Consider the following 69,278-nt stretch of genomic DNA (forward strand, 5'->3'; position numbering starts at 1 on the left):
CTTTTTATGTTTTTCCTCAGTTTTCATTTCCCTTTTCCCCTTTTTTCTTTCCTTTCGCTTTCCCTTTCTTCCCCCCTTTTTTTCTTTTTCCCGTTTTTTTAATTTTCCCGGTGAGCTCCGCGCCCCCCCCCCCCCGCCTGTTACGCCACTGTATATCATGTATATTGCCTATTTATTGGAAATTACACCATTTTGAATCGCCCATTGAGGCAAAAGTGCGTTTCTACTATACAGTGTGTCTCTAAAAAAAGTAAACCCAACTTCAACGGCAAATTTTCAGAAAACTAAAAAATAATTACACATTATTTTTTCATGGTTAGATAGTCCAATAAGTCCTCTGTCCAATTACATCACTTAGGTTATCTAAGTCTTATGCATGACTGAGCATGATTCAACTTAGTGAACTGGTGTCAAATCATCACTGTGGCAAGTTATTTCTTGTTATTTTCATACATTCAAGGCCTATTTGAAGTTAAACTGGTTCCGTGATCAGCATACTTTCTCACATTGTACCAGATGGCCCTTTTGTCGGAGGCTGTCTCTCGGGGAACTGCACCCGAAAAGCTTCTTGAACTTCCACGAAACTTCTTGTTTCCTGGTATCGAGTTACCAGGAATACTCTCTGCTCAATTGTCAACTGTACCATGTTTGGAAAGCATGTGAAGTGTGCCTGTGTTAGGAACAACCTTTGCTGAAGTTGTTATGTAATCATAGGCCTAACATGTGACAAACATTTAACTTCATATTGGCCTTGAATGCATGACAATAACAAGAAAAAACTTGCCACAGTGATGATTTGACACCCATTCACTAAGTTGAATCATGCTCAGTCATGCATAAGAGTTAGATAACCTAAGTGATATAATTGGACAGAGGACTTATTGGACTATCTAACCATGAAAAAATAATGTGTAAATATTTTTAAGTTTTCTGAAAATTTGCCGTTGAAGTTGGGTTTACTTTTTTTAGAGACACGCTGTATAGTGTCAGCCAATTTCATTTTCGTGCAATTAAATGACTTGGAGAGGAAAGAGTATATCAGGCTTTGCTCTATCAGCTACATATAAACAAGTGCTGGCAAAGAAAAGCCTACCCCCTCCGGGAAGCTGTTGAAATCACCCCATCCCTTTTGCATTATAGCATATTTATTGAAAAAAATCACCATTTTGAAGCCCCCATCTAGGCAAAAAGGCGTTTCTGATATATAGTTCTGCCATTATTACTGCCTTGAAACCACTCAGGGCGGAAAGAATGGGTTTTGCTTTATCAGCCACATATAAAGAAGTGCAGGCAAATGAAAGCCTACTTCCTTCAGGGGACTGGCGAAATTACCCCCCCCCCCATCCCCTTTGAAATTCACAATTTTGGAGCCCCCATTGAGGCAAAAAGGCGTTTCTGATATATAGTTCTGTCACTTTTAATGCATTGAAACCACTTAGGGAGGAAATAATACGTTTTGTTTTATCAGCCACTTATGAAGAAGTGCAGGCAAATAAAAGCCTACCCCCTCCAGGAGGCTGTCAAAATCACCCACCCCTTTTGCATTTTTTGCCTATTTATTGAAAAAATCACCACTTTGGAGCCCCCATTAAGGCAGAAAGTCATTTCTGATTATGTTTCTGCCGTTTTTCACCCTTGAAAACACTTGGAGAGAAAAAGAATAGGCTTTGCTTAAACAGCTTCATAAAAAGACATGCTCGCAAATAAAAGCCTATCCCCATCAGAGGGCTGTTGAAATCACCCTATCCCTTTTTCATTATTGCTTACTTATTGGAAAATTCACCATTTTGGAGCCCCCATTTAGGCAAAAAGGCGGTTCTGATATATAGTTCTGCCACTATTACCGCCTTGAAACTACTTTTAAACCAGAAACACGTTTTTGCCTCAATGGGGGCTCCAAAATGGCGAGTTTTCCAATGAATTGGCAAAAATAGTAAAAAGTAGGGTAACATCTATAGTCCCCTGAAGTGGGTCAGGCTTTGATATAGCATCAATTCGTTATATATAGCTGAAAGAGGGGAACCTACTCTTTCCTCTCTAAGTGGTTTCAAGAAAGAGAAATTGGGTATTTTATACAGCAGAAGTGCATATCGCCTGAATGGGGGCTAAAAAATTGTGAATTTTAAAATAATTAGGCAATAATGCAAGAGGGGTGGGGTGATTTGACAGCTGCCCAGAAGGGTAAGCTTCAATGTACCAGCACTTCTTTATAGAGCAAAGCATATTCTTTCCTCCTTAATTGGTTTTAAGGCAGTAAAAGTGGCAGAACTATATATCAGAGATGCCTTTTTACCTCAATGAGGGCTCAAAAGTGGTGAATTTCCAATAAATAGGCAATAACGCAAAGGGGTGAGGGGCTGATTTTTACAGCCCCCAGAAGGGGTAGGCTTTAATTTGCCAGCACAAAATTATGTAGCTGATAGAGCAAAGCCTATTATTTCCTCTCTAAGTGGTTTCAAGGCAAAAAGTGGCAGAACTATATATCAGAGACACCTTTTTGCATCAATGGGGGCTCCAAATGGTGACTTTTCAACAAATAGCCAAATACCGAAAAAATTAGTGGGGTAACTTCTACAGCCGCCTGAACGAGATAGGCTTCGATTTGCCAACACTTCTTTATATGTAACTGATAGAGCAAAGCCGACTCTTTCTTCTCCGTCATTGCAACAAAATAAAATTGGCTGCAGTAGGAACGCACTTTTGCGTCAATGGGTGATCCAAAATGGTGAAATATCCAATAAATCGGCAATATAGAGGGGAGGGGGTGACTTAGACAGCCCCTAAAAGGGCTAGGGTTCGATGTGCCAGTGCTTATTTATATGTAGCTGGTAGAACAAACTACTCTTTCCTAAGTGATTTCAATTAATCAATAAAATGGGGTGTACAACAGAGCACAAAACGCTCTTTGGCCTCAATGTTGGGTCCAAAATTGTGAATTTTCAAATAAATATGCAATATTAAGCAAAAGCTCCCCCCCCCCCCCCTCGAGGGGTAGGCTTCGATGTGCCACTTCTTTGGATGCTGGCTGGTAGAAAAAAAGCCTACTCTTTCCATTCCAATTGGTTTCAAAGCAATCAAAGTGGCTGTACTGTAAAGTAGAAATGCCTGTTTTGCTTCAATGGGTGCTCCAAAAAACAGTGATTTTTTCCAACAAATAGGCAATATACAACATGATATAGCCGGGGGGGGGGGGGGGGGCTTTGACACCCCCACCCCATGAGAGTGTTAGGCCTTGATGTGCCAACATTTTGTTTTATGTAGCTGATAGAGAAAAGCCTACTCTTAACTATCCAAGTGATTAAAGAGAGGAGATAATTGCATTTAATTTTTACCTATACATTATACATATTAACTTGTTATACGTATTAGTCTATGGAAATGTATACAAAAAGCGACATTTCGGAAATTGAAGTATTCAAGTTTGATACCTTATAAATTTGCTAAGAAGAATGATACAGAGTTGTAATTTCATTCAAACGATGATAGTATATCAGTGAAGTTTTCTGGTAATTGATTCATTGTTCTTAGAATTATGTAAAATCATGTATTTGCAAAATTTTCAATTTTTGGGAAAAAATGACAAAAAAAATGCAGTTTTCTACTTAAAATCTCAGCCAAATGACCTACTTATCCCCTATAAATGGTACCAAATTGTGGGAAATTTATTTGTCTTTCATATGATACTAATTTGGTGGCAATGGAATGTTTATGTCAAAATCTATGTATGAAAATTCAAATGTTCTGAAAATTTGGCGGCCATTTTGAAAAAAGCGCAGGTTAATTTTCAGGATACAGCCTGGTTACCTCATATATTCATATTCAGCGTAAAAAACTGGTCCAGAAACACTATATGAAAATTTCTCCTTTTCCGTGTGGCACCTTGCTCAATTATAACCCGGACTAATAGTAATAAATGGTACGAAATTGTTCGTCCGGCATTCGCAAAAGTATTTGTAGCATATCCTGTTGGCAAAGCCAGTGTGTGTGACAGGAGCAAAGTTTACATCAAATACTTCTTTTTCACCTCTCATGATATCCTCTGACATTTACCATTTCCAAAGGTAATCAACAAGTCATGTTCTTCAGTTTTCTTTTCCTTTAATTTCTCATCCTCATTTCCTTATCTGCTTTGTCTTCCTTTCACTCATCTTCATGCTTTCACAATCCTTATCCTTTTATACCTATATTCCTCTACCTTCTCTCCTCTTCATTCCTCTCCTGCTTCCCTACCTCCTTCTCATATTCATCTTTTTAACTTTGTTCTTCTCTTTTGTTATTCACACATTTTTTGGTTTTCTTGTTTCAAGAGATGTGAATGTGACCTAATTAATGGGTACAAGAAATCAAGAATGGCATTGTGAGAAGCACAGAAAGTATCTTGTTATATTTTTATAAGAAAAATGGCTCATATCAAAGGTTTGCCATAATGAAAAAAAAACATTTTAACAGGTAGGTAAATCAGACAAACAAAACACTGAAAATTTCATCAAATCGGACAAGGAAAAACAAAGTGATGACATCTTGTGGAAAAAATAGCAAAACAGTTCCATGCACTTCTTCATGCAATGAGCAAGCTGATGTCACATTCCCACTTATTCATTTATATTTCATCATGTCAAATTGCATATATTCAAATTCTGTCTACCAAGAATGAAAAAAGTATGGGATTGCAACTGATTTAAGTTCGAGAACTTCTTTATTTGTTATCAGATTTTGATGAAATATAAAGTGTTTTGCACAGGAAATTTTACTTTTTAAACTAAATTATTTTCATAATATTTTGATGACAAAACAATTAATTCCTCCAGAAAAAAAACTTGCGATTCATGAGATAATTTGTGCAGGAGTGGAAGATTTGACCATAAGGACTTCAATGAATAAAGCCAAATGTTTAATGAAATAATAATGAATAATAAGACGGTCACATATTCTGCATTCATGATAAAAATATGAGTACATATAATTGAATCCATTTTCATTATCGTGATATATTCCACTTCAATGTAAAAAATTTGAGTGAAATGTTAGGACACAAATTATAGAGTGGAATATTTTGGCCAAAAGACGGTGGAGGGAAATAGATAACTGGAAGAAAAACAGACAAATGTTGAGCAAAAATGGAGAATTAAAGGAAAATGGAAGTAAAAGACAATTCATTTCCATACTTGGATATCAACATTACCTATTTTAACCCTATCCAGGCCGGGGGGGGGGGGGGGGGGCCTCAAAGGCCCCCCTCAACGATTCGCGCAATATTTTCGCCGCGGGATATTTTTTAACAGCGCCGCTCGCTGACTTTTTAATTTCAAGTCTTGCGCAAATTTTGAGACCAGTTTTGCGTCACCCGGGTACGCAATTCTGAAATAATGCAACATGTAAGTGCATGTCAGACCAAAAATTGCTTAAAAACGTGATTTCATGTACAAAGTCAATGCAAATTGTGTTTTCAACCAAAAATCATAAATGTATGATTATTTTTTAGTTTTGCTGGTCCAAATGTATTCATTTTATGCTGTTTATGATCTCAGAAGAGTCCCAAACAAATTTCATTGAAAAAACAATGAAAAACAAAAGGTCCAAAAAACAAAGAAATACATAAGAAATTGCAAAAAACAATATAATACATAAGAAATTGATCTGATATCACAATCTTTTTTTTTACACTTGCTAGAAACACCAAAAAGAGTTTCCAAACCAAAAATGAGAACATTTGGAGCATTATTTAGGGAGCTAAAGGGAAAAGTATGATTTTGCATACTAATTACGCATAAATTAGCATAATCACTTAATAGCTATTTGCATGAAATAAATTACTATACAATTTTGTAGATTATGTCCAAGACAACCTGAGTGCCAATTTTTGGCGCAATCGCGCGGCCAACAGCCGAGATCTTAAGGGGGGCCCTGGGAGGCCCCCCCCCCCCCCCCGGCCATATGAACTCCCAAAATACCCCGGCCTAGATAGGGTTAAAGCCAGACTCGCACGTTTGCATTTCAAGCTGCACATTGTCACGTTAACTAATATTATCTATACTCGGCCTCAGGCAGAATACTTCGCAACAAAATATTAAGGAGCAGTCACACAAGAGTTGTGCACAGTAAAGCAAGTTGATGCAAGCTAAAGCGAGGGAAGTTGAGATGAATCAATCGCCAACGCTGAGTTAATGCCTACATAAGCCGCCCGCTATTGCTTGTTGTTGCTCATCCTCGCGCATCCTTACTCTCATTTCCTCATAACCACCCTTATTTGCTTGAATGGATTTGGTTGCGATCAGTTAAGAACATTTGAACAAAATTCCATCTAGCGAGCCAGAATGTAAGGCCTTTTGTGTTAGTCTGCATATTGACCTTGTATTAGCTTGTTTCATGTTGCCATTATTTTACTACTATTGTTTGCCTCCATGTAATCCTCAGCTGAATGCAAGCCTATAACGCAAGAGGTGAGCCAGGCATGATAACATGTTTGAATGGTGAAAAGTACCAAGTTGGCCTAAGAATAATCTATATAAAGCAGAGATGCAATCTTAAAAGTAATATGTAGTCATTCAGAAGCTCAAAAGTAATGATTCTGATATAAAAGTCATTTCATACGTGTTATGAAGGATTGTAAATTTCCTATAGGACTAAGGAGGTACTAGATGCAAAATGTGGCGCATAAAAGCCAAGTTTTGTCAATCCTCTATGATGGTTGTCAGGAATATTAATATAGGGTGTTACATGTACATAACTTTTGTGAAGCACTAGCTTACCTAGTCAGGCAAGTAAATTTAGCCAGTGCATTACCACATGTTTATCGAATGTGTACATACCTATTCTACCTCAAAAGCATAATAATTAAGATCAAAAGCATAATGGCATAATTTGACATAACTAGCACATCAATGATGTGGAGCTCATCCGGCATCTCGCAACGAAATTTAACACAATTTTAATTTCAGCCCAGTTGACACTTACATTGGTGACATAAATTGATAAAGAATTGAAATTGATGAAGAAATGACTTAAAAGCATTTTTTGTGATCTATGAATAAATTTCATATAAATTAAGCATAAACAACTTTCTAGTCAAAATTTCTTAACTCTGTGTAGAACCTTGGTGAACCTCATGTAGCTCTCAGATGGAACAAAAATAATCAAAATCAATTAACAAATAAATAAGTAATTTTTTGGGAGTTTTGAAAATACATGAATAAATTAGCATATTTAATGAATTTCAAAATTCTGTGTTGAAATTTTGTATCACCACCTCGAGCTATCATATTAAGCAAACAAAATTAAAATTGATCAACAAATGAAGAAAAAACATTTTTTATGATTTATAAATAAATTTTGCATAAATTAGCAAAAATAATTTTCCAGAGAAAATTTCAAAATTTTGTGTACAAGTTTGGTGAAGCTCATGCAGCTCTACCAGATGGAAGAAAAAAAATCAAAATATGTCAACAAATAAAGACGAAGAGGCATTTTCTGGGATTTATGAATAAATTTCGCAAAATTAGCATAAATAATTTTATACTAAATAATTTCAAAATTCTGTGTAGAAGTTTGGTGAACCTCATGAAGTTCTACCAGGTGGAAGAAAAAAAATCAAAATCGGTCAACAAATAAAGAAGAGGCATTTTCTGTGATTTCTGAATAAATTTCGCATAAATTAGCATAAATAATTTTCTACTGAAAATTTCAAAATTCTGTGTAAAAGTATGGTGAACCTCATGAAGTTCAACCAGATGGAAGAAAAAAAATCAAAATCGGTCAACAATTAAAGAAGAAAAAGCATTTTAGGTGAATTTTTAAAAATATGAATAAATTAATTTCGCATAAATTAGCCTAAAAATTGTTCTAGTCAAAATTTCGAAATTCTGTGTAGAGTTTGGTGAACCTCATAAAGCTCTACCAGATGGAAGCAAAAAATTCAAAATCGGTCAACAAATAAAGAAGCATTTTTTGTGAATTTTGAAAAATGTGCATAAATTAGCATAATTAATGAATTTCAAAATTCTGTGTAGAAGTTTTGAATCCCCCACCTAGTGCTATCATATAAAGCAAACAGAATTGAAATCGGACTTGAAATGGCGAAGAAGTAGCATTTTGAAATTGTGGATGGACGACAGACGCCAGGCCACGGCATAACCTCATCTTGCCCTTCGGGCCGGATGAGCTAAAAATTGTAAAAATCATGACTTTTTCTTAATAGTTGGCAGCTCTGTTAAACTCATGATCAGCCGAGTTGTAGTTTTTATACAGATTTATGCCATTACTAGATGGTGCTATGAACGCACATACATGTAAATAAATGTATGTTCTCATACATAACCGTTTGTTTTAGCATTTATGCAGATAAAACTGCATGATATCAGTGATCGCCCAACAGCAACCTTAACCATGGAAATCAACCTTATATATCCAATTCTCAGTTTTTTTTTCACTTCACTTCATGAACTTTCATATGAAGCACAGGGTGAAGAAGGATCAGTTCAGAATGATCACACACAAAAGGGTTCAGATGTACATACTGGAATTGCCCTTACACATGTGATGCACAGGGCCATGGGTACTTGTGTGTACAGCTATATAGCATAGTCCCACGGTCCGTACAACATTACTTCAGACTAGCAGGTGTCATCTGGTAAGGGTTTCCTGCGGCAAAGCAGCATCAGTGAAGAATCGTAGCTTGGATGGAAGAAGTTTGATGACAACGGGCATAGCTTCAAACCTATCGTTGTCAATGGTATACCAGGATTCCTCAGCCTGTATAATGATAATAACAGGACAACAATGAGTTACATGTAGTATGTCCACCCTGTCATTCAATTTATAATAATAGGCATTTATTGTGCAACCTATCTCGAAGTAATCTAATCTGAGGTGCATTGTTATTATTACCCCAGCTTTACTTGATTTTTATACAAGCAGAATCTGAGATAAAAAATAATAATAATAATAAAAATTACTGTATTTTGTCAAAGTCTTTGTGCCTTTGATATTTAAAAAAATGGTTGCCCTGATACTTCCGTATTTAAAAGTCTATAAACCATCTCTGACATACATGAAACTGTGGGAGCCAAGATAACACTCAATGAAGAAAATGGGAGCACTCTATAACTTCAACCAATGTGTAAATAAATGCACTGTACATATACAGAGTGCAGAGGGTTTTTTGTGCAAGATTGAGCATACAGGCATGCCTTCATACAGTTCTATCTCCAACACAGCACTTGATATTGGGACAGTGTCGAGGTGCCTTCAACATATATACTGAAATCACAGCATAATTCTATTTCTATTCAGAAATATCTTGCTGACCAACGAAAAAACAAACAAACAAACCTAAAATATCTGTAATAAAGTGACATTCAGTGGAGACAGCAACTCGCTATCTCAACAAAAGACATCCCACACATTTTTAGCTACAGGAAGTAAAATAGCTAATGGGACAATGTAAGGAATATAGTATACACATATTGACTGTGCATGAGGATGACTGTGTAAATTATCATTCCTGAGGTGCGTTTCATACCTGCCCGTATGAAAATCACAGATGGAGTGATGATTTTCACTGTCATCCGAATACAGAGCAGTCCATATTTGTTTTATATACCTCATCGATAATCACATAACTCTATCCCCAATCGATTAAATTTCAGGACCACTAGTGTAACTCTAATCTCAATTTGATTGCTAAATTTAAACGAGCTGCAGTCCTGGAGCTGCTCTGCTGCACGGTGGCCAGGACAACCGATAAATCCAGTTTGCCAGCCAGCGCACCTTTGGCTGCGCGTACATGATGACCGAGCAACAGTAGCGCAGCCATTTAGCTCGAGCCAGCTACATGTAGATGCGCGCTTAGAAACACAACTTGTGGCCCCGCCCTCGGGGGTTACGAGTACCATCAGAGGGTTTGATAGAAGAAATGTACAGTAAGTCAAACCCCTGAGACGATGACAGATGGAAAAGCACCGCCTCACATGATGCACAGTTTTGACCAATCAGAGATAATCTTAGTATGAGGTATATAATATTACAAGTAGCATTCATTATGTGATGCAACTGGTAGGATTGTTGCATAAATTATGGACTGCACTTGGCAGAGGTATTTTTTCAAATTGTGTAGGATTTGTTGGATAAGTTAGTCGAACCATGTAAGAACCCTTCCATCATTTTATGTGTAACAGAGAACAACCCTTCCTCCAATGGTTATGATGAATAAGGCACAGATTAACAGTACCTCTTTTAGGTTAGGCCTAAGATGTACTTCTCCTGCAGCAATATCAGTCACCTTGAACGTTTCCATGCTATCCTCCTGTAATCTAGACCAACTGAATAACAAAGAAAGAAAACATTAAATCCAGATGTTTCACAAATGACTTAACCCTAAACAGGCCGGGGGGTTGAATCAACCCCCCTCAACATTTTCTGCGATCATTCCGCCGCGCAAATTTTTTTGACCGCGCCACTCACAGAGTTTATACTTTTAAGTCTCACGCATCTTTTGAGACCAAATTTACGACGCCCGGGTACGCGGTTCCGAAATTACACAACATTTCGTAAGTGCATGTCAGACCAAAAATTGTTCCAAAACGTGATTTTGTGTACAAAGTCAATGCAAATTGAGTTTTCTCATCTTATTCATAAAGATATGATTATTTTTACTTTAAACAGCTGAAATCAATTGATTTTAGCATAATTATGCATCAAAAGGTTGTGCAATAAATCTGGTGAAAAAAACAAAGAAAAACAAAAGGTTGAAAAACAGGGAAATACATAAGAAATTCATAAAACAATAAAATACATAAGAAATTGATTTCCAAACCGAAGTTTTTTTCAATTGCGATTGTTGAGAATGCTACAAAGAATATTTTTACCAAAAATTAGCATTCTAGGAGCTTTATTTAGTGAATAAGAGCAAGAAGTATGATTTATGCATAAATGCATAATCAATTATTATCAATTATATTATAATCAATTATTATGCATAATCAATTCATATAAAATAAAATCTCATTATTTTACCATACAGCCTTGTAGATTACATTTTCCGGCGCTCGCGCGATCGGCGGCCGAGATCTCAGGGGGGGTTGAATCAACCCCCCCCCCCCCGGCCACAGAACAGCAAAAAAAGCCCGGCCTAGTTAGGGTTAATAACCCAGCGAGACTTATTAATGAACAGCATAAAATTGATACTAACTCCTGATCAATCTTATCAAATTTATTTTAGTTTATTAAAAAAAAAGAGTTTCCAGTAATAAACAAAAAAAGAAATCCAACAAAACTGTATTGGCATACATGTATAAAGACATGTGGTTGTGGTTGGAAATTATCAACTGCTAAGTAATGTGTAAAATAAGCTTGACAACTTTGTCTTTTTTCTTAAAGTCAACATAACAATATGGAGATTTTTTTAGCAACACTGCACTTTTAAATTAAGATTCAATATTAATAATTTGGCTTGCTTAAAGCTTTGTCAAAATTTATTATGCTGATCATTATAATACTTAATCTTTATTGAAAAGATATTCTCTTGAAATCATCACTGCTCACTTAAAATTGGATTTGAACACGGTTTAAATAATGCAAGAGCCACAGAACTACCTCATCTACCAAATAGAACCATTCATTGGGTATGCACACATGTAAAATAAAGCCTAGCTGAATCTATTGGAAGCACCAGTCTCTTTGATTAATAGGTACATAAACACATTGTTTGCATAATCTGAAATTTTGCTTCCACTCACAATAGGGCAAATTATTCATGCAATCCTGCATTTAACTTTTTTTCTTGAACCATTTTTGCCCTCTGATACATGTAAGAATAAAACTGAGTGCATAGCATTATATGAGACTCCTTTCATTGCCTCTCCTTTATTACTTCATTGGCCTATTTCATGATGGATATTGTATGCAGACAGTAGGCCCGTTTCGGGTACACGTGTACACGCACGGTCAAGTCAGTGCACATGTACTAAATTCCATTACCGTGTACACGGTAGCATCTGCATAAAGCTTGCATGGGACTGTAAAGTCAGTGAACAAGCTCACAGCCTCACATTAATTCTTAATTCTCAGACACTGCACATGTTTTAATCACTAATATGTCAATATATTTCAATTAACCTAGAGTAAGTTTACTTCCAAAATCGCCGATTTAATCCACATTCATTCTGGAGACTCAAGTTTTTGTACCACGAAATGGGTCTGCTCCGGTCTCGAAAGCTCGAAAACGTTGTTCAATCACACTCAGAGCCAATTTGAGAATTATCAATTGCGACAGCGATCATTGCTACAGTTACGTGTTGATACGCTCGTACACATGTGCTACAAGCCTACGAAGAAACGCTCCTCAAATTGGCAATAAAATAATGAAAATCAATCGATAACTTCAGTTACACTTAATTCTGTAGCGATCTGTGCATGCATGTACGGTACAGTATGCAAAATGCGCATCCAACGAACGTCGGCGCTAGCTAGGGCCCTGCACTGATTTTCTTTTGCATTCTTTATTAATTTAATGCGCTGCTAAGCTGAGTAAACTTTTTAATTGCACCAATTTTTGTGGGTTGATACTTCTGACTTCTCAGGTAAGCTTTAAAACCGCGACTTAGGCTATATAGACCCCTTTTTATATTATATTGACATGTTGATGCGGGTCCGTGTCAAAGTGTCGGAAACACTGAAAACATAACTCGCTCTCAGTGTTTACAACGTGTACACGACCGAAAAACACGCCGTGTACACGTGCATCAAAAATTGACTTTCAAAACAGGCCTAGCAGACAGACAACAAATAATGGCAATGATTGCCTGCCATAGTGAATTTCTATAGGTCTGTCCCATCTAAGGGAATAATGAAAACAAAAGTACCTACATGTACTTGATTTTGAGACTAAGATTGACTCAATACAATTCATGGCAACACCATCCATATTTCAGAGCTGACAACCTTAATAGTAAAAATAATCATATTCTTTATATTTTCAAGCTTAAAATCAAATTTTTTCTTTTCAATTTTGAAAAACATAAAAAAAAATAATTCCTTTAAGTTTCAGAAATCCTTTTTCTCGAGGAAAAATCCTATTAAGGGTGACTTTCCCTTTAAAATTCCTACTAATTGGCAGTTCTGGGGCCCGTTGCAGAAGAGTTGCAATCAATCATAACTCTAAAAATCATGCGCAACTTGATTTTCAACCAATATACCGCACTCATTTGGGACTTGCGATTGATTTTTTTTGCTTGCGTTTAAACGCAACTCTTTATGCAACGGGCCCCTGATATTTGAATGTATTAACTTTAAAAATGTCAACATACCCTTCTTTCATGAAATCTGTTCTTGAAAACTCCTCAGGTCCAATTCTAAGCTGCAAAGCAGGTGATCCCTACAAATAATCATTTAAAAAAGACAACAGGCCTTTACACTATTCAAGTAATAGTTTAAAGGGAGGAAATGTGATTTTCCCCTGGCAATTATTACCCACACTCTATGGTCTGCCTTCTGCTGAGCATCAGAAAGTTTGACACTATCTAGACAATGATTTATGAGCTTCATTGGTTGCCATGGCAATGCAGAGTGAAGTAAAAGATCTCCATGCTTACTTATGAAGTTACTGATAACCCATTTCCAAGCTACATTACTGCACTAGTCAATGTATGTCAGCACTTTACACTAATATGTATTAATGGTCATTAACAATAATGGCAAATTATACATCTATATAAAACAAGACACAAGTACATGTACACCGAAAGAAAGCAGCAAACCTACCTCTCGCTTGTTCCCACTGTTATCTGTCAAAACAGATAATTCCACTGCAGAAATATCCAATTCTTCCAATACCTCTTCTTCATCATCATGTACTACAGGTTCTGGAGAGTAATAACAGTACGAAAAGTCATGGTTTATAGTAACATAACTCCATTATGGAGAGTAATAACAGTAAGAAAATTCATGGTTTATAGGAACATAACTCCATTATGGAGAGTAATAACAGTAAGAAAATTCATGGTTTATAGTAACATAACTCCATTATGGAGAGTAATAACAGTATGAAAATTCATGGTTTATAGTAACATAACTCCATTATGGAGAGTAATAACAGTAAGAAAATTCATGGTTTATAGTAACATAACTCCATTATGGAGAGTAATAACAGTAAGAAAATTCATGGTTTATAGGAACATAACTCCATTATGGAGAGTAATAACAGTAAGAAAATTCATGGTTTATAGTAACATAACTCCATTATGGAGAGTAATAACAGTAAGAAAATTCATGGTTTATAGTAACATAACTCCATTATGGAGAGTAATAACAGTAAGACAATTCATGGTTTATAGGAACATAACTCCATTATGGAGAGTAATAACAGTAAGAAAATTCATGGTTTATAGGAACATAACTCCATTATGGAGAGTAATAACAGTATGAAAATTCATGGTTTATAGTAACATAACTCCATTATGGAGAGTAATAACAGTAAGAAAATTCATGGTTTATAGTAACATAACTCCATTATGGAGAGTAATAACAGTAAGAAAATTCATGGTTTATAGTAACATAACTCCATTATGGAGAGTAATAACAGTATGAAAATTCATGGTTTATAGGAACATAACTCCATTATGGAGAGTAATAACAGTAAGAAAATTCATGGTTTATAGTAACATAACTCCATTATGGAGAGTAATAACAGTATGAAAATTCATGGTTTATAGTAACATAACTCCATTATGGAGAGTAATAACAGTAAGAAAATTCATGGTTTATAGGAACATAACTCCATTATGGAGAGTAATAACAGTATGAAAATTCATGGTTTATAGTAACATAACTCCATTATGGAGAGTAATAACAGTAAGAAAATTCATGGTTTATAGTAACATAACTCCATTATGGAGAGTAATAACAGTAAGAAAATTCATGGTTTATAGGAACATAACTCCATTATGGAGAGTAATAACAGTATGAAAATTCATGGTTTATAGTAACATAACTCCATTATGGAGAGTAATAACAGTAAGAAAATTCATGGTTTATAGTAACATAACTCCATTATGGAGAGTAATAACAGTAAGAAAATTCATGGTTTATAGTAACATAACTCCATTATGGAGAGTAATAACAGTATGAAAATTCATGGTTTATAGTAACATAACTCCATTATGGAGAGTAATAACAGTAAGAAAATTCATGGTTTATAGTAACATAACTCCATTATGGAGAGTAATAACAGTATGAAAATTCATGATTTATAGTAACATAACTCCATTATGGAGAGTAATAACAGTAAGAAAATTCATGGTTTATAGTAACATAACTCCATTATGGAGAGTAATAACAGTAAGAAAATTCATGGTTTATAGTAACATAACTCCATTATGGAGAGTAATAACAGTATGAAAATTCATGGTTTATAGTAACATAACTCCATTATGGAGAGTAATAACAGTATGAAAATTCATGGTTTATAGGAACATAACTCCATTATGGAGAGTAATAACAGTAAGAAAATTCATGGTTTATAGGAACATAACTCCATTATGGAGAGTAATAACAGTATGAAAATTCATGGTTTATAGGAACATAACTCCATTATGGAGAGTAATAACAGTAAGAAAATTCATGGTTTATAGTAACATAACTCCATTATGGAGAGTAATAACAGTATGAAAATTCATGGTTTATAGGAACATAACTCCATTATGGAGAGTAATAACAGTATGAAAATTCATGGTTTATAGGAACATAACTCCATTATGGAGAGTAATAACAGTATGAAAATTCATGGTTTATAGGAACATAACTCCATTATGGAGAGTAATAACAGTATGAAAATTCATGGTTTATAGGAACATAACTCCATTATGGAGAGTAATAACAGTATGAAAATTCATGGTTTATAGTAACATAACTCCATTATGGAGAGTAATAACAGTATGAAAATTCATGGTTTATAGGAACATAACTCCATTATGGAGAGTAATAACAGTATGAAAATTCATGGTTTATAGTAACATAACTCCATTATGGAGAGTAATAACAGTATGAAAATTCATGGTTTATAGGAACATAACTCCATTATGGAGAGTAATAACAGTATGAAAATTCATGGTTTATAGGAACATAACTCCATTATGGAGAGTAATAACAGTAAGAAAATTCATGGTTTATAGGAACATAACTCCATTATGGAGAGTAATAACAGTATGAAAATTCATGGTTTATAGGAACATAACTCCATTATGGAGAGTAATAACAGTATGAAAATTCATGGTTTATAGTAACATAACTCCATTATGGAGAGTAATAACAGTATGAAAATTCATGGTTTATAGGAACATAACTCCATTATGGAGAGTAATAACAGTATGAAAATTCATGGTTTATAGGAACATAACTCCATTATGGAGAGTAATAACAGTAAGAAAATTCATGGTTTATAGGAACATAACTCCATTATGGAGAGTAATAACAGTAAGAAAATTCATGGTTTATAGGAACATAACTCCATTATGGAGAGTAATAACAGTATGAAAATTCATGGTTTATAGGAACATAACTCCATTATGACACTTTATTCTTCAAATTGGCAACTGCAATACAGGCATATAATTTTTTCCAGCGAATGTGATACTTATAGCCTTTACTATGGTGGTTCAGTGGTAAAGCCTTTGCCTCATGAACAAAACATGGGTTCAATTCCTAGCCAGGTCATGAATAAGGTTTTGAAACTCGGACTTTCTGCCTTTCCAAATGGTATCATTTTATAACAGGAAAACGGAAGTCATGTTAATGCAAGGTATGGCTACCCTGTTATTACAAGTTTAAAATAAGGAAAGCTTCAACAAACAATTTTGAATAAATTTTCATAGCTACGTCTGTTCAATTTTCCTCTTTTCATTCAACTCAACTTGTTGGGGGTGACCCTTGCCCTTTAACATTGTCCTATGGAATGATCAAAAGCCATGTGCACATAACAGGTAAAAGGCACCAACCATTTCATGAAATGAATAAAATCTGTGGTTTTTATTGGCTAGGAAGCAGTTTTCTATGACCAACACTGTGGTAATTGTCACAGAACAGCACCTTGGCAGTCCTAATTTTGATTATGTAATGCTTTATGGTTCCCTTGAGAAGACTTCATGAAAAATGCTCTACAAGATTTATTACTCTTGGCCAATCACATAAAATTATTTCAACAGCTTTTAACAAATAATCACTTCATTATATGCTCCCCAAATATTCCATAGAGACAAAAGACTGCAATAGACTAACCTGGTTCTATACGCTTGGGCCAGAGTCTATTGAATAATCTTGTCCACCACCATAGCTTTTCTGGAATGACCTCTTCAGGGATCTCCTTTGGCTGACCATACGACACATGACCCTTGACCTGGGCTGGAAACTCCTATCATGTTCATTTGGGGTATAAGTGTTATCTTCATTAAGAAATTTTCATGACGAAAAAAATGATTGGACAAAAGTTAAAATGAAAGTGATGTCTTTATGAAGATGAAGAATTACCATCTCCTTCATGCACCTATCTTTAGTTTTGGAAAAATCCCCCAAAAGTACATGTCAATATACCATTTCGTTGCTAGATTATATTAATACACATGCCCCAAAGCAGTTGTGGTGCACAGGATACACATGTAAATTAAAAGTGTATTTTATTGGAGAAATTTACAGATTTTGTCATCAGAATTTATTTTGACCACGTGCCTGATCAAAACAGAATATCTGCATAAATTTGTCTTGTTTATATAAAGCACCTTTTCAAGCATGGAATGGGATGAAAATTTCATGATATGATCTTTGTCAGTAACTTTCTTATACCAAATTACTGATTATGTGAAGTAAGTGCTCAAATAGCTATTTTGAAAAAAAAAAAACAAGCATTACTGAGAGAGGGCACTAGACTTAAATTCTAACAGCAGGGAAAAAGTCCATTCTTAAGTTCTGATGGGTAAAAAAACGAATTGAATGACTATGCTTTTGTAATGTTTGATGAAACTCAAGTATAGTTCACATTTAATACTGACACTTTACCAATGCTTTACCAATGGGTTCATCTGGTTTATAGCACATCAATACACAGCAGTATATACAAATGTGTGACTCACAAATAAACCAGCTTACCTTAGTTAATCCTGCCCATAGATAGCTGAATCTATGTTTTAGTGGTCCAAAATACCAAAATCTGCAACAAACAGAATAACAAAATTGAAGCAACTTTGGGATATACAGTATCACAAATGATATCAACTGTGATGGCAAGGATATGCAAGTTATTGGTGTCAGAAAAAATGCAATAAACAAAGCTCATATTTGTGGTTGATAACAGATAAGCTTACACAGCACAATGCAGACAAAATAAAACAAAAAACAAACCAGGAACATCATAATGTGCAATTAAATTTAAACTATTCTTGGCCACAGAGTAAATGAGTTTATAGAGGTGGGATTTTAAACAAAAAAGAAAAGATAATGATTCAAGATTTTGTATGTGCATTCATGTGCATGATTTTGAAATGTTCAGACAGGCAAGTTCAAACTTTGTTCCACATCAGAACATGATTTATATGCTATCATAATGCTAATCAGGAAGTGGGGGATGGCAGATTCCACCCCATTGAGATCTCGGTCATCGACCGCAAGCTTGCGCTGAACATAGGCACACACGTCTCCCCAGACATCATCTACCAATTTCTGCAGTTAAATTTCTCTAAATGATTCATGAAGGAGGCTAGCTAATCCCCCCCCCCTCCTCCCCTTGAGATCTTGGCGATAGACCCCAAGCAAAAAATGAAGCGCAACTGTAACGCTTCAATAATCATTTTTTCAGAGATATAAAATATCCTTCCATTTGATATAAAGTTCTGACACCTTGGGCTTTTCATTTGACAGGTAATAAAATCTTATTGCAACCATTGTACAAAAGTAAAGTTACTTTTTTTTTCCACAAGGACTGCGCAGATGAAACTTACTTTGCGGCTTTTTCCTTGGCATCTTGTAACGGACCCCAGTGGATACTATTGACGGCATAAGACTTGCGTCCATGAGTTTCATCCTGGGGATTCAGTTTGAAAGACATTGATTTATATGAATGTATGCATCCTCATTCCTGTCAATGGATGGAATCATTATCGATATCATAATCTTTATCACAACTTATCATTGTTTACTTTTATCATCCTCCTCCTCACCCGCATGACAATAATGCTAGTCGCATTTACCCTACGGTGGCAGTATAGCAAGTCGAATTCAGCTGTTGTATTCATTTTTATTCAATCCACCTATTATATGTACATGTTGCTGGTACAAAAATGTTAAAACGGCTGTTTTCGACTTGCCGTACAGCCGCCGTAGCACATATGACAGAGGGGTAAGCATCATCATAAGCAGGATCCAAATCTTCCTTGCAATCATCAAATCATTTTGATATCTACATAATTTATCCCATGATTCTATATTCACCACTTTGATAACAATGTGTGTATTTGTTAATGAATGCAAGGCTGAAAAGGTTGCTCACTGATTCATCAGTTTTCCATTTGCTTCACCCATTTCACCAAAACTTAGAAAAAATGAAATCAGTACCTCTTTCATCACTTGTCTTCCAAGTTAATATATTCAGCCATGCATGGTGTCAGTGGTACAGGTAATGTAAATATAAGGAGTTTCTCTTGTATATTCTGGTAAATGTAAATTGTAATGTTCAATGATTCTTTCATATTAGCTGTCTGAATCCAGTCTACCTTCATTTGTTATGCACTGTATATTAATCAAATCATTAATTTTCCACAGTAAAGTCACCTGTATTGACATGACATCTACAAGTCTGGTTGAACCCTTGATGATTGCCATAGCTGAATTACACATCCACCTGAAAAAATAATAATACAAAAACAAATTACACACAAAAACATTACTCTTTCTACTTACATTAATCATAATAAGTGTATATTTATATTGCACGATTTCTATGTGTATATACTCAACTGCATATTACAATATAGTTATTATCATTACCCCAGCTTTAGCAGTGCTGCATCCAGGTGCTCATGCATTCAAATTTTTTTTTCTGGGTACCCATTCACCTCGCGTGGGTTGAGTGCAGCACAATGTTTTGCTGAAGGAAAACACACCATGGCTTGGGATAGAACCCACGTCCCTCAGATTGAAAAATGAGTTATAATCGCTAGACCATGGCACCCCTATTGACATATACTGCAACGGAACTGCTCTGTTCTACACAAACTTTGTCATATTACTGACAACACTCTTGTTGAAAGTCCTTATGAATCAAGCCCTTCATGTTGAATTGGTCTGCTACATCAAATTTGCTAATGAAGATTTGTCAAAACATCACAATTGTAAACAATGATCATTTTCTTGCTGTCTTTCTTTTCTCAGCTTCCTAATACAACTAAATCCAAAATCCAAGGTTTGTCAAAACATCACAATTGCACACAATTATCATTTTCTTGCTGTCTTTCTTTTCTTAGCTCCCAATACAACTAAATCCAAAATCCAAGGTTTGTCAAAACATCACAATTGCAAACAATTATCATTTGCTTAATGTCTTTTTTTTCTCAGCTTTCCAATACCACTTAATCCAAAACACTGTCTAATGGTAAATACCTGACATCAGCCTCTGCCTCTGAATATAAAATCCTAGCTAAAGAATTTGTAGCTCCAACTGGTATAATACCCAATGTCCAGTTGGAACTGACCACTTTCTCATCATCTCTTCTAAGGAGTCCAGTGATGACCTCAGCTACGGTACCATCTCCACCAGCAATGATAACAATGTCCGTCTTGACCAGTGATGCCGCTAAATCCTTCGCCTCTCCTTCCATTGAGGTCTGCAAACAACATCAGATGTAGAACTTCAAAAACACAATTCAAATAGGTATTTAACCTTAGAAAGAATGGATTTGTTTGATGCCTAACAAGACCAGGGGATGAATCAGCCCCTCTCTCACGCAATCTTCGCCTTTGGCCACGCGATCATGACACACATTTGAATGCATGCAGGCCTTGGCATAATCTACAAAATGTAAAGCCATATTTTCTGAAAAAAATTAGAACTAATTAATTATGCTTATTCATTAATAAAAATCACAGGTTTGCACAAATAAACTATAAAGCTTGAAACTGCTTAACATTTTTATTGACAGACTCTTTGTAAGATTCGGATAAAAGCACTTCAAAAATTTGGGATGAACTTTGATCATTTATTTTCCATTGTTTTTTAAATGAAGTATTCATTTGTTTTTCTACATTTTGTTTTTTTTTCTCAATGGAAATCATTGGCAACACTACTCAGATCATATTACAAAGAATTTATTGAGTTTGATCAGTAAAAGCCGAAATAATCAACACAATATTTGTTGGATCTGTACTTTGAAACTGAAATAATTGCATGTGTTTTTAAGATTTTAATTTTGATCGCAATTAAAAAATAAAAATCAAATAGTTTTGTAAGCAATTCATTAAAAAATATTTTCCATATCAGACTTGTTTTAAACAAATCAAAATTGGTTATCAAATGGGAAAGTTTTGAAAGTGTGAAAAGTCTAAATTTGCTTTCTATAATGAGCCCCAAATCGTCAATGCTGTTTCAAAATGGAAAATAAAGTGCAAAACTACGGTACAAATCTTGTACACACAATTTTAATTTCTTACCATTATAAAGATGTTGCTCGTTTGTGATTTCAACATATTTTTAGTCAAGGAGACAAACTGCACTTTGAAAGGTCATGGAGAAAATATTAATATTTTGTAACAAAATAAATGCAGCATGCTTTAAAATGACTGCTAATCCATCAATTCAAAGAAACGTCACCATACAAAATTTACATTTTTCAAACTTTCAGAGCTTTCTCATCTTGTTACAGATGTCAGTGGAAGATTTTTCTAAACTGATTTTAGTTTATTTTCCCCCACTGAATAGAATTTCCCCCCTCTTTTTTTCAAAGACTTTTATATTGTGCCATTGAAAGTCATACCTGTATGATTTCTACATCAATCCCAGCAAGATGAAGAAGAGGGGCAGCATTCTTCTGAAAGAGCTTCTTGGCTTTCCTGAAAGCATACAAAATAGAACCTCTTGAGCAGCAGCAATTTATTTTCCTTGAGCAAGACACCAATCTATCTTTTACAACCAACGCACAAGGGGAAAATCAGTTTCTGAAATGAATGCAATTCTAGAAAGCTTCAGGGCCCTGTCTTACAGAGAGTCATGACTGATCCGACCAACCTCAGGTATATGGAAATCCATCAATATCATAATTTTTTCTTTGGGAAATTTGTACAATGTCCTTTGAAAACAAAGAGAAGCATACTGAATTGTCAAGAAAACAGTGAATGTACATGTATGTATATACATCATATATCTAGAAAATATTTTGAAAAATCTGTAATTTAGATGACGTTGCTGGCCCTCCATAGTTGTGGTTGATTGGATCGATCGTAACTCTAGGTACGAGTCGGGGTCCAGTTGTCTCACTGACAGATAGCTACATGTATAAGATAGTCAATTTAATAGCTCTATGAGTGTTGCATCAGAAATATTAGAAGGCAAATGTATTCAAGTTGTAAAGCACCACTGATTATACTAAAATTGTTGTGGTCTTGTGGATAACTAATACACTGTATAGTCACACCTTTGCATGTTTGGCTTGCTTGTTACAGTGAGAAATGCATATTGACCAAATGCAGAAAAGTGCAATAGAGCAACCAGCATATAGGCCTTCAAAAGTAAGATGCTTGTTAGTTTCAAAACTGTTCAACCTGTCACACTGGTGGGCAACATAAAACAACATCTCTCAGAAAATCACAAAACTGCATTTCAGACACAACTTGTAGTGGTAAAAGCTGTTACAAAGCCCTTTACAAGTCCAGATTGAAGATCATTCACTTTACATACCAGCTACTCACATGCTAGATATGCAATAGTGTGATTGCTAGCACTTTAACCATTACTAGGTACAGCAGTAGGCACAGAGAACAGCAACACACTGCTGTATACCTAAGATGTGATTGACCCTGCTACTACTTTTCATTAGATCATTATGTACCAGTTAGAGTCTAGCCATTGCATTAATTTCCTCATATTAGATGACCATGCCATGTATCTTATATAGAAGTACATTTTTTGTACAACAAGTGGAATGCCTCTGGCCGTCTCACCTGCATCACGCGATTCAATATAGCAGCAGTGCTGATTTTGAAAACTACTATAACTCGCACAAGATGTTCAGTGATACTTGGTTACTCTTATTTCCACGTTTTATGAACTAGACCAATACACTTATAGAGATATGATGGCAATTCAACAAATACCCCCAACGTGGCCAAAGTTCTTTGACCTTACATGACCTTTGACCTCAACCGCGTAGCCAGGATTTCATTTTGGAGGGGGCGGTAAATGCACGCGAAGCGTGCCAACACTTACAGAGCGCGCGAAGCGCGCTCCCTAGGGGGTGGGTGCAGGGAGGGGGAGTTTTCGGTGTTTCATAAATTAAAATGAAAAGGAGCCGTCTCTCTTGTCGTCAGCTCCAATTCAGTTGACTATATTCTGATTTTGAACATTGATTTGAAAAGTGATTGTGATATGTTCGAACGCACTAAAAGGGATAAATGGAGGAAATTAAAATAACAATTACCCCGCGCGAAGCGCGGAAGCTAAAGCGTTTTATCAATTGTTTTTTAAGAAAAGGGTCCCGGGAAAAGGGTATCAAGTTAGTTATATCATGTATATTGAATTCCCGTGGAAAGTTTGATTACAAACAATTTAGCGACAGTGCATATTTTTAACTCGCAAAACAGAGAAGAAGAAGGGTGCCGGGAGGAAGACATTCCTCCACGCGCACAGCAATGAAACTCTGAAATTTCTAAGGGCGGACGTTACGTCAAATGCAGATATCTCCAATACCCCCATCGGCTCTATTGATTTTCTAAGATTATTGAACTTCATTACAAGGAAAATAGAGCGCAAAAAGTTGAAGCTTCTGTGATTTATTGAAATTATATTATAAAAATAATAATTTCTTTGACTCATCCTGAAGCGCTCGCATTTGAACAATTAAGAAACTTAAGTGTCTTTCAAAATTTCAAACTGAGACATGACATGAAGTTTCATCGAATTTGATAAAAATATTGTACTTTTTTATTTAATACGACACGAATTTTATACCTTCCTCTTTTTCAATTAGGAACCTGTTTACCCCAAAATTATGAATGTTTATTAACAAGCTAAAGCGGGAGAAGTTGCCTATATGGGGGTGACGGCAACATTTGATATAAAGATTTTACCCGCCGGGAGCCGACCCGACCAGAAGTGCGGAATGTTGCGTGATCAATTTGAAGGAAAAAAAGACAACTTCATATAATTCGGCCTAATCTTACTCTAATTCCATGCCCTAATGTATACATTTTAACTTTAAGTAGCAAGGAACGCACTAGCCCTATAACCGAGGTGGAAAGACAGGGTTAAAGAAAGGGTGAGGGAAAGGAGAACTGCAATATTGTCATTTGACCGCGCGAAGCGCGGAAGCAAAATTCATATATATATAAATTTAGAGCGAGAGTGAAGGAGTTTCGTTAAGGTACTAATTCTTTTGAGAGAAAAATAAAGAATGAAAAGAAAAACCCACAAAGCAACCTCTCTTCCCCTTCCTCCCTTCGCTTTCCTTTTCTCCTCTCTTTTTCCCCTTCCTTTTTTTCTTTTTTGGGACGTTTTGGGGGGGGCGACCGCCCCCACCGCCCCCCCTGGCTACGCGCCTGTTTGACCTTGATCATGTGACCTGAAACTCGCACAGGATGTTCAGTGATACTTGATTACTATTATGTCCAAGTTTTATGAACTAGACCAACACACTTTCAAATTTATGGCTGTAATTCAACAAATACCCCAATTTGGCCAAAGTTCATTGACCCTAAATGACCTTTGACCTTGATCATGTGACCTGAAACTTGCACAGGATGTTCAGTAATACTTGATTACTATTATGTCCAAGTTTCATGAATCAGATCCATAAACTTTCAAAGTTATGATGGTAATTCAACAGATACCCCCAATTCGGCCAAAGTTCATTGACCCTAAATGACCTTTGACCTTGGTCATGTGATGTGAAACTCATGCAGGATGTTCAGTGATACTTGATTAACCTTATGTATAAGTTTCATGAACTAGGTCCATATATTTTCTAAGTTATGATGACATTTCAAAAACTTAACCTTAGGTTAAGATTTTGATGTTGATTCCCCCAACATGGTCTAAGTTCATTGACCCTAAATGACCTTTGACCTTGGTCATGTGACATGAAACTCAGGCAGGATGTTCAGTAATACTTGATTAACCTTATGGCCAAGTTTCATGAACTAGGTCCATATACTTTCTAAGTTATGCTGTCATTTCAAAAACTTAACCTCAGGTTAAGATTTGGTGTTGACGCCGCCGTCGCCGCCGCCGTCGGAAAAGCGGCGCCTATAGTCTCACTCTGCTATGCAGGTGAGACAAAAATGAAGGGTCTTTAATAGGTATTTAGTATATTAAAAAGAAATGAACCATGATTTGACAATGCAGACCATTATCTTGGCAACATGTGCCACCAAGTATGGGTATATATCAGAAAAATAATCGAAATAAAATGACCTAGCGAACAGTGAAAAACAAACCCAATGAGAGCTGGTTGAACCATCTCAGATAAATACAAGTATTTATAAAGTGATTGTATAACAAATAATATTTACCCTTTTCTAGCAGCTGGATTTAGAAAGACAGTTGCTTTGACAGGTTTGCTAAAAGTCTTTTCCAGTTGCTGTCCATACACCTATAATCACAGAACATCAAGATATCATGTGATTAATGTCAATGCGAAATACCACTGAAGAAAATAATAATACCCCAGCGAGAATGTAGCATTTTAGCTCAGTTTATTGCCATCTGTCTTTTTGTGGCAATAGAGCGAGTACCCAACCCATCAAAAGAAAAAAATGTTTTGTGACCAATTTGTACATGTATCAGTCTCATGAGCATTTGGTGAAAACTAAGAAAATGGTTTGAAATGTAAAATATGTACTGTAACAGACCAACCAACTGACTGACCACCCAATCCCCTAAAGTCATACACTGATTTTTACATGTATACATGTACCCCTTTTTAGAGTTCATTTGAAATTCATTCAGTTATTTTGTCAATGTACATAGCCGACAAGCAACGCTTATCTGCTCGAAATGTCCTGGATAACAGTTCTTTTCAGAGCTACTGTCAGTAAGATAAACCAGCAGTCCTTTTAAGGACCAACCTACATGGTGTTATAAAAAAACTCTCCATTCAGTCTTACCACCATGCAAACCTTTAAAGCTCACAATACATACAAAGTACACTAGTTGATTAGTTCTGTCATGAAACTATCAAATGTTGCAACTGACTGTGAATAATATTTATAATAGATCATAATATTCAATGCATAGCTACCTGTGCTTGTTTGCAGTACTCTGTTCTCAACAGATTTGCCCTAAAGATTGAATAAAAACAAACAAACAGAATGATAAAGGCAACAAAGAGGAATAACTCACAATATTATTTGGATGTAGGGTTTTAGAGGCGCAGATGTTTTTGATGTCTTGCGAGGTTGTTTTAAAGAGACAAAATATTAAGTGATTTTTAACGTGCATGCCTATGGAAACCATCCAATATTGAAAATATTGGAGAAAATTAATGTTTTGCCCCGCCCACAAGCTTATCATTGGTTAATAAATGATTGTGCGCGTGAACCTATTGTTATGTCACAATGAAATTGTATTGTGTATTAGTTGACAGGTGTGGTAAAGGAGCATCGATTTATTGAATTCAAATGCGCTTGCATTATACGCTAGCGCATCTTTATTTTATTAAAGATTTTTAAATTACAATAATCAGGCGCCCATGCTCATGATTTACAGGAATGCCATAAATGATGGTTTTGCTTCATTACTTTGTTTGGCTTTGTGGGGATTTCTAAATAATAATAATAATATTGGATGACCAATTTTCGTGGGATGAAATATTGTTACTTGCTGAAGAACAATATTTCTTCGCATCCACTCAATGCCATCCAATATTCCGTAAATATCATATCTCATTTTAACAATATTCTTGCCGCAATTGTCTAAAGTTTTATGGTGTGAAGGAGAATGGATTAGAAAATATGGATGAAGCTATTTGTCAAACAGCTGCTGAGCGTCTTGGTGTCCATCTAACCGTAAACGATCTCAATAGATCGCATTGTGCTGCTCCAAGGAGTGATAAACCAACTTCAGACTCTGGATCTGCAGGCATCAATCAGAAGAACAAGAAGCCGCGTGCCATTATTGCCAAGTTTTGTTCATACCCAATCCGAAACAGTGTCCTGCGTGCACGGAGGAAACTGAAAGGTACTGGTATGGGGATAGAGGAGGCAATAGGACTACAAACAAGGAACTTCTGTGGGCTGCGAAGAAACACTCAAAGGTCAATGGAACTTGGTCCTCTGATGGACGAATCGTAGTCCTGTTAACTACCACGAATGGAAAGTCAATTCGTAAAACCAATCACAGAAAAAAAGACTTGGAGAATCTGTAACCTGAGAGAAAAATCAATGCTGTTGCATTCCAGTTCAGATTGGTTTATATCAGTCGGTTTATTATCTGACTCTAAAAGATAAATAACAGATAGTGATTGAAATAGTATTTTACCTTTTGTCAATTGTTTTTCACATATTTGTGTTTTGTGAAGATTTTGTGTTCTTGTCCTGTTACATCTTGTTAATGATGTCGAATGATGTAATAATAGACTCAAGTTTGAATAAAGATGAAACCATCAATAACTCATCTGTAAATTTAAACGATACTTACCTTCTCCCATTTGCAGAAATTGATGACTAGGAATTTGAATCTTTATTCCGTTTTTCAAGAGAATCTGTCGATACAGATAATATAGACCGACAACTTGTGGAAAATGGCCAGGATGAATATACTGACTCTACCAATGTGAGTATCACTTGACCTCCAAATTCAATGAAATTATCAAAAACTCTGTAACAAGACACTTGAGCATGATCCATTTCAATGCAAGAAGTTAATTTCAAAATTTCGATTACATTCACAGTTTTCTCTCAAATATCAGATTTAGATTTTCAGTGATTGGGATATCGGAAACATGGATCAACTCAAACTCTCATTTCCCCTTTTCAATTGAAGTTCCTACATTGTGACCGACTAAATGGCCGTGGTGGAGTTGGTCTATTTATTAGAGAGGATATGAATTAAAAATTGTGTGATTTTTCAGAGCACTATGAAGGTGTCAATGATTTACACATTGAAATAGAGTTCAAATCAGGGGAGAGTATCATGATTGGGATAATTTATCGCAAACCGAAATCGAGTATTTCTGCATTTACTTCATATTTTGATAGACTGATGAATAATAGTTATATAAATAATGTTTCTTCTTAATGGGCAACTTTAACATCGATTTGTTAAAAAAATCTGGAAGCCCTCTATTTCTTCATTTTTTGAACCATGTGATTTCATCGGGGTTTTATTCCATTAAAGACAGACCTAAACGAGCCAATAGTAGATCATCAACTATTATTGACAATATATTCATAAATGTTTTTAGTCGTTCCCCTTTGTCGGTGCCTTTTTACCAGATATTCCCAACCACTTTCCTATCTTCCATTTGTAACATTTGTCAGATATTGTAATATATGAGCAATGAAAAGTACATGTACACACCTACAGGAAGATATCCCCTGCAGCATTAATCATTTATGTGCTGATCTTTCAACCATGGACTGGTCAGAAGTATACCTACAAAGCCACCCGGAGATGGCGTATGACTCATTAAACTTTATTACCTTGTATAACAAACATCTGGCAGATGTTTGTTATACAAGGTAATAAAGTATCTGCTAATCAGTACAAAGTATATTGGTAAACGTTATCAGAATAGAAAGCCACGGATTCCCCTCAATATGATGAAGCTTACAAGAAAGAAAAATAAATGTTATAAATTGTACCTAAACTCTATGAAAGCTAATCACGATAAATATAAAAAGATTCGAAATGCTGTTACCCTGAATCTCCGGCAGTTGAAAAGAAAATATCATTTTGATAAGTTTGAATCCTAGAAAACAAATTCTAATAAAATGTGGAAACTTATCCATAACATTTTGGGAAAACAAAAAAATAATTCTGATAATCAAAAGTCTTTTTTACACAATGATTGTAACATTAGTGACTTCGTGAAATTGCAGAAAATTTAAATGAATATTTTGTCAATATCAGATCGAGCAAAAACAATGATCCCAATGACGATCATTTTAATTTGTTTGATATGTATATGAGTGACCCACTTTCTCATGTTTTTTAAACCGATTACAAAAAAAGAAATATTAGATATCAGTAAATCGCTATCTAATATTAAGAGTACCGTATTTGATGACATTGATCCATGTGTTGTGAAGAATGTTTTACCTTTCATTATAGACCCACTCTTACATATCTTTAATTCCTCTCTTGTATTAAACTGGAATTGCGCCTTCAAAACTGAAAATATCAAAAGTTGTTCCCGTTTTTAAAAAGGAGAATCCTAATCTATTCATCATCTACTGTCCAATATCAATTTTGCCATGTTTCTCAAATATCTTAAAGAAATTGGTTTTTAACAGACTATACAATTTTTTATTATGTCACAATGTATTATATGATAGTCAATACGGCTTCCGTCAAAATTACTATAGGAAATGGCACTTATTGAAATTCATGATAAAATAATTAGTGAGCTCAATGCCGGTATTAAGGTTACGGGAATTTTTAAAGATCTCTCCAAGACTTTTGATTCTCTTCCTCATGATAAAGTTGCAATATAATGGTATAAGAGGAGTGTCTTTTAATTGGTTCAAGTCATATTTATTACATTTACTGTCTATAATAATACCCATTCGTCTTTCATGGAGAAATTAAAACAGGTAGGCCCCTAGGTTCTATTCTTGAGCCTTTATTATTTTTAATAGACATTGTTAATGTAACTCTTGCCATGAACCACATTTTATATTGTATGCCGATGATACGTCACTTCATCATCATCACGGGTACCCAGCAACAGAACGAAAGTTCCATGATGCTGTGGTCGGGTGCAGATGCGAAATTGATTAGTTTAGAGCAGCCTTAAATTTGTCAAGCGATTGCATTGATGTAATGGCTAAGGGAAGGTCGTTCCAGTCCCGTATGGTTCTGGGCAGGAATGAGTACAGGTGCCTATCAGTTCTGGATTTGATGATATTGTAGGCATCTGGTGTGAAGCGTCGACTTGGACGGCTAGAGTTTTAAGGTGGAGTTTGGTTGACGTTACTGGAGATTCCCCCTTATGAATTAAGTAGAACTGGCTCAATCTGGCATTGAGTCGGCTGTCAACAAGACTTTCCCACTCTAATTGTTTTAGCATCCTGGAAACACTGGACTTACGACTGTAGTCGTTGATCACAAAACGAGCGGCTCTTCTCTGAACTTTATCTAACATATGGATGTATCTAGCCTGGTAGGGATCAGTAACAGCAGACGCATACTCCAGGTGTGGACGAACAAGAGCTTTGTAAGCTTTCCCTTTGGTATCAGAGCTGCAGTCTTATTTGCTTTGCTGACTATTCGCTGATAGTGTGATTTCCCCGGGGGGGGGGGGGGGGCACTCGACCAAAAAAGTGGTAGGGGTGTGCCGCGGGCGAGACAAAAAACGGGGGCCTTGGAGCGGGCTTATTGTAAAAAGGAGGGTCCTCGGAACGGGCTTCGGAACTACAAATGTTTGTGAAAACGGGGGACCTTGGAACGGATCGCCAGCGTGTGAGTGCGTATGCATTCCTATGATGCATCCCTATGGAACAGACAGGCATGCGTGCATGATGCAGCTAGCGCGGCCTCCGCCGGGTGCGCTCGCGCAGAGGCAATGGTCGGACAGCGCTCTGCGGCCGCTTTTCACCAAAATTGCAGCTCATTGTAGCAGATCAATGCGACCGGAACGGCGTAACGAAAATATGCAAAGCTTTGGAGCGGATTTCTTTCTTCTTTTTTCTCGATAAGAAGAAAATGCTATGCTTTGGAGCGGCTTTCTTTCTTCTTTTTCTCAATAAGACAAAAATGCTATGCCTTGGAACGGAAATTTAAGTGTAAAAATGGGGGTCCCCTCCGCGGCACATACCCACTATGCATTATATACTGAGTGCCCCCCCGGGGTGATTTCCAAGTAAGATCAGCAGAAATCGTTACTCCAAAGGTAGGTGTCAGAATAAATAAGAAAATTTATTTGATTTTTTATTATTTCCTCACTATAGAGGGCGTTTGAAAATATTTCCTAGGCCTAATTTGAATATGCAAATAAATAAGGGTGTGGTTCGATATCGTAGGTCTGAAGGTTTACGTATCAAGCACATACGGCGCAGTTGATTTTTGATCTGGCTAGGGACGGTTAGCTGTGAGAGTGACCCTATATCTTGCCGGTATGAGTGTTGTGGAATTGGTGACTTATCAGAGCCTTGATTTATGAATTCGGCTACCAGCATCTTTTCTTCAGGCAACACCAGGTCGCTGGGGTTTTCTACATTTCCGTCAAGCCCTATTTTCCTGCCATAAATATGATTTTGCCTATATAACCGTGAGTACGCATTTTGTTTCGTAATCTAAGCACCAGAAATAATTGTAAACGATTATTTTGACAAAATGAAGATATTGCAAATTTGTGTAGAAAGAAGACATTGAAAGTATTATTTTAACAAAATGAAATTCTATGCGAATTTTATGTACAAGTAAACAACCGTACGGAACGAGAGAAAATCAGTATCGATGGTCGTGATAAATAAATAAATTAATTGTTCTAATCGATCCCTCAACTATATCGATTGCTTAATTAGAAGAGTGAGGTATTCATGGATTTATTATGTTTACCATCACTATAATTTATTATATGTTAGGTGCTACTTTAAAATGTTCCATATTAGTATATGTATAATGTTTTAAGCTCAAATACCAGGTCTGTGAGTTATTCAGAGATTTAAAACGTCTCTTTAGTAAAGGATTGGAGTATTTAACTTATTTGTGTTACAGCGATTAATTTGTATATTTTATGACTCTACTCCGACAGTAATTGGTGACTTATCAAAGCCTTGATTTAATTCATGGCAAAGTTCTTGACAGGGCTGTGTTAGGATGTAACAGCCTCTTGTATGAAAAGAAAGTGTCCCAGAATTAAGTATAAACAGACAATTTTAATAAATGATGGTTTGTTAATTCAATTTTAGCTGAAAGTCTTGGGAACAAATCCATGGAAAGTTATCAGACCGACCACCATAGTACTCGGTAGAACTTCGGAAAACTTCGGGATTCTTCGCGCTGTTCGATCATTCGTCGAGAAAGCTATACGTCACTTCCTGCGAGGACACCTCGATGTGATGACGTGGCTACACCACGAGGGGACTTTGATGATCGATTGATCCGATCCGAACTGCTGAACATTGTCAGTAATAAACTTTAATTCCAACACAATAATTAAATAAAGGGCCTTTGCGATTTCTTCGAGTTGAAATAATAGTTGAACTCAGATAGATCTTTTCTGGGACCATTCATTTATTTGTTCATATATTTTAAGGTTTAATTATAATCCATATATGTATTTGATATATTTATTTCCTTTGAATGAACAGTTATTTGCTGCGATAGATGCGGCAACACTTCTTAATTTATATTTGAATTAAATGGTTGATTATCTTTAAACAGGATTAATCTGAATATTTTGCTCTATTGAATTCCATAACAGTAGGTATGTTCATGAACTCGATCCTGTTTCTCCGATCATGGTGTACTCATGAAAGAGTTTCGACCTCATCAGACCCAGGGACATGATACTGTACAAGCTGTTATTTTCGCATACAGAATTTTTCGCGAATCGCGGGGTTCCCGCGGGTTGTTAAATTTCGCGATCGGAAGATGTACAAAACACTTCCACATCATTTCAGAGAACCAAAACTAGTGCAAACCATGTGCAAAACTATGTTTCCAAAGTCTTTATGCTGATGTGTGCTTTATGCATAAATATGTCCCGGTAAAAACAGTTACAAACTTTAACAAAGTGTGGAAAAAAGCGGCTTAAATTTACCTTTTTGGTACCTTTAGATCTAAAAATTCATCATGTCACGGTATGATCTGTAAGAGTAATCTTTAGAAGTTGTCATTTGTTAGATTCACTTTGTAAAACTTTGGTTTCAGTGCAAAAATTGTGAATTTTGTGAACAGAATCTTACCCCTGTAAAAGCTCTGGTCATGTGACTTATGAATATTAATGAGTATGCAAATAGTTGCCAAAACGTGTGTATATAGTCAATAAGATGACAATAAAATCAATTTCATGGAAAATACATTGTAATATCACAGTGAGTGAATAAATATTGATAGAATTATGTTAGAAAATAGTTTAGGCTCTGATTTTGTTTGAGAAATTTAAAAAAGTGAAATTCTAGCTAACTTTTTGAATCACTAACTGTACTTTCTAAACCTTATTTTTTGTACATATAGAGGTGCATATCTCAATTTTCTCACTTCACAAGATGTTTTCAAAAGCAAACCTTTGCTGTTGGGGATATTGGCGCTGACTATGAAATGTGTCAATATTTTCGCGTGTTGTTAAATTCGCGGCCAATCGGCAATTCGCGATATCCGCAAAAATAAAACCACCGCGAAAATAACAGCTCATACAGTATTACACTTCTTAGGATTAAAGGTCATCTGCCACATAGAGGCCCATCGACAAACAACGTCAAGATCCTTTTGGAGCCTGAAACAATCTTGAACACTAGAGACGGTGGTGTATAAGATGCAATCGTCCGCAAACAGTCGTACATTGCACTGAAGCTCTTCTACAATGTCGTTGATGTAGATTAAGAATAACAGCGGGCCTAACACAGTCCCTTGTGGGACCCCGGATATACTGGGTGCCATTTTGTGGTTACCCCATTGATGATAACACATTGTTGTCGCTGGGTCAAGAACATATTAATCCAGTTCAAAACTTTATTTCTGATGCCATAATGGTGTAATTTTGATTTAAGCCTTTCGTGAGTCACGCAGTCGAAGGCTTTGGTGAAGTCCAAAATTGCAGCATCGATTTGTTGCAAGTTGTCAATTCCTTCCGTCCAATCATTGACAACCTGAATCAATTGAGTGACACATGAATGTCCCTTCCGAAAACTGAAAGCTTTTTTATGCTGATCAAGGTGTTTGCTGATCTGAGAGTGAAGTATATGTTCCAAAAGCTTACACATAATTGATGTGAGGGAAACAGGACGGTAGTTTTCAGGATTTTCTTTACATCCCTTCTTGAAGATTGATGTTATGTTTGCCAAGAGCCAGTCGTCTGGGAGAATCCCTGTGTCCAGGGATTGTTGGAACAATGATGTCAGAACGGGAGCCAATTCTGCTGCTGATTCTTTCAAAATCCTGGCAGTGATCTCATCACGACCAGCAGCTTTACTAGTGTCTAAGTTTTTGAGAAGCTTCAGAACACCTTCTTGTCTAATCTCGATGTCATCCATAGCAGGAAATTTACTTAGCGTGAACGGGATGTAGTCATCCTTCTCAATTGTAAAGACGGAGTTAAAATGATTAGCAAGTGCTACAGCCTTTTCTGAATCTGTAATTAAAAGTTTAGAGTCCTTTTTCAGAGTTGGTATGGATGAATTATCCAGTCTTTTACCTCGGATGTGCTTCCAGAAGGGTCGCTGATCTTTCTTCAGGTCATCAATGCTACTCTTGATGTATTCAGACTCTGCCTTCTTGATGACTTTCTTGACATTTCGCCGTACTTCTCTAAAAATTTCCCAGTCAGTAGACAGTAAAGACTTCTTGGCTTTCTTGTGAAGTTTGTTGCATCTTTTGATCAGTTTCCTAATGTTTTAGTTACCCATGGAAGACTATTCAATTGCCGTGACATTTTGCAAGGGATATTTTTATCTCTGGACCTAAGCACAGCATCTTTGAGACTGTTATAGATTTCCGAAACAGATTTCTGAGTTGAATTTAGAGCGTGTTGCTCTTTAAACTGACTCATATCTTTACGCATTTGATCGAAGTCACCTTTGTTAGTCAAGTAAACTATATGTCTTGGTTTCTTGAGAAGCTTGGGTTTTGACACAACAGAAGTTACAACTACATCATGGTCACCAAGGCCTGCCCTGACTATGCACCTCTGGACCTTGCAGGGTAAGTTGGTTAATACAAGATCCAGGATGTTGGCCGTTGTCTCGGTGACTCTGGTGGGCTCCTTGGTCATCTGCGTAAGATGAAATTCATCACAGACTGACAACAGATGCCTTCCATGGTGGCCTCCAGCCGTAGGTAGATCAGTAGACCAATTAATCTCTGGACAATTAAAATCTCCAGTTAACACAATAAAAGGCATGTTCTTTTGGTAGATTTTACCTAATGACTCTTCAAGCTGTGACCAATACTCAATAAGTTGGCTAGGTGCTCTATAGAAATTTCAATGTACAGTGGTTTCGCATCTTGTAAGTGGATGCATACCCATATTATTTCACAGTTGGTAATGGTATCCATTTCTGGGCAATGAAGATTTGATTTAACAGCTGTGATAATCCCATCGCCTCCATGTTTCCTATCCTTCCGATACAAATTGAAATGTGTAGGGAACAGTTCATATGAGGACACATTTTCATAAACTTTAGATTCTGTTACACAAACAATGTCAGCCTCATGTTCGTCTATGAGAGCATGAAAAGCAGCAACTTTATGACTCATCCCTTCGGAAGCCTTCTTGCCTCCCATGATAATATTACTACTTTAGTTGAAATATTAAATAGAAATCTTGCCGAAATTTCTGCTTGGTTTATATGCAATAGACTTTACTTAAAAACGAATAAAACTCAATGTGTTTTATTCAATAAAAAAAGGGGTGTGCAATATAGTCAAACTGACAGATTTCTTCATATGGATACAACTCATCTGCAATTTTAAAATTCAGCTAAGTTTATAGGAGTGAATTTAAGCAATAATTTATGTTGGAATGATCATATAAGTTCTATCTCTGTCAAAATAGCATGTTTTATTGGAATCTTAAATCGTTTGAAATGTGATGTACCTAGTTAGGGTTATTATAAACACTCGCATTGCGGGCGGGTTCGTAATCACTCGGGTCGCGTTCGAAATCACTCGGGTTTTGGATTTTTTTTATTTCGGTGCCATTTTTTTTCTTACGGTGTCTTCAATGGGACAAACATGCTGGGAAAATAAAATGAAATTGAAATTCAAGTTTTGTTTTAAACCGGTAATTAAGTGCCTTAAATAAAATGTACTTGACTACTTTATATATAAAGCCCTGGCCCAAGGAACAATTTTGTTGGTCCCCAGGACTTGTATAACCAGAGTGCACTTTACTCCCCCTCCTAAAAAAAACCTGAGTGATTTCGAACGCGACCAGAGTCATTACGAACCCGCCTGCGACGCGAGTGTTTATAATAAGCCCCTAGATATATATTATTTACTCTCTACAATGCTTATATTCTGTCTCGTCTTTCATATTGCATGTCAATTGGGGTAACACCTACTCTAGCCATATACAAAAATTAATTATTCTAAAAAAAAAAGCATGACATATATATGTAAGAAAACAGACTATAAATAATGCGGACTTCTTTGCTATTTAAATCATTACATACAGCAGGGATGCAAATTAATTGCGCACGGGTCATGCGCAATTCACGTTCACCATTTCGAATTCGGCGGTGAATTAATACGTGTTGTGTACTGCCAACCGGCTTCAAATCACTGATTTTGAAACATTTACAAGAAAGGGCAAAGAGTGAGTCTGTGTCCTATAGTAATAGGGAGACTGCAAGGTTTTCCTATCAGGTCATTCAATGCCAATTCACCCAATGAATGTGCAATTTTGCACCTGACCCTCTCAGAATTTATTGTAATTTGGTTCACATAAAATTCCCCATGGCCCACGCACAAAACAAAAAAAATTAGTCCAATCGGTCCGTCGGTTCTCGCGCTACGGCCCGCCCTTTTCTCCTTGTTTTGACAAAAATGGGCGTGACCTTCAACTTTCAATGGCCATTGCGTCGTAACGTGTTGACCAATTTTCATGAAACTGGTACCATTCAAAAGGAAATTTAGAGAGGAATCCAAAACATGCATCAAATAATGTATTGGAGCGATTTATAAGGTCATGATCTTTGACCTTTACTTTGACCTTGAGTTAGACCCCGGACAAAAAAATTTTTTACTTGATTTTTGTGTATGTTAATTATTATTTATGATATTGACAAAATATGATATTTTATTTCTTCACATTTTAAAACTCTTCCAAAGATACCAATAATCTGATCTGAAATTTCACTCTAGTCCCATATACTGATATTCATCCTAGTAGTGTTTACCAGTCCGATGATACATGATTTCTTCCAATCTTAAGTTACAGTATGCAAACACATGAAAAGAAATTAAGCTCATTAGTTAACAAATGAAACATTAAACATTTATGCTCATGAATAGGTATCTGTTTAGGCATTTTGATGTTGGGCAATAATAACTCATTATTAGAAAACTGGTGGGAACTGCAATATCCTGCTTTCTAGTCAGCTGTACTCCCCAAAAGTGGATACATCCTTCAGATCCTTGAAGCATCATACATTAATTCTTGATGATGAATAGAGATGGATAAAATATTTGTTTCGGTCAATAAATATCATTAAAATTACTTTATATTTATCGACCGAAACAAATAGTTTACGATTCGTAATATTTATTGGCCGATGCAAGTATTTTTCAAAATCTAAGTTGCAGCTCTACACGTGTGTGGTATTTAGGTATTGATAACAAAAGACTGCAAAATGGTGACGTAAACAGACTGGGTAAGTGAAGTAGTGAACGCTCGTGCTATTAATTTTTTTAAATTTTACTTCTATTTATTTTATAAATATTAGGAACTTTATTAAAAAATGGGGGTAAATATTGTTTTGGCCCATGTGCGTTAGTTTGGGCGCAAAACAAAACGTAAAATTTATGTCTAGTTTCACCATGGGAATTCATAGCCTCTACGGCCAGATATGGGTATCCGACCCAGGCTTCATTGGGGAGTAAGCCTACGTTAGTAGATGACTTTTACTCACCAGAAGCCTCCAGGCTACTCTGTTCCTCATCTTTTCTTGCTCTTGACATCACGTGGCTTGTCGGACAACATCTATTTTTGGCCTAAAGAGGGCGCGCGATTTATATTCATATCAAAGACATGACAAGGAAAAGACTAGGCACCTAAACTACAGGTATTTTACACACAAATCGACGCAAACGCGAAGTCCGTAAAGTGACCAATCTTTTCGTCGTATAGACTTCGGAAGACTGCATTGTCGACGTTCATTATAGCTTGTACTGCTGGTTTTGTTCCAGGTACGTATATTTTTTTCCTATTTTTATTTAATTAGTCATCGTTTTAAATTATTTGCAAAAAAGTGTTATCATCGCCAATAATAATCTTGAATTATGTTTATGAAAGTATTCCATTTATTGGTAGGGACAGTGATTTTCCGCGATCGCGGAAAACGGACGGAATTCACGGAAAGGGCCTTTTGAAACAGAAAATGGCATTTCAAACGGAAAATCACGGAAAACGTATTTTCCCTCAAAATACACAGAATAGCAACAGAAATTACTCCAAAATCACAACAAAATGAGAATATTAAATGGCCAAAAAAACCCAGAAAACACGATCTCACTTCGCTACTATCATGACAATTCACACATCGTGACTGCACTCGACATCAGCACACTCAATTGTACCCCGCACCGTACCCGTACCCGGCCGGCCGGGTTGGGCTTCACATGCACACATGTATCGTTCAACTACATGTACACAGTGTGTTGCTGCCCTCTACGTTTGAAGATGTAACAGCACGATATCTTGGTCTTAAAATCCAAGATGGCGGATTGGGAAAAGACGTTGACTGATGATAACGATGTCCAAAAACCCCCAAAATTATCGATGAAATATCATTTCACCATGAAATAATGCTAATAATATGAAAGGTGAGGATGTATGCATGCAAAATGGGTGTGTCAAAATATTTTATTCACCCGCATAGATCCGATTAGAACGGATTTTATTGCGTTGTTGGTACAGTAGCAGATACAAATTTTGACTAGTGCGAGTGTGCATGTAAATGTGTAAACGGAATTGTCACTTTTCCGTGTGTACAAAGTCTATGGGGAAACGGAATTTCCGTTTTCTGACATGCTGAAACGGAATTTGAGATTTTCTGAAACGGAAAAGGCAATTTTTTGAAACGGAAAATCACTGTCCCTATATTGGTCCCCATACATGTAATTAGTCAAGTAATCATAAGAATTGCTCATTCAAAGAATTTCTAGTTATAAGATTACCGAGGAGCTGAATCAAGCTCAAGGTTGTGAAATTTATTAGCGCCACCACGGGCTTCCTTATATTTCCGCACTCATTCAATGAACAAGGTTATGATATAACCTTGTTCTCAGTTTATACATCTCTATGTGTGGCAAAATAAGGTTGACAATGTTTGGATTATTTTCTCTTTTTCTTTTGGACAAATGCTTGATTTTTTACACTGTCAGTTTCCACTACAAGTTTTTGGGCGCTCTGGTCAATACAAAAATTATTCTAAGTTACTAATGAAAATTGAATTGCAACTGTATGGAAATTAATAATTTTGGTCACAAAAGTGATATTTTAATGACATTTTAAAGTGTGTGCTCAATACAGCATCGGCATACCATAGTCCAACCTGTAGATTCTCCACAGGCAGGATGGTAGCAGTGAACAAGTGCATTTCCGTAGAAGAGACATGTGAAGTCACTTACCATGCTTACCAGGCCGAGGTAAGCAAATTTGCTCTTTTTTTGTACTTTTTTTATTTTGAATTTCAATATAAATGTAATGTTTTGAAGATTGGAAGAAGTAGGTCTGACTCTGAGTATCATATGACCAAAGGTTCGCAATCGGTTGTTCTACGTGAATGTGAGAGTGAGAGAGATTTAGGAGTTCAGTTAGACTCACGTCTTTCTTTCAAGGAGCACATTTCCAAAGTGGTGTCAAAGTCTACTGGTAATAGACTGCTTGGTATTATAAGAAGAACTTTTGTACATTTGGATAAGACCTCTATTAAGCTTTTGTTTAAGGGTATTATTTGCCCAATCTTAGAGTATGGCCAGGCTGCGTGGTCACCGTATAAGCTGGGTGAGCAGAGGCAGATAGAGAGTGTCCAACCTAGAGCTACTAAGTTGATCCCAGGTATTAAGCACCTATCATACTCTGAACGTCTTCGCCTCCTGAAATTGCCATCACTCAGTCACAGAGGTAAAAGAGGTGACATGATTGACGTGTACAAATATCTGCATGGTTACTATGATACAAGTTCTGAGCATTTCTGTCTGAGACATGGTGGTAAAACACGTGGTCATTCCTTAAAGCTAGAGAAAAGATATTCACGTCTTGATGTGCGTAAATTTTTCTTTGCTAACCGAGTGATAGATGTGTGGAACAGTCTCCCAGAAGATGTAGTTACTGCTTGTTCAGTGATTGCATTTAAGAATAGACTGGATAAGCTTTGGGAGAAGATTGCCTATGATCTTGAGTGATTTTTTATTCTTGTGTGTTCTCATGGAATTTTTTTGCTGTCTACGATACCCCTGCCACCCCTCCCTGCCAACATAAGTAGCACATCTAATTTTGTCTGAAGGAGAGCAGCAATAGACATTCTACTTTGATCGATGAACAGGCTTAGTCCTACAACATCGTTGGAGTAAACTAAACTATAAAAATTATGATTGTATTGCTACTTATCGGAAAGATCCCCGATGAGTAGCGGGAAGGAGTTTCTACCACAGTCTCGATCGGCCATTTTGTTACGATTCATAACAAAAATGGCCGATCGAGACGGGGGTAGAAGGAGAGAACTTTTCGTTTTTTGAGGTTCCAGTCTGTGCCCAGATGTCAGGAAACTGCCACTCGTTAGACCTTCATCCATATAATCGTGGTAAGTGCATAATTTCTGTTTTCACAATTCATTTGGAGAAATATTTAGACCATAAATCACCCTTGTCCCGTGAGTATGGTCAAATACACGGTAAATCCCTGGGTTACTCATTTGCATACCAACCAGCCAGGATGTGCATATAACTGTTTTGTGAAAAAAAAAAACTGAAATTAAGCGAAACGTTAAAAATGTCATAACTTTCTTATTTTACATCCAATTTTGATGAAATTTTCAGTGTTATGCTTGTTGGATTTTTCTCTTTTTATTCAAATCAATTATTTGTTGGGGTGGAATTGTCCTTTAACTTTCCAAAGGGAACTTGAATAGAAAGATGATGAAAAATGGTCAAAAACACATTTTCAAAGTCTTACATTTTTAATATTCTAAAAATAATAAAATATGGTCAAAATAGCTCATTGGTGATTTTGTTGTTTTCTCAATTTTTCCCATAGAAAACTCACATGCGAAGAGGGGTCCAATTGAAAGCTAATTTCGAAAAAAAATAATTTGATTTCGGCAAAATTTTTTACATATTTATATTTTGTAGGTAATTAAGTATTTATGGTGAAAGTTTGATGAATTTTATGAGAATAATGTGTTTGATATGATTGAATTCATGAAGTGTTCGGTAATGATAAATAGTAATACCACTAGCATGACTAGTGACTTAGTGTGAGTGGCCGTAGCCTAGGCCGTGCTAGTCCAGATTGGACTTGTTGGGGAGGGAAGATGAGTGGATTGGCGCTGATTAGAGATTGGGAGACATGTGCCCTCTATGTTAGCTTTGGGAAAAAGCACTTCCAAACAACAAGGTCCAATCTGGACTAAGGCCGTGCATGCATGCCAGCCACTGTCCCACTCAGGCCAAGGGCCCTGGGCCCTGGCAGCATGCAGTGCGTCGGGGGCGGAGCTGGGACTCTTCCCGATCAGCTCAGCTCCTGAAGGCAGGTGAGCTGAGCACTAAAAGCTAGGGTAATGAAGTGTAATGATGGTAGATATAACTGTCTATACTCACTTATATCGGTCTACTACAAAGTTTGCACCCCATGCTGATAGAGCTGCTAAAACTGTCGATTTTTTCCAGTGATCTCGAAGAGTGCGTGCTACTTTGACGAAGGTTGCCATTGTATCGCTCCGACCGTACCGATTCGCGACAGCCGGTGTCATAGGCGATTTGGACCGGCGCGGCCAGTCGATCGGTGCCGGAGGTACTAATCGACGGCTCTTTTACCCGTCGATTAGTAATAGTACCGGATTTTGTTGTGTGATGCGATCGTCATAGTCGATTTGTTCCTAATACCTTGGTCACATTTGCTGCGGCCGCCGTAGATTCTAAAATTTCTACTATCATCATCATCATCATCATCCGTTTAAGTACGGTACAGTCCACCAGGTTGGTCTGTTAGCGAAATTATGTGGACACGGTGGACAAAAGCATGATTCTTTCTCCAGACCTTTGTTTATGTATAAGAATTAAAAATGGGGTATGCTCCAAAAAATCTGGCTGCAGGAACAGTGAAAAAATGGGTGAAAATGTCAGAATTTATGAGTTTAGATTGGTCTGATATATAGACTAGCGCTAGTGCAAAACTCAATAGCAGTGCATTATTTTGCATTGGTTTAGTTCTTGAATTCAGACCCCTTTTGCACAGAGTTCTGTTAGTCCTCACATCTCAATGCACCAAATATCTGAATGCAGATGCTAAACAAGCCGAAGGGTGACGGTGGAGGGGGTTGAATGTTGGTGTGTATGTACATATTTTGGTCTTGGGGTAAAGATGTGCATTACACATTTTTTGCATGGAAATTGGAAATTGCGTTGCCATGGTAACAGTGTATTATGACAAAAATAAGGTAGAAATCTTGCAGTTAGAACTACTTCCTCTGTTTTCATCCGATTCTCATGAAATTTGGCACACACATTGGTCTTGAGATGAAGATGTCTAAGACACATATTTGTGTGTCTTTCAGAAATCTTGTTGCCATGGTAACAACATATCATATGGTAAAAATTGGGGAAAAAACTTACAATTCAAAGTAACTGCTTCATCAGTTTTCGATCAAATCACATGAAATTTGGCATACACATTGGTATTGAAGTAAAGATGTACAAGGCACTATTTGAGTGTCTTACAAAAATTGTGTTGCCATGGTAACAACATATTATATGGCAAAATTTAGGTAAAATCCTTGCAATTTGAACTAATTCATCAGTTTTGAACCAATTCTCATGAAATAATTATGGCTCACACATTGGCCTTGAGGTAAAGAACCTTTTTTTCATTTGTCAGAGAGTGCATTGCCTTGGTAACCACATATAACCAGAAATATGGGGGAAAACTCATTGTGGATCAATCTACTTCTCAGTTTTCAGCCTGAGCTCATAAAAGTTGACACAAATATTCATTTAGGGTAAAGATTCATATTCAGTGTTAAAAGGGAATCCAGCCTTGGTCATAATGTTGTGTGCATGGAAAAGGAGAAAAATAAGAATGGTAAAAGTTTGAAAGAAATCGGACCGTAAGCAAAATAAAGTTATGGCTGCCTTAAAATTAAGATCCCTAAGGCTACTAGTATGTAGATTTCAAATTGGCAACTGGGTAAGTAAATTATGACAAGGGGCGAGGCCGCAAGGACAACTTTCCTATAAGACTTGTACTTAATTATCAGGATTTTTGGTTTTCTCCTAAATCCTTACTCCATTGGGGCTGTAATATAAACCCGGTAGTATAATGTTTTACGTCCTCATGAAAGAAAGATATAATTTGAAGTAAAACTTTTGAAAAAGAAATTTTTGCCAATTAATTATTCCAGTACATGGAAGAGTGGTCCTTGCCTTACATCACTATGACATCACATATGCGGCCAATTTGAAGTCTTCATGGGTATTGTGATTACCAATGATATTCACAACTTTCTTATTGTTTAATTGTCCGATATTGTTCAAACTTTGACCTATAAACTTGTCTCAGTTTTCCTTTTCCTCTAAAAACAAGTGTTTATTTGGGTTGGATTCTCCTTTAACGTAATAGCGCAGGGTATTAATCACCTTCAATAATATCTATAGGTTCTTTTTTTTGGGGGGGACGAAGGAGGTCCTTAAAAACTGACAACATAAAAATATAGAAGGTTAAAGGCCATGACCATTAGGAACTTTAACACTCTTAACAAAAAGCACCCCTTCCATTTTTTTTTGGGGGGGGGCTTTAGAAAATTGCCACATAAAGAGTAAAAGGAAATTATTACGACTAGGAACTAAACCCCCAACCCCCCCCCCAAAAAAAGGGGGGGGGAGAAAAATCCTTTACACTTCAGCGTATTAATTAATTTAGTTGCATGATTAAAGGTACACTTTATAATATGTAAGAAAAAATATACTTGGAGAGAGAGAGTAAAAAAAGGAGAGAGGAAACGGAAGGAGATGGTATGGTAAAGCTCAAAATCAAGAGTGATGTGATAAAGTTAAAAAGAAAGAGTAGGAACGGAATATGAATAAAAGACTAAGTACTAGGAGAATATAGACAAACAATGGTTAATAATTGGGTACCGTAAACAATTTTCTATCAAAGCAGAATGCATTAAACTTCAAATGGTCTGAATTGCAAAGGACTCTACTTACCTTTTAAGGGGGGGGCATTTTTCTGCTCAAAAAATATATCAGCCCCCTATTTTTTTCGGGGGGGTTTAAGTTCCTTGACATAATCTTTTAACTTTTACTTTTATGAGGTCATTTTCTAAAAAAAAGAAAAGGAAGTAATGTCTTGCTTTGAAAATGGAAAGACCCATAAGGGGCAAAGGTGTAAACTGGTTTGAGCATGGGGAGGTAGAACTAAAAGTGGTATGGGGAGGGGTGCACATCTTGGGGAGGTGGAAATAAGTTTTGGAAAATCAGCTGTTGAAAGTAGAAGGGGTACACATTTCGTTTTGCTTGCCAGTGTCGGAGCTCCTCTGCTTCAGCGGAAGGTTTCACATTCACCCAGTGTACACCCAGCCTATGCCCTTGAAGGATGCTTATTTTAAGAGTGTTTATCATGTTTAATGTTCCTAATGGCCACCGCCTTTAACCTTCTTTATTTTGATGTCAGATTTTAAGGACCAATCCCGCCCCTCTGCCAAAAAACCTAGAAATATTATACTGAATGTGATTAATACCCCCACACTCTGGCGTAAACATTTTAATGCAGTTGAGTTTAGAACAGCGCTTCTCAACTGGTGCCTCTCGGCCCACTGGTGGGCCGCGAAACACTTGCAGGTGGGCCGCGATAAGCTCAAGAGAGAGAAATAAAATAGGGAAAACTATAGTATACACTATTATACCTTTCTGAACATGTTAAGATGTTTTGTCCGATCGGTCTATCTAAAATCTAAGCATACTTTTTTGTTATCATGCATGCTGCAAAGCATATACATGCACACTTCACTGTGATGTTTTCGATCTAACTTTGATGTAAACCTCATGTGCATGCATGTTGTGTATCATAGTAGTTAATTGTCGCCCATTTATCGGACATTTCTGAATGCAGATTAGTTCTCAAACTGCTTGTTGCGAATGTGCTTCAGAGCTTTGTGTTCAAATTTCATGAAACGTTTGTTTTTTCATCAAAATTGACGTTTTTTTTATTTTGGGTAGGTGGGCCTCGAAAAAAAATATGAGAGTCAAAGTGGTCCTCGAGTAAAAAAAGGTTGAGAAGCACTGGTTCAGAAGACATTTAGAATTTAATATGAATCTTTACCCCAAGATGAATATTTCTTCCAACTTTTATGAGCACTGACTGAAAACAGGGGTAGTATGATCCACAATGACTGAGTTTTCCTGCATTTCTGGCTATCATATGTGGTTACCATGGCAATGCACTCTCTGACAAATGCACACAAAAAATGGTTCTTGCACATCGTTACTTCAAGGCAAATGTGTGAGCCAAATTGCATGAGAATTGGTTAAAACTGATGAAGTAGTTCAAATTGCAAGGTTTTTACCTAAATTTTGCCATATAATATGTTGTTACCATGGCAACACAATTTCTGAAACACACACAAAAAGTGCCCTGTACATCTTTACTTGAATACCAATGTGTATGCCAAATTTCATGTGAATTGATTGAAAACTGATGAAGCAGTTTGAATTGTAAGTTTTTTTCCCAATTTTCACCATATGATATGTTGTTACCATGGCAACAAGATTTCTGAAAGACACACAAATATGTGTCTTAGACATCTTCACCTCAAGACCAATGTGTGTGCCAAATTTCATGAGAATCGGATGAAAACAGAGGAAGTAGTTCTAACTGCAAGATTTCTACCTTATTTTTGTCATAATACACTGTTACCATGGCAACGCAATTTCCAATTTCCATGCAAAAAATGTGTAATGCACATCTTTACCCCAAGACCAAAATATGTACATACACACCAACATTCAACCCCCTCCACCGTCACCCTTCGGCTTGTTTAGCATCTGCATTCAGATATTTGGTGCATTGAGATGTGAGGACTAACAGAACTCTGTGCAAAAGGGGTCTGAATTCAAGAACTAAACCAATGCAAAATAATGCACTGCTATTGAGTTTTGCACTAGCGCTAGTCTATATATCAGACCAATCTAAACTCATAAATTCTGACATTTTCACCCATTTTTTCACTGTTCCTGCAGCCAGATTTTTTGGAGCATACCCCATTTTTAATTCTTATACATAAACAAAGGTCTGGAGAAAAAAATCATGCTTTTGTCCACCGTGTCCACAAGTAGGGCATTTTTGACGCTAACAGACCGGACTATACGGCGAGTAGCAATTCTACGGTCGCCTCAGAATTTCCACGGCCACTTACTCTAGCGGTCACATATGTTACGGTCGCCGCACGGCGTATTTTTTAATTTATGGAGAAAAAATCTGCGGCTGACCTATGTCCTTGAAATCATGACAAACGGTCGCCCTAGGGCGACCCTGCGCTGGCCGTAGGTTTTTGACAAATACTACGGCAGACGCGAGGTGGCCGCAAGGCGCCCTCACGGTGGCCGCAGGGGGACTATACAGTGAGTATACCATGAATTGCTTGTCACACTCATCATGATATTTTACATTAGACATTTCATTTCAGAAAGTTTTCAAAGTGTCGCACCATGCCCATGCGCGTATTCTTGGTGGGAGGGAGGGGGGGGGGTTCAGGGCCCGGGCCCCCGGATAGGCGAAAAGGGGGCACCAAAAAGAGGGAGGAAAGAAAGGGAAAGAAAAGGGAGATAAAAAAGGAGGGGGAAAGAAGAGAAAGAGAAAAGTGAGAAAAGAAAGAGAGAAGGAAACAAGAAGAAGAGAAAAGGAGAGAAGAGAAAAGGGGAAAGGGGATAAAAGTGGGGGGGGGGGGCAAATTGATGTTCGACCTAGGAAGGGGGGGGGGTCGCCAAATTAATGTTTGACACTGATCTGAATATTATACGATCAGTAATGTTCGACCTAGGAAGGGGGGGGGGCAAATCGACCTTTGGGGTGATTCGCGCTTCGCGCTCGCATCAAATGATTAGTTAGATGGACATCATGTTAATGATAACCTAATGATTACCTAAATTGTGTAGAATGTCTAGTTTTGGAACGGAATATAAAAAAGGTTCAGCTCGGATCGAATAATTTTTAAGTGCCCATCCTGTTCATCCTTAGAATTTCCAAACTTAGGGTCATTTTGGAATGTAGACAATTTTCAGCTCGCCCTGACAGATAGAGAGATGCCCATCCTGCTCATGCTTACAAAACTTCTCAGAATATTCTATTTCCAGGTCTATACACAAGCTATCAAAAATCGCGTTCGCATTATTTATTTGGACTTATGAAATAAATCTCCCTTAACCATGTTAACTTGTTTGTATGAATAAAGTTAAGATGTTAATAAACGCGTTAGTCTTAAGTAAGAACTACACCCTAGGAAACAACAAAAATCAGCATTTAACTACCCATGATAATACTAATAATAATGATAATGATAATAATAATAATTTTACCCAAGTTAGCCGCTGGTGAAAGGGCAATATCTGTGCTTCCTGGTCACATTTGTTCTTTAAAAAAAAGTGGTATTATATCATATTCATGGATAGAAATTACTTTTTATCAAGTCATCATTAAAAAAGTGGTTTGCAGTTGCCCTTTTTCATGTGATTATGAAATAAGATAATTCAACATGCATTTAAGGCACCTGTTTGCCTGACGAGGAGGGGTCGCCATTTTTTTTCTGAAAAGTACACATGCATATGGGCCAAAATTATAGGTCGGGCCCCCGAGGTGCAAAATTCTAAATACGCGCCTGGTGGCTCCCGAGCAGATAACACAAAAGGAGAAGGGGAAAGGAGGGAAGAAAAACACGAGGGCAGCCGCAAGGCCACCGTACGCTCGACGTACGGCCGCCGTAGACCGTTCTACGCCATGCCTACGGCTAGTCTAATTTATACGGCGAGCGTAGAAAAGAAAAAAATGTTATAACTCCGAGTTAAAATTCTACGGCCACCCCTACGGCCTGTAAAAAGTAGGAATCCGCCGTACGTCGACCCTGCGGCCACCGCAGATTTTCTGCGGCCGCCGCAGAAATCTCTCGAATTCAGGTATCTACGGCCGCCGTACGGCCGCCGTAGAGCAAATGTGACCAAGGTATAAGTACCAGGCGATTTGTTCCGATACGCTGTTCATGCACCATTATCACCCCTACAGCAAGAATGTGATATTCCAGTCGTCCTTTTCAACCAATTGGCTCCTCCAAGTCAACCACACCCACAGAACAGATACAGTTGCCGATTTGAGAATCTCAAGTTCTTTAGGGAGTCGTATGCATTTTTTAGCACTCTTCCAATTACATGTAATTAAACATCCGGGGACGGCTGCTTTGTGGAGCCATAAAGTCCTATTCACATTGCGTGCTCCCTTTGTGCGCCTGTGCTAAGCGCTATTCGGGGTGTGAACTTATATCCACCATGGCTGGTTTGTCTTGGTCTTAATTCATAACCAAGCAAGAAATAGGATAAGATTGGCGACTATGGTGATTCACTGGCGTAAATTCCGGGGGGGGGGGTGGGGGGATATATCCCCCCCCCCACACTTTTCGAGGAGGGGGGGGGATGGCCTGTACAAACATCCCCCCCACACTTTTTACGAAAGAAATGAAAAAAAATCACAAGAGATAATTGTTTTATCGGTGAAAATTCTTCTTAAAATACCGCTTAACAAATAAAACAATATCATGAATCATAAAATGCAAATAAAGAGCCAGTTCACCATTTCCAAACGAAATACTTATGTCCTTATTATAACATTGAAGAGAAACCCCCGTTGCTTCCAATTCATCAATGTTGGGGTCTTTGGGAAGGGAATAGGGGGAATAAGATGGAATGTCAAAAAATTTTGAATGTAATCTCTAATAAAACCATTAAACCATCATGGGGTAAAACATGCAGATAATAATATTGGAGGGGTATTTGCCAAATGGACATACAGTGGCGTAACTACGGGGGGAATGGGGGGCACATCCCCCCATCGGCTGACCAAAAAAAAACGGGGAAAGGGGGAAAAGGAGAAAAGAGGGAGAAAGGAAGAGAAACGTAGTGGGAAAGAAGAAAATATTATTCATTATAATGTTATATTATGTTATAATTATGTTTGGTTACATTATACATAAGAAACATTCTTATCATAACTTTATGAAACATAATTTGCCTAGGGCCTACGTCTTCATTGTTCCTGGTGCTCGCATTGTCTGTTTAACGAGATATATAATCCTGTTGTACTAAAACATCCCGTTTTCAAGTCAATTTAAACCAAATATATTTCCTAGCACTTGAGTTATCATTGTTTTATGCAGTGACATATGCTTCTTTTTCATGACTCAAAAAGTGATTGCTCCATGTTAAGGTCTTCGTATATATGAAACATTTCCTGTCCGTGATTACGTTCGCATTAGTGGATTGGTGAGATATGTCTGCTCTTCATGAATTCCTAAAATCAGTCCTTAAAATGTCCCTTCTTCTGAACTGAATATCAAAAATTTTCAGCTCGCGCTTCGCGCTCGCATCATTTGGTTAATGAAATACGTATGGTCCTAGTTAATTCCTACAAAGAAACCTTAGAATGCCCCACTTCAGGTCTGAATTATCTAAATTTTCAGCTCGCGCTTCGCGCTCGCATTGTTTAGCGAGACAGGTACATATCATGATTACACAAATTTGATTATAATGTCCCTTTTAGGTGTGAATATAAAAAAATTCAGCTCGCGCTTTGCGCTCGCATTATTTGATCAGTGAGATACATACCCGTTTAATGACATTGTCCTTAAAATGTCTCTAATAGGTCAGTATAACTGGCAACTGAGCACGCTTTGCGCGCTCATTAGCGCACTCCCTCGGTGATTCAAAAATTTTGCTGGTGCCCTCCCCCCCCCCCCCCCAATGCCTTGACCCACGATACGCCACTGTGGACATATCAATGACAATTCCTTGCATATCTAAAAACATGATTGCAAAAAAAATGCCAAAATATTTTAGTCATCCCCCCCACCCATCAACACGGATTTACGCCAGTGGTGATGGGGGGGGGGGGGTAAACACTGCTGCATGCTCTTCGAACCCCCAAAGTAATCAAGTAGAAATCAAAAGGAATGTATCAATACAAGAAAACTAAGTCCAACAATAAGCTAGGCTGCCAAAAACACAGAGATCTCTCAGTGACACCTCAATGAGACACACACTATGCGCATATATATATTTTTTTTTTTGGGGGGGGAGGGCTTGGGGCACGGGACCCGGGTAGGCAAAAAAGGAGGAAATATATGAAAATAAAAGGAGAGAAAAAAACGTAGGAAGAAGAGATCGCAAAAAATGGGGAAAAGTATATGAGAAAAGGAAAGAAGGAAGAGGGAATAAGGGGGGGGGAGGAAATAATGAAGGGGGAAAAGAGGGGGAGATGAAATAATAATAATAATAAAAGAGCGTGCATGGGCGCGCCACCAAACTGACCTTAAGCTCGAGGGGGGGGTGCTTTGGTGCGGATCCAGGGGGGGGGGGGGGCACACCCGGCTCATGCCTCCCCCCTTTTGAGAGCCAAAAAAAAAAAAGTCGAAAGTACCGTATATGTGCAAGTGCTAACCCTTTTAAAAATTTTTGCCTGTCAAATTTTTCTGGACAAAAGTGCCCCCCCAGGAAATTCCTGGATCCGCACCTGGCTGGCATTTAATAACACACAATCATGTAGGCCCTATATATTTTTTATTTAGAAGTGAATGAATGACTCAAAATTGGTCGTATAGCTTCTCATTGGCGGCGGAAGCCAAAAACATTAAGGGGGGTCTACCTGGAATTTATGGTTGGACACAGGAAAAAAATTTGACAAGCAAAAAAAAAAAAAGGTGAACAAACAAAATTTTAGGGGGGACCATAACGATTTTAAACAATTTTAGGGATCGAGCTCCACCTGAATTTAGGGGGGACGCAGGAACGAAATTGACAAGCAAAAAAAAATAAAATAAAAAAATAAATAAATAAAAAACTCAAATTTAGGGGGACAGGACCTTCGCCCCCCCCCCCCCGCTTCCGTCGCCTATGTAGCTTCTTAATATCACTTTAATTGCACCAAGCTTTCGATCAAAATTTGGCACAAGAAAGAAGCTACAAGATTTGTATTGTCATTTCACTGATCATTGAAGTATGAAATACCAGCGACTTTCGGTCCGCAAGTCATTTCTCACGCTTTATATTTTACCAAAAATATAGAAATATGAAGACAGAGGAAAATAATCAGGAGCGGCGGGGCAAATTTTAAAGTGGGAGAGGGATCGACACAAGGGAAAAAGCCAAAGCGCACTTAAATATGAAGAACAATTAAAAGAATTAGTAAACTATCTACCCCAGTGGCACAATGAGGCAAAAGTTTGGGTCAGACATGGCGTACAACGCATTTTTTTTTTTTTAGCTGCGAGCAAAATTTTGACTGTTTAATTAAAAAAATATAATTTGTGATGTATATAGATTTTGACGTAATATTCAGACCAGGGATGTGTTAGGAACGATAGGAATCTCTTCGCATTAGTACCAGCCTGCTTTAACCCATGCCTAAGCCTAAGGTATTGCGAGATATCCTCGCATTGGGAAACAAAATCACGAAACATGTTTTACAATAAAAAAAAGTAAAAAACAGATACCGGTATAACGTCGTTACTTAGGGTAGACCCTACTCCAAAGGAGACGTTGGTACAGTGCGGTCGCGGGCCGGCATCCAGTAAACGACTTAATGTCTCATTTTCTTAGACAATATCGTAAACTAGGTTATGATTATCAATTGTTCTTTACCATCAGGATCGATCCTAAATTTTACACAAGTCTTCTAGTTTACTATAGTGAAGTTTTGCGAGCTTTAATTGTTGACATCTGGAGCTCGAATTATGACACAATCCCCCGGGGGGGGGGGGCACTCAGTATATAATGCACAGTGGGTATGTGCCGCGGAGGGGATCGTCCCCCATTTTTACACTCATTTTTCCGTTCCAACGGCATAGCATTTTTGTCTTATTGAGAAAAAGAACAAAGAATGCCGCTCCAAAGCATAGAACTTTCTTCTTAGCGAGAAAAAAGAAGAAAGAAATCCGCTCCAAAGCTTTGCATATTTTCCGATACGCCGTTCCGGTCGCAATTTTGGTGAAAAGCGGTCGCAGAGCGCTGTCCGACCATCGCCTCTGCGCTAGCGCGCCCGGCAGTCGTGCCGCCGGGCTAGCTGCGTGCACGTTCCATAGGGATATGTAGTCCAGTGCATTTTAGCCCAAATTTTGACCAAACTTGGAACAAATTGCAACATAATTTTTTTCACCACAATGCATTTCTGTAAGGTCCCTAGTACAACATACTAAAAGTCCCAAAGTTACTTGACCCACATCAATCCGCGTACAAGCCTGGTCATAGTGTAGAAACACTACTAGTTAACTTAACAGATACTATGGATAATGGCAACATTACCACACTCATTATGCTAGATATGAGTTCAGCATTTGATACAGTAGATCACACTATCCTAATTGAAAGGCTTAACTCATTAGGTATCAAGGGGACTGCCCTTGCTTGGTTCATATCCTATCTATCAGAGCGATCTCAATATGTTAGAATCGGTAGTTCTATCTCAGGTTTAACTACTCTGAAGTTTGGGGTACCCCAGGGCTCTGTAGGAGGTCCACTGCTCTATTCCCTCTATATGCAACCAATCAGCAAGATATTTCGTAAACATGGCATAAAATACCATTGTTATGCCGATGACATACAACTCTATTTGTCTTTTCAACCTTCAACGTCGTCACTGAACTCTGCTATTACAAAACTTGAAGCATGTCTATAAGACTTTAAGACATGGCTTGTATCTAATTGCCTGAAACTGAATGATAATAAATCAGAATTCTTAATACTTGGATCGAAGTTTATGCTTTGTAAAGTTGATTTTCAGTCATGTCATGTCCATCTTGGTAGCTCTTGTATCACTCCGTCTAAAACAGCCCGTAATCTTGGGGTTATATTTGATCAGGAAATGACTTTTCGCAACCATATCACTCAAGTCCAACAAAATGTCAGATATCAACTACGTAATTTGAGTTTCATCAGAGAGTCACTGGCTAAACCTGCAGCCGAGATACTTATCCATGCTTTAATTTCCTCCCGTTTAGATTTTTCAAACTCATTGTTCTGTAACCTCCCACAAAAAAATTTGACAAAACTCCAACGTCTACAAAACTCTGCTGCCCGTCTCCTAACCTACACTAAAAAGTATGACTCCACCTCGCCAATCCTCCAGTCCTTACATTGGCTGCCTGTTTGTAAAAGAATCACCTTCAAAATTCTTTTACTAATACATCATTCAATTTATTCTCTCTTCCCCACATATCTCAGCAGCTCTATCTCAAAATATCAGCCTTCACGTAGTCTTTGCTCATCATCTGATTCTCTATTGCTCCAGACACCCAGAACAAAACACAAATGGGGGGACCATGCATTCTCTGTTATAGGACCAAAGCTATGGAATCAACTGCCTATCCAATTACGCCAAATTTCAAAAGCATTCAAGTCCCAGTTGAAAACTTATTTAATCTCCCATTAGCAGTTTAATATTGTGTTTATTCAGGAGAATTCAAATTCTATTCTTTTTTGTTTTCTATTGTTGTTGTGTTTGTGTTTATTTTCCTTGAAGCGCCATGAGCACCGAAAGGTGGACCTGTGCGCTATATAAGTAGCCACCATTATTATTATTATTATTAAGACCTTTTTTCTTTTGGCTTGTCAATTTTTTTGGCGGACGGTTTTGCCCCCCTGCTTATCCTTAATATATTTTGCACAGATAATGTTAAAATCTTGAAATGAATACGCAATTCACGATGATTAAGATATTATATATCGATTGCAATCGTTTTCGTGACTGTCCGGTTAATATTTTTCGGAAAATGTGAAAATGTATGCCTAAATTTCCGTGTTTTCTGTCAAAAATTTGCATGTGCGTTGATGTCTTTCTGTTTTATCATTAGCATAAACAATTAATGCAGAATATCAGCATTCGACAAGAAAGGGGATATATCAACGAGAAAATCGATATGCTTCATAACAGTATTAATGTCTTAACTTGCTTAGATTAAGGGCAAATACATCCGAATGTCCTACTCGATATTGCAATAAAGTGACACCAAAAAACCAACATCCGCGTGTTAGTCACACTCTTGATATCGACTACTACGTGATCGCTGGCATGCCTTTAAAGAGATAACAATAGATTAAATCGGTCTTGCCTCGCCTTTTTTGGTGTGACTAACACGCATAAATACATGCGTATTGATATGTGGGCAGAGGGCTTTTCTGCATATATAAAAGCAACTATTATGTTTATGAAGTCTCTTGGAAAAGTTAGAGGATATTTGCTCTGCATGCTGCATGCAATTACGTTCAAGAACATTAAAACATTGTCCCGCAATAGCCTGTCGAATGTACTCCCCTTATTCGTAGATAACTATTAAAATATCGTGCTTTTTGAACCCCCAATGTGACAAAGTGGTGTTTTGCTACAGAGAAAAACAACTTTTATTGTCTTGAAATCACTTGGAGACAAAAGAGTGGGCTTTTTTCTATCAGTTACATATAAAGAAGCGATGGCACAGCAAATTCTACCCCCTCAGCGGTCTGCCGAAGTCACCAACCCCTTTTTGTATGCCAATTTCCTGGAAAATCCGCTATATTTAGCCCCTTTGGGGCAAAAGGCATTTCTCCTTGGTGCAATAAACCACTTTTATTGTTTTGTAAGCACTTGGGGATGAAAAAAATAGATTTTTCTCTATCAGCTAAATATAAAGAAGTGTTGGCACAGCAAAGCCTACCTCTAAGGGGTTTGCCGAAGTCACCCACCCCTTTTCCATATTTTGCCTATATATTTATGGAAAAAATCTACCAATTCGGAGCCCTCATTGATGCAAAAATGCTTTTCTGATAGCAAACCACTTTCATTGTTTCGTAACCACTTGAAGATAAAAAAATTAGATTTTCCTCTATCAGCTACATACAAAGAAGTGCTGACACAGCAAACCCTACCTCTAAGGGGTTTGCCGAAGTCACCCACCCCTTTTCCATATTTTGCCTATATATTTATGGAAAAAAATCTACCAATTCGGAGCCCTCATTGATGCAAACATGTATTTCTGATAGCAAACCACTTTCATTGTTTCGTAACCACTTGAAGATTAAAAAATGAGATTTTCCTCTATCAGCTACATACAAAGAAGTGCTGACACAGCAAACCCTACCTCTAAGGGGTTTGCCGAAGTCACCCACCCCTTTTCCATATTTTGCCTATATATTTATGGAAAAAAATCTACCAATTCGGAGCCCTCATTGATGCAAAAATGCTTTTCTGATAGCAAACCACTTTCATTGTTTCGTAACCACTTGAAGATAAAAAAAAAGTAGATTTTCCTCTATCAGCTACATACTAAGAAGTGCTGGCCCAGCAAAGCCTACCACCTCAGGGGTTCCCGAAGTCTCCACACCCTTTTTGCCTATTTTCCCTCCTTATTAATTTATAATTTATGGGAAAAATCTGCCAATTTGGAGCCCCTATTGAGGCAAAACGTTGTTTTGCCCTATAGTAAACCTCTTTCATGGTTTCTTAACCACTTGGATATGAAAAAGTAGATTTTCCTCTATCAGCTACATAATAAAGAAGTGCTGGCTCAGCAAAGCCTACCCCCTCAGGGGTTCCCGAAGTCTCCCCACCTTTTTTGCCTATTTTCCCTCTTTATTAAAACAAAATCGCACTTTTTGGCACCCCCCCCCCCCCATTAAGGCAAAGGCATTTCTGCTATATGGTAAAGTCACTTTTATTCTTTGAAACCACTTACAGATGAATAGGTTTCGTCTATCAGTGCATCGACCCCTTCCCTCTTCAGGGGCTCCAAATTGACATTAAGCTATTAATACAGTTCAAACATAATCGAATTTATGCATTTAAAGTACACACACAAAGAAAATTCACGAAAGTGATGATTATAGACAAATTATATATGGATGGAAAGGTCTTGTCTTTTTATACACAAATATGTCACTGAAAAGTCTTATTGATGTCGTGGAAATGCAAGAAATGAAATTATTAGAGACTCTTCTCAGCCCCCCCCCCCCCCCCCAGACAGACAATCACGCGATTGAAAACAGTCGAGAATAATGACGTCACATGATCGACTCACTCAGCTCTCTGTGCAAGCAATACACTGATACTGATTCACCTTCCTGGTCTCTATTTTTCTTCGAATTTACCGTTTCCTTCATGTATTGTGATATCCGGTTTCTGTTTTCGACAACTTGAGACTATAAGTGAACCAGAACTGTGTTACTTTGCCCGTTTTTATTGAATTGTGAACTGTGAAGACCGATTTTGTCCACTCGACACTTAGCCAAGTCTTCGTTGTGTTGCTCCACTCCACTGTCCAGTCACTGTTTTTATTAAAAAACTCCAAGCTGTATTACCTGTATTAGAGTGTAGGGGCCCATTCACTAGAGCTCTGCAGCCTCTGCTTGATGCTGGCCGGGGCACTGCATGGGACCCGATGCAGGTTACGCTGTTTGATCCATCCACAAAAGTCAAGGTAAGCATGTTTGGAAATTGTACTTGTTCTGACGATGCATTCAGGTCAGATGACAAATACAGATCTAATATAATTTTAGAATCAAGCATTTTTGGCATGACTACGCTACTATTATTAAAGTCTTTATTTTAGAAATAATGTTTTTGCAGCAGATATTTTCTTCAGATTTCTAAATAAACTGGTCAGGACTCAGGCAATCAAATTATTTCAAGGATCGAGCGCTGGCATGGACCATGGCTTTGCTTGGTTAGACTGAAAAATCTGCTGTTTCAGAGGAATGTTTAATGAAGTTTTTATCACGATAACTCCGATGTCATAGCCAGACAAAATTTCAGCAGTGGTTACCCCGATTCCTGGCCGAAATTAGAGTCTGGTGTTTCTCTCTGAGTAGAGTGCTGCTGCAAAAACATGTATCCATAATGCCTTCAACAATGAAGATTAAATGCACTCTTTGTAATGACACAGAGAGCACCGTACCTCAAGTGATGTTCGTGTAGTCCAGTGCTTCCACTTTCAAGGAAATTTCCTTGTTTTAGGGAATTTTAAGGATTTTTTTTACTCCACAAGGATTTTTTAAAGGAATTTGGACAATTCAAGGAATTACAAGGAAAAATAATAAAAAAAGTCAAGGAATATTTAGGAATATGTAAGGAAATCCAAGGAAATCTGAGAATTCAAGGAAATTCATTAAATTTCGAGGAAAATAAAGAAAAAAATAACGATGAATCTTAAAAATGTTTAATTTCTCACACAATAAACGACTGGATGTCAGACTACTAAATCCACATCTACTAATCGATCTCATCGATCTCATCCAAATTTGCTGAAAGCAGCGCTAATCCATTATGCGTCAAATTTTATAACCACAAAACGACAAATTGATCATAGGCGTAAATATTCATATCTGAATGACACGCGCCTCAAAACCCAAGATAACAACAACAACAACAACAACTAAATCCACAACTGGGCGTTGTGACGTGCGCCTGTAATCCAAGCTATGTGGGGGAAGTTACAAATTGATGCAGAGGTTCGAGGTTCGAGCCCTGGTCACATCTTTCGGATGGTGACGTTAAAGGTCGATCCCAGACGTAAATAATTATATCTGATTGATCCACGTCTGACAAAACTCAAATACACACACACACACATTTAGATTTTCTTATATGCAGGCTGGTGTGCTATACTTTATTTTTCCTTGCCATGCTGAGACATGTATTTTATGTGCGCACACAGTGATAACTATAGCTATATGTCATACAGCAACTATTAAAGGCTGAGCCAGTGCTTCCACTCTTCCTGGAATCCAGGAAATTCCAGGTTGTTTTGCAATTTTCCAGGATCATTCCAGGAAGTGAGAAATTCCAGGAAGTATATCAATTTCGAAAATGATATTATAAATTATATTATCTGAATATTATGTCAAAATCTATCACAAAATTGGATCATTTTAATTAAAATGTCAAAATTTTTGCTCGCACGCTTCGCTCGCTCGGAACTCTTTATTAACTTTGCCCGTTACGTCATGTTTCGCCCGCAAAAGATTTCTGGCTCAATTACGGCATTAGGCCCTATATTTCGTGTTTTTTTTTGTGTATAGAAGAGAATTATATGGAAGATTGGAGAACCGTTCAGAAAATTCAAGGATATTTTGTAAAATTCCAAGAACTTTCAGAGTAAATTCCAGGAAGTTCCGTTTTGTAAAGTCGAAGCACTGGGCTTAGCATTTGATCTGTTGATACATGTACCGTATGCAACATTCTACATGATCAGTGAAACAACTAGGCTTGTAACGAAAAAAATATAGACAGGTTTTCTTCAGACTCTAATTCAAGGAATTTTGTCCAAATTTAAGAAAATTTTGGAGCTCAAATAAGGAATTCCAGTTTTAAGTTGTGGAAGCACTGGTGTGGTCTCCACTCCACTTCCGCTACAGCCCACATTACGCTACACACCTACCCGGGTAGGTGTAGCGTACATGTATGGTAGTGTAGCGGTATATAGTGAAGTGGAGTGGGGCCTACACAAACATCACTTGAGGTAGAGCACTTTTCACAGTCTAAACCTACTATTATTTGCCGTTGACCGTGAATTACATGCCACCACACGTCATCAATCATCAAGATAATAAAATTCATACTTTGATTTGATTATTTAGACTATTTCTCTTTTTTTTCTCTCATTCTTCTACACACAGATCTGCACACTTGCTGAATCTGGTCTCTGCTCGCTACTTCAATCTGGGAGATTCCATCATGTCCTTTTACTGTGATTTAATTGGATATTCATGTAGCCATTTTTTTCCTTCACTCTGCTTTCCAGGAGCTACGGTTTGCAAGTTTTGGACTGATAATGATACAACAGAAAATTGATCTTTATCGATCTTGGAAACAATTTTGAGCACAGTTTTGGAGAGAACTAAGAAATTTGACTTGGACAGGAATACAGCTTGTCAAAAATAAGAACACACAATTTAAAACGAAAGAACAATTTTAATGTTACTAGCTAAGGGCATTTTGCTAGAAATTTTATACTCAATCACACGTCCCAAATCAAGGGTAAGTCCTTTGATTAAACACAAACATGTAGTTGAATTGCGATTGCAACTCGACCTTATTACGCTTGAATTTGAATTTAAGACTTACGCTTGATTTGCAATTGAACATAAGTTTCTTGCAGTGCCCCATAATTATGTTTTGTTAGCAACTCTGTTATCAGTTATCAAACATGCTGATTTTTCTCGAAAGATATAATAACTTTGTCATTTTAAACGGTATTTGAATGGTTACAGCCCGATAGACCGCGGGTCCGATAGACCGCGGATCCGATAGTCCGCGGGTCCGATAGTCCGCGGTGTGTGTAAAATTATGATCAGGATATAGTGAGATCCAATGTCATCGAGAGGTCAAAAGGTCAATGATACGAGTCCATGGGGTTCTATAACGATGACCCAAAGGACAATCGCCCCCTGACAACTACTTCAAGGAAAATATTATCCCCATATTTTTATCGTCGGGGACTGTTACCCCCCCCCCCGGAAATTTACCCTCTAGACGCCAATTACCCCTCGTACGGAGCCTTTCAAATGCCATTGACTTGACGACATGGCGATGTACTTTATCGTGACATGTCGACTAAATAAGCTTATTATGTCCGCATTGCGAGATACGTTATTTTGCCAAGTCCACATATAAAAAGTTATACGTCAACATGGTGAGATATTTTATCCTGCCAAGTCGACTTGTAACAAGTTATAATTATGTCAACATGGCGATATATCGGGATTCTCGGCGGGACTTGTACACTGACTTCATATCTCGCCATGTCGAAATAATAAGCTTATTAATTATACATGGCAAGATAAGTATCACGTCATGTCGTCACGTCGATGGCATTTTAAAGGCTTCGTACTAAGGGTAATTATCCGAGGTAATTGTCTGGAGGGTAAATTTCCAGGGGTAACAGTCCCCGGCGGTAAAAATATGGGGATAATTTTCCTTGAAGTAGTTGTCAGGGGATGATTGCCCTTATTGGGTTATTGTTATAGAAACCAGGCGCGGATCCAGGATTTCGTGAGAAGGGGGGCCCAAATTTGACCTGATTCTTGGCGCCCATGTGTACTTTTCGAAAAATGGCGCCCACTCCCTCCCAGCCAGGCTAACTTAAGTGCCTTAAATGGATTTTGAATTATCTTATAATCACATGAAAAAAAAGGCAATTAAAGACCACTCTTTTAATGTGTTCTTGAAAAAAAATCCATGAATATAATTATAATGAAATATCAATGGGAGCGCGAAGCGCGAGCGATTTTGGGGGGTTTCAGTTTGGTTTAACTTCTCTCCAGAGTAGGCCCTACTATAGAATATTGTGTGAACGGGAGCTGTTGTTTCTTTACTAGTTGTTCTAGAATAGCCTTCAATAATATTAATGATAACTTCTTGGGAATAATGCAACCTCGAAGCAATCGACTCATTCTCCTCATTAGTGGCGTATTTATTCATCATGGGTGCACGGGGGGTGGGGGGGTGAGGCAGTTTCCCCTCGGCCCCCCATGGATCCGCACCTGATAGAACCCCATGGTCTCGTATCATTTGACCTTTGGACCTCTCGATGACATTTGATATATCTGATCATAATTTACACACACTGCGGACTATCGGACCCGCGGTCTATCGGACCTGCGGACTAACGGACCCGCGGTCTATCGGACCCGCGGACTATCGGACCCGCGGTCTATCGGACCCGCGGTCTATCGGGATGTCCCCATTTGAATATTTGTTTTCCACAATATTTATTGCATGTATGAACAGAAGTAAAATATTTATTGTGAAGCACTGTGAATGTTGTGTGATGGTTCATCATTTTTGTTATAAGACTATAAGCCTGGTGGATGTGGGGAAGTGGCCTGGATGAAAGAAAAGTGAACATGTGTCCAATTATTTTAAAACAATTTTGTTTCTGGATAAATATTGCTATGCATTCCCTACATTACATGTGAAGAGTAAAGGAGAAGTTCACGCAACCAAAAATTCATTTGAATTTAAAGAAAAATAACAAGATATTGCAGGAAATTTCATAAAAACTTTGATTCAAATTGAAATATTTACTATTTTAACATTGAGAAATTTTGCCTAATTTATAAAACAATGATATGCTCATCTGTGTCGATGTGCAAATTTAAATTACACTAACCGATTATGTCACACGCACTAAGTTTTTTTGTATTTTGTTATTTGATATATGTACATGACATGTAGATCAAATATTAAATTTTCTAATTATTTTCTTTAACAAATTTTGGGAGGGATTTTAATTCCTCCAAATAACATTTAGAGTTACAGTTCCGTAAATGTAACCTATTGTGATCAGATGAAGAGTTTCCTATCAACAAATCTGCAAAGAATGAAAAATAAAATGCCACAAAAAAATTAGAAACAAATGTGATGTGACACTATCAACTCTAATTTGCATATCATTGTTTTGTGTATATGACTGTTTTGAGTAAAAACAACAAGGGAAATTACTCTATTCAAATGATTTTGAGTTGATGTGGACTTGACTTTTAACTCATCCTCTACCCCTCCCAAAAATTCCCATCCCAAATAAGTGTAGAATCTAATCAAGAACTTGAAAATCAAAAGCAGCAATTAAGAAGTAAGATTTGATAAATACAGGTCTGAATAGAATTTCGCAAGAAAATAAAAAGAGAGAAAAAAAGCTGGGTAGGAACGGGGAAGGAATAAAAAAAAAATACCCAGAAAAAAAATCCGTTTCGAACCAGGGTCCTCGCATATGTCAAAACAATGATCAACACATTTGGCCACAGACCGTTTTGCTCTCTTGCGGGATTTTAAAAATATATGAAACAAAGTCTGTTCGCCGCTATTGCCTAATAATAATGCTTCGGCAATTCAACTGCAATTCCAATCATTTCGCGATGGATATTGCCGTGTTTTTTTGTGGTTCCTGACTTTGCTACGTAATGAAATTTCATAATTTTTGTTCAGTCGTGAAGATGAATATCTATGCTTTATATTGATTATAATATTAATGTGACGCAAGTGTGATTTCTAAGTGAAAATATGCTTTGTTTATTCACATATATTTCTTGAAAAAAAAAATTTCTAAGCTCAATATAGGTTACCAAAATACGTTTAATCTGCATTTTATTTCATTGTTCAGTAAATTCAAACTTTTATCTATATAACAAAACCAATCTTATGAGGAATAAACAATTCTAAGAGCAAAACACGTTGATTGGAAAGATCGTCTTCAATGGGCTGCTGTCAGCTCAGCTGCTCATTGTGTGACGTCACTCAGCTGGAGCTCGCAAGAGGACCGGTGGAAGGCAGAAATATGGCATGAAAATAAATCATTTTTGAGAGCTGATTTCTGCAAACTCTAATCACTATTTTGATAAGTGAAGTTATATTTCTGATTAGTAATACTTCCCCTTTACAATGATGACCACAAAAAGTCATAAAATACTTTTGATTCTTTGGGTGTGTACTTTAATTTTAATAGTATAATTCTTTTCTTACCGATATTTATGATATAGCTATACTTTGAGGAGGCCAATGTTTATAGTAGTATCGAGTCCGGAATTGATATGATTTGCAATCGGGTCTGAGTACATAGAATACACTGGCGTCGTCTGCTACGTAAACTAAATGAGCGAATATGACCAAAACTTACCATTTTGTTTATGCAAATTAGAACACTATCCCCCATTCGGATTTTCTGGGACTTTTAGTATGGTCTTCTATGGACCTCAAAGAAATGTTCTGCATTGGAATAAATTCTGTTGCAATTTGTTCCAAGTGAAAAGTTAGAATGACTGGACTAATGCACTCAAACGCAGGACCCGTTCCAAGGACCCCCGTTTTCACAAACATTTGTAGTTCCGAATCCCGTTCCGAGGACCCTCCTTTTTACAATAAGCCCGCTCCAAGGCCCCCGTTTTTTGTCTCGCCCGCGGCACACACCTACTACTTTTTTGGTCGAGTGCCCCCCCCCCCGGCACAATCCCTTTCGTTTAGCCATGCAATTAATGCCCTTAAACAGTATTCATATTATTGATGTTGACAATTTTGTTCCCGATGCGCCTGATGGCATGTGAGTGAAACTAGTTCGCCATTCGATAAACCCCTCTTCTGGTATATGGATTGAGAGTAGCTGTCTCCAAAGGAACTTTCGAGGACTTCGACAACCATCATCGCTTCTCATCGAACGTGAAACATTGCTCATACGAGCTGCACTCTCAAGTTTTCCCTACATTTTTTAACGACTCAGGCTGTCAGCGCAAAAAAAATCTACAGGACTACGTTATAATGTGACGATAGATCATCACCCGGGGGGGGGCACTCAGTATATAATGCATAGTGGGTATGTGCCGCGGAGGGGACCCCCATTTTTACACTCAAATTTCCGTTCCAAGGCATAGCATTTTTGTCCTATTGAGAAAAAGAACAAAGAAAGCCGCTCCAAGGCATAGCATTTTCTTCTTCTCGAGAAAAAAGAAGAAAAAAATCCGCTCCAAAGCTTCGCATATTTTTCGTTACGCCGTTCCGGTCGCACTGATCTGCTACAATTTTGGTGAAAAGCGGCCGTAGAGCGCTTTTCGACCATCGCCTAAGCGCGAGCGCACCCGGCGGAGGCCGCGCTAGCTGCGCCATGCACGATTGCCCGTTCCATAGGGATGCATACACATTCACAGAGATACGGAGATCCGTTCCGAGGACCCCCATTTTCACAAACATTTGTAGTTCCGAAGCCCGTTCCGAGGACCCTCCTTTTTACAATAAGCCCGCTCCAAGGCCCCCGTTTTTTGCCTCGCCCGCGGCACACCCCTACCACTTTTTTGGTCGAGTGCCCCCCCCCCCCCCCCCCGGGGATCATCAAGCTCACACTGGCATGATACTGGTTTTCTCGATTCATCTACAAAAGTGGACTGGCTGTCTATTTATCCATTATCAACACCTAAAAAGAGGCTGATATTCAATACATACTCCTGCACAATATATTACCGTCGCTAACTATACTTTATCATACTGACATTTCGTCTTTTTGCGGATGGTGCGGAGAACCAAGAACCATTCAACATCTATTCATTGAGTGCAAAGGAATCCAATCCCCTCTCAATCTTCTTCACAGACTCACAGCTCCTCCCCTCTCTTAAACTTAATTTTTACTTATACTGGGCTCTCATTCCGCATGCCAGAGGACGGAACAGAAAGGTTATCCGCTTTGCAAATTTTCTTATCATCAGTCTAAAATATACCATTTATTCTATGTATCGGACCTCAACTTTCACTGATCCACTAATTGTTTAGCCTCTTGTCGAGGCCCTGGCGGCTGCTTCCCGAGCCGAAGCAAGGGATTTCCTAATTCGCAAAGCGAATTAGGCCTGCATGGCGCGAGCCAGGGCCTCTTGACATCTGAGCTGAATTATATATTCATGAGGAACGTCTTCTTAATGAATAAACATGAGTTGTAATATCACCGGTCACATAGTAAACCAATGAAATGTCAGAAGCTGTTTCGTCCGGGGTTGGGAATACTATAGTAGTCCACTATTCTGCAGGGGATTCAATTAATTGCGGGACACTAAAGGGGATATGACCAGCAAAATGCTACAAGCAGTGGTACTACTACGAGTACTGGCTGTAAAATACGTACCATCACCGCCCCGAAACTTCCCGGGAGATACTGGTCAGCCGCTGGTCAGACCGGGGGTCAGACTCGAGTCAAGGGGAAACAACTCTACTCCAGCATTCCCTCACTGCACCGCGGAGAACGATAATCGACACATAGTGCAATCGCATGAAAGATAAAACATTTTCCATATCCTGTGGGTAGATTTACAAACACATCTCGTCCTTTCAGTGCAGATTTAATTTTATCGACTTGCAAATCCTTAAATCGGTCAATATTCAGCATTTTAGAGGCATATTCATTGCTCTTTGATATTTCGTCGTCACTCTTCGCCAAGAATCCACGGGTGGCAATTCAAGATGAGCTCATGAATAATATCAATATGACGTCATAACAGCCCGCGCTCTCATTGGATGATTTTCACCGACCAGTTTTTGGTCGGAATATTAGTAAAAACAATAAAATAACAAGAGAAAGTCGGTGAAATTCGGCCCAGATGTGCAGTCAAGAGGCCCTGTCTCGCGGCGCTCTGCTTCGCTCTCTCCCTTGCTTCGCCATGTTCGCTCGGAAAGCTATGAGGCGCCGAATGTACCAATATTATATAGAACAATTATTTGTTATATAATCATTATTTATTAAATAATAACTATTATTTATATATAATTTACATTTTATTTGTAAATAACTACTATTATATAAAATATCATTTCTAATTATTTATATATAATTCCAAGTAATACTTCATTATTTGTAAATAATAATAGTTCGACATTCCATTATTTATAAATAATGATTATTTGTTTTTCATTATTTATAAATAATGATTATTTGTTTTTCATTATTTATAAATAATGATTATTTGTTTTTCATTATTTACAAATAATGATTATTTGTTTTTCATTATTTATAAATAATGATTATTTGTTTTTCATTATTTATAAATAATGATTATTTGTTTTTCATTATTTACAAATAATGATTATTTGTTTTTCATTATTTATAAATAATGATTATTTGTTTTTCATTATTTATAAATAATGATAATTGGTTTTTCATTATTTATAAATAATGATTATTTGTTTTTCATTATTTACAAATAATGATTATTTGTTTTTCATTATTTATAAATAATGATTATTTGTTTTTCATTATTTATAAATAATTTGTTGAGTTTTCCATTATTTATAAATAATGATTATTTGTTAAATAATGAAAACGTCTACTTCATTATTTATAAATAATTTTTTCGAGTGCACCATTATTCTCATTATTTATAAATAATCATTATTTAATGTTCGAGTTTTCCATTATTTATAAATAAAGATTATTTGTTAAATAATGAAATATCTACTTCATTATTTATAAATAATAATTTTGTTTCAATATCCCATTAATCATTATTTATAAACAATTTTTACAGTTTGCCATTATATACAAATAATCATTATTTATATACAAATAACCATTATTTATTAAATAATGCCATTATTTATTAAATAATGCCATTATTTATTAAATAATGCCATTATTTATTAAATAATGGAAAACTCGCTATAACATGCAAATGTGGGACCGCCCATGATATGAATATTCATGATGCGATTTCCTTTTTCGTGATTTTTCTTCACAAATTTTTGTCCATTTCCTCTTCATAATGACATTTCTTGAAGCAATTTTCTAGGGATATGGTCTGATTGTAATATTCTTCATTTTCTATATAACTTCGTCTTCGTAGAAATATCAAAAAGTGTAATTTTATACGATTTTTCCTACAGTTCACAATCCCCATAGGCGCGCGTGTACGGTAGGGACAACCGGTGAATCGACGGAGTGCTCTTCATCGAAATACTACGTTGGTTGGTCCCCGGAAGTGGCGGGCGGAATTTAGCCCGAATCTTAGATGGAAGTCGATCAAGTGCATATGAGCTGAGAGAGTGAAATATCAGTGTACTTGTACAGGCCCTTCTATATTTCTTGTTGCTTTTTTTGTTAAGTTAATTTTTCCTGGTGTAGAGATAAGTTTCAGTTCTAATAATGCACTTCAAATACATTTTGGAGTGTCTGTTTGAGGCGTTTGGGGCGATTTCACCCTGGCCCCAAAATGCTCGCAACGACAATACGAGGGCATGATGACCCCTAAATTTTTAAAAACTTATTTTTCTATTGAAAATTATCACAAAATTCACCAAAAGTGTGCACGAAAGCCTTCGTATTTCACTTTTAAAACTCCAAAAAGTGCCCAAATGACAAGCTTGGTCGCTTCGCTGTGTCGTTTTCAACTTGAGAAAGTTTACGCGTCTGCTTCCCCCCCCCCCTCCTCCGAAAGAAATTATGTATACGGCCATGCTCTAAAGAGCCTGGCACATTGATTTATGTATACTTCATTTTCATTATTTTTATCTCATTATCATCATGGCCTTACGCATAATTTTTTCCGGGGGGGGGGGGGGGTGGGGGGAGCAGGACGCGCGTAAACTTTCTCATAAAAATCTTGAAAAAGCGAAGCGACCAAGCTTGTCATTTGAGCTTGGTCGCGTCGCTGTCTCGCTTTCAAGATTTTTTTGAGAAACTTTACGCGCGTCCTAGCTGCTCCCCCCCCCCCCCCCCCCGGTAAAAATTCTGTGTAAGGCCATGATGATAATGTGATAAAAATAATGAAAATGAAAAGTACATATAAATCAATGTGCCATATGCTCTTTTGAGCATGGCCGTTCACAGAATTTATTTCGGGGGGTGGGGGCAGACGCGCGTAAACGTTCTCAAGTTGAAAGCGAGACAGCGAAGCGACCAAGCTTGTCATTTGGGCTTGGTCCCGTGGCTGTCTTGCTTTCAAGATTTTTTTGAGAAAGTTTACGCGCGTCATGCTCCGGCCCCGGCCCCCCTGGAAAAAATTCTGCGTAAGGCCATGTTGATAATGAGAGCCTGGCACATTGATTTATGTATACTTTCATTTTCATTATTTTTATCTCATTATCAACATGGCCTTACGCAGAATTTTTTCCAGGGGGGCCGGGGCCGGAGCATGACGCGCGTAAACTTTCTCAAAAAAATCTTGAAAGCAAGACATGCAGCCACGGGACCAAGCCCAAATGACAAGCTTGGTCGCTTCGCTGTCTCGCTTTCAACTTGAGAACGTTTACGCGCGTCTGCCCCCACCCCCCGAAATAAATTCTGTGAACGGCCATGCTCAAAAGAGCATATGGCACATTGATTTATATGTACTTTTCATTTTCATTATTTTTATCACATTATCATCATGGCCTTACACAGAATTTTTACCGGGGGGGGGGGAGCAGCTAGGACGCGCGTAAAGTTTCTCAAAAAAATCTTGAAAGCGAGATAGCGACGCGACCAAGCTCAAATGACAAGCTTGGTCGCTTCGCTTTTTCAAGATTTTTATGAGAAAGTTTACGCGCGTCCTGCTCCCCCCACCCCCCCCCCCCCCGGAAAAAATTATGCGTAAGGCCATGATGATAATGAGATAAAAATAATGAAAATGAAGTATACATAAATCAATGTGCCAGGCTCTTTAGAGCATGGCCGTATACATAATTTCTTTCGGAGGAGGGGGGGGGGGGGGATGCAGACGCGTAAACTTTCTCAAGTTAAAAACGACACAGCGAAGCGACCAAGCTTGTCATTTGGGCACTTTTTGGAGTTTTAAAAGTGAAATACGAAGGCTTTCGTGCACACTTTTGGTGAATTTTGTGATAATTTTCAATAGAAAAATAAGTTTTTAAAAATTTAGGGGTCATCATGCCCTCGTATTGTCGTTGCGAGCATTTTGGGGCCAGGGTGAAATCGCCCCAAACGCCTCAAACAGACACTCCAAAATGTATTTGAAGTGCATTATTAGAACTGAAACTTATCTCTACACCAGGAAAAATTAACTTAACAAAAAAAGCAACAAGAAATATAGA

At 37.4% G+C, this 69,278-nt stretch overlaps 1 protein-coding gene across 1 annotated transcript; it reads right to left on the reverse strand.

Moving 5' to 3' along the window:
• Positions 1-4,374: 4,374 nt before the first annotated feature.
• LOC129261219 (acylglycerol kinase, mitochondrial-like) lies at positions 4,375-26,515 on the reverse strand. Its single transcript, XM_054899278.2, has 12 exons — positions 26,481-26,515; positions 25,753-25,832; positions 22,005-22,080; positions 20,635-20,858; positions 19,807-19,876; positions 18,978-19,060; positions 18,130-18,190; positions 17,266-17,398; positions 13,756-13,856; positions 13,302-13,369; positions 10,226-10,316; positions 4,375-8,748 (listed from the first exon to the last, which is right to left on the reverse strand). The coding sequence occupies exons 4-12, from the start codon at positions 20,850-20,852 to the stop codon at positions 8,620-8,622; spliced, it is 954 nt and encodes a 317-aa protein (XP_054755253.2). The 5' UTR covers positions 20,853-20,858; positions 22,005-22,080; positions 25,753-25,832; positions 26,481-26,515; the 3' UTR covers positions 4,375-8,619.
• Positions 26,516-69,278: the final 42,763 nt, after the last annotated feature.

Source organism: Lytechinus pictus, unplaced genomic scaffold, assembly GCF_037042905.1.
Source record: "Lytechinus pictus isolate F3 Inbred unplaced genomic scaffold, Lp3.0 scaffold_19, whole genome shotgun sequence".
NCBI classification, from domain to species: domain Eukaryota; kingdom Metazoa; phylum Echinodermata; class Echinoidea; order Temnopleuroida; family Toxopneustidae; genus Lytechinus; species Lytechinus pictus.

What these genes read in the sequence shown, in the direction of transcription:
- LOC129261219 (XM_054899278.2), bottom strand. Translation starts at nt 20,852, where the DNA reads ATGGAAGGAGAGGCGAAGGATTTAGCGGCATCACTGGTCAAGACGGAC. An exon ending in GAGGCAGAGGCTGATGTCAG is followed by an intron (nt 19,877 to 20,634) that starts GTATTTACCATT and finishes TTATTTTTTCAG; the next exon opens with GTGGATGTGTAATTCAGCTA. An exon ending in TTAGGCCTAACCTAAAAGAG is followed by an intron (nt 8,749 to 10,225) that starts GTACTGTTAATC and finishes ATCATTATACAG; the next exon opens with GCTGAGGAATCCTGGTATAC.